The sequence below is a fragment of the Humulus lupulus genome, chromosome 3 (genome assembly GCF_963169125.1).
Source record: "Humulus lupulus chromosome 3, drHumLupu1.1, whole genome shotgun sequence".
Lineage (NCBI taxonomy): Eukaryota > Viridiplantae > Streptophyta > Magnoliopsida > Rosales > Cannabaceae > Humulus > Humulus lupulus.
Genome location: NC_084795.1, coordinates 151,927,740 through 151,999,828, shown reverse-complemented (window position 1 = coordinate 151,999,828; position 72,089 = coordinate 151,927,740). Strand labels below are relative to the sequence as shown.

General features: G+C 40.3%; 2 protein-coding genes and 1 pseudogene across 11 annotated transcripts; 1 reads left to right on the top strand and 2 right to left on the bottom strand.

Annotated features, from left to right (window-relative positions):
* Positions 1 to 3,385, bottom strand: part of LOC133825144 (magnesium transporter MRS2-4-like) — a 4,644-nt pseudogene extending 1,259 nt beyond the window's left edge.
* Positions 3,386 to 18,458: 15,073 nt separating this feature from the next.
* Positions 18,459 to 55,112, bottom strand: LOC133823227 (uncharacterized). Of its 10 annotated transcripts, none has more exons than XR_009888193.1 (8): positions 54,688 to 55,109; positions 53,101 to 53,143; positions 52,721 to 52,812; positions 51,933 to 52,013; positions 51,350 to 51,442; positions 49,474 to 50,253; positions 36,135 to 36,591; positions 35,998 to 36,057 (listed from the first exon to the last, which is right to left on the bottom strand). XR_009888193.1 is itself a non-coding variant. In XM_062255883.1 (6 exons), exons 1-6 carry the CDS (start codon positions 54,865 to 54,867, stop codon positions 18,521 to 18,523), a joined length of 669 nt encoding a protein of 222 aa, XP_062111867.1. In that variant the 5' UTR covers positions 54,868 to 55,112; the 3' UTR covers positions 18,459 to 18,520. The 10 variants fall into 10 exon arrangements, 4 of the variants coding, with proteins under 4 accessions (XP_062111867.1, XP_062111863.1, XP_062111864.1 ...); XR_009888194.1 differs by lacking the exon at positions 49,474 to 50,253 and adding exons at positions 54,061 to 54,126; positions 54,275 to 54,597 and having other exon boundaries at positions 51,933 to 52,812; positions 54,688 to 55,102; XR_009888192.1 differs by lacking the exon at positions 49,474 to 50,253 and having other exon boundaries at positions 54,688 to 55,103.
* Positions 55,113 to 55,488: 376 nt separating this feature from the next.
* LOC133825143 (uncharacterized) lies at positions 55,489 to 59,177 on the top strand. The gene is made up of 5 exons (XM_062258128.1): positions 55,489 to 55,492; positions 55,607 to 55,696; positions 55,846 to 56,428; positions 56,595 to 58,168; positions 59,050 to 59,177. Exons 1-5 carry the CDS (start codon positions 55,489 to 55,491, stop codon positions 59,175 to 59,177), a joined length of 2,379 nt encoding a protein of 792 aa, XP_062114112.1.
* Positions 59,178 to 72,089: the final 12,912 nt, after the last annotated feature.

Below are 72,089 nucleotides of genomic sequence, written 5' to 3'. Positions count from 1 at the left end.
TCATGTTTAAATTGCTAGTATCAGAAATAGCACTCACAGACAATATCTGGTTTCGTGTTCCATCCAGCTGCATAAAATATGCCTCAAGCAACATCTCTAGATCTTCAACATCATTATCATCCAAGTGGTTGCTCACCAAACTCCCACTTCTCCTAGAACTAATCCGAGGAAGATGAGTAGCAATGGTGTTGATGCTATTTGAACCAGAACCTCCCAACAAAGCTTCAGATTGTTGAATCTGGATCCACTTCCTTGTCAAGTTCAAATGTGCCATATCTTCATTGTCATCCAAAAGATGTTCGATTTCATCCCTCACCTGCCATTATACATAAATGTACTTGTCATAAATATGTAATATATTGTACTGGCATAGAGGAACAACTAAAACCATTTGGGAGACTCATTTTGTCATAATTGTTGTTTTTAAAATTAAACCATATCAATTTTCTATATTGTCTTGATGTGTTCAGATGACATTTGTTTTTAAGATAACTCTATTTTTCCTCTTCCAAAATGATGGAATTGATGACAACGCCACTAGTTGCAGATATTTGAGGATGAGAGAGACACACACTCAGAAACAGAAAGAGAGAGAAGGATAGGAAAAAGATTTGTAACTGTCTTTGTAATAGGGTTTAATGTTCAGATTTTGGAGAAACCCAAGCCAGTTTTGCTCCAGATCATCTCCCATTTTCTTCCAAGAACTGCTTTTTTTTCAATTTAATCTTGACAATCTATTTTTATCAGAAGATGGGGCAACAGTGTAATATTAGAGAAGTATTATGGACAAGGAAAGAGGTAATTTCAATTTAATCTTGACAACTAAATTGTTAAAATTCTGATCAGAAGATGGGGCAATAGTGTAATGTTAGAGAAGTACTACAGACAAGGGAAGAGGTAACGCTCGTTTGTGGCTGTGAGAAAAAAATTTCAAGAGAGCCAAAGCATTGCCCATTCAAGTTCTTGTTAAAACCTTTAGGTACCTTTTGACTTTTTTTATTCATTTATTCCTTTTTAAATATAACCCTTAATGCAATATAATAAAATAAAATAAATATAACCCTTAACTTAAAGAAATTGAAAAGAAAATAAGAATTATAAGAAACCTATTGCGTACTTAGATATAATGTCTATCATAGTTCCATTATAAGAAGCTATGAAAAGTAATCACATAAAACTCCCATCATAATAGAAACTTAACTTAAAAATATATATACACATAAATATTTTTGAAAAGGACAAAACAAATTTCTTTTTATCTGATAAACCTCATAAAATGCTCGTATGTTGGTTTACTCCAGAAGGAGCAGTGGAGTCTAGAGGCTAAAGTTGTCCTGGAAGTGTGTACATGATATCCAGGGTTATCAGGGTGAGGTTCTTATAGTTAGATAAGGAGGTATGAAAATATAGGAAAGATTTGGAGTAAATTCCTTCTTGCTGGGAGGTTGTAGGGGATCCTCAAAATCCCTAGCCTTCTACTTATGTTTTCTGGCTTGTTCACCCTATCTCTTGACTGGTTGTTCTAAGCTCCGTCTCTTTTTGCAATCTCCCAAAGTTCAGTGCTTGAAAGAGAAAATGGTTGTAAAGAGTAGGAAGAGAGCTAAATAGCTATATTTTCTTCCCACTAAAGAGAATCATCAGTACAGCCATAATCCAAGTAGCAGTCCCTCACAAGAAACAATTTGATTCATGATGCTAAACAACCATAACAAGCTAAGATATTCCGAGTTCTGACTCATACATATGGCCTTGGATGCTTAATCTATGGAATCCAAATAGGTATCATTTTAGAAATACAAGAAAGTATCAGGTTTATCTGATCTGATTAGATAATTAAAAAAATCTAATAAAAATATATCAATGTTGAGGCATCATTTTATGTATTGTGACCAAATGTTTTTTCCTTCTCCCTTCAAATAAAATTTCTAAAATCAAACTAATGACCTACATACATCTACTTATTCCTCATGAAACTAGAACATAATCCAGATGAGTTATATGGCATCAACTACCATGAGTATAAGATAAACGTGGTAATAATAACATCGCAAGGACACAGAAAATGAAGTCATCAAGCATACCTTTTGAACACGTTCAAGCAGACGAGTAAGATTGCTCTTTAAACTCCGGAGGAGTTCAAGATTCTTAGTGCTTACATTCCTTGCCAGTTCATCCAAAACAGGGTAAGCTTCTCTCTCGAGGTCCGCCATACTGGAATCCAAGAACGTACAAACAACCTCCAATGCAATCTCAAGAACTTGAAACTCAAATGGAAGCTCACATTGCAGACCTTCAACAGCCTCTGGAACAGGTAACCAATGTCTACTTGTTAAATCATTCATTTCATTTTCTTGTTCCTCAAAAGGACATGCTGCTCCATTGATCTGAAATGGGCCTTTATTAGGAAGTTGTTGCCTGAGTTGATCCACAAACGGAAGAACTTCCTGGCGAAGAGGGTCAAGCAACAACACCTCTTCAGCTGTAACTATTGCCTTAATAAATTCTAAATTAACCACCATGGCTTTCTCTCTTGCTGTAAGACAAATATAGCAAATATACATATACAATTTATCATAACCAACTACCATACATAATTAATATACAACAAACAAAGAATCAGATACCAGGGCTCATCGATTCTTTAGCTACTTTTGACTAATTGGACTGTAAAGCTATAGCTTGGGCAGATTTCATTTAATTGAGGGGAACGGGCAAGGTGAAAGAGAACAACTCCAAAACAGTTTCTTCTGAAATTGTTCATATAAATAATCTGTAACTACATTAAATTTTCAAAACTAGAAGACATATATATATATATTCCCTAAACAAAATTTACAATATTCTGATATTGAAATTAGAAGAAATTCACATCAAAAAAGGGGAAATTACCAAGGATATTAGAGGAATGAGAAAAGAGAGGTCCAAGATTCCTCAAGTCGCAAGGGGGAATGGAGGCGCGGCGGATTATGGTATTCTTGTCACACTCAACGAGCTCCGATTGCCCCGCGCGATCGAATCTCATCCATAGCCTTGCTCCACCAGTTTTCTTCTTCCCCTTAACACCCCCAGCAGTGGCGGCGGCGGAAATCAAGCTGCTACTGTTGTTGTTGTTGGTACTAGGCGTCGAGGAGGTGGCATCTCCGATCGAAGAATGGGTGGTCTGAGGCAGTGCAGAGAAAACAATGAATAGAGAGGGAGAACGGAGTAGAGCTAGGGCTAATTGAAAATTCTTTCCTTTTGTATTCCGCTTTTTTTTCCAAACAAATAATTTAGCGCTTTTATTTTGGTTTTTTTGGAAAGTTACCGCATTTTTGTTTTTTAAAGGAGTTAGCGCTTTTTTTTTAGATATACTATAATACTTTTTAAATAAACTTATAATCCAGTGTTATGGAAAGTGATATTTGGTGTAGTGGCGGATATCTTGGTGGTGGAGTCTTCTCCTCGATCCCACTTGATGGGATTTGTCTCCTGAAGTGAATTGTTCGCCATCATAACTTACATCCCAGGGGGTATAGATTGACTGTTGTTAGGAAGATGATGCAAGCCTGCACCTTATTTCTGGCCCCTTTACTATGCTTGTGCTACTTGCCCGTCATCGGGCTTGCTATGATCTGGGCCATTAGGTTTCCTTATTCATTGTTCACTGAGCCCAGGTTGGGCCGAACCTCATTTGAGGGCCCATGGACCCGCTCGACCATGCCATGTGTCATAAGTGGAAAATATGGATAACATTTACCCATAAGTATTCAACCGTGTTAGCATGGTGGAGACTTGCCTTCTTTATCTCGGATCAATCACAAGTATCCTGATTCGTTTACCTAAGTCCAGGTTCATTTACCAGGATCCAGGTTTCTTTACTTGGGGGCCAATTGGTCGACCCTCGTGCTCTCACATTCCCAAGGTCCTAGACATGTGTCTCCAAGTTGATGGTGCATCTGTACCACTCGCGCCCTAAAAATATGGAGAGAATTTTTTAATGACCTAGGTGGCCGATGGGTGTCAGAACATTTCTCAAAGAATCCCATCTGTACGAAAAAGGTAGTTTGGGCACTTGAGAGGGCTTCCTAATGCTTCTGCACTATCCAAAGCCGTCAAATGGTGATTATTTTGGGATTTTCAACGTGGACCGTTGGATGAGGTAGGCGTAGATTGTGGATTGAAAAATCCACGTTTAGTACTCGATTGGGCCAATTAATACCCCTGCCCCGTCTGAGACCATCAGATGAGGACAGTCTTGGGATTCTCATCGTGGACCGTTGGATTGAATAGTAACTTTTCTTCCTATAAATACCTCAGTAGGCTTACTTCCACATTTTACTGATCCCAAATTATCAATCTAGAGAGCAAAGAGCCAGAGCTTCGTATGTCTGAAGTTTCCTACAAACTTCTTCGATGATTAGTGCATCTTCATGCCCATTTGTTTCCAACGAAGCCTTTTTCCACTCAGCAAGCAGACAACTCTGTCCCGACCAACTATTCTGGAAGCGTCGACGAATTGTCGCACTGTCTCCTCCAATTCAAGAGTGAATTCTTGTCGGCGTTGTCGCCTGAGTTTAAACAAATTCTAGATCCACTATCCAACAATAAGTTTTCTAGTCATTTTCTTATTTCTTTTGGTCTTTTTTATTGCCATGTTGTTTTCTCGACTGTATAGCCGTTAGGGCCACGACCACCGTGTAGGGTGGTTCTAGGTAGTGGTAGTTGTAGAGATGAATAGTAGGGTTTCTAGATGACACCTTATACCATAGATAGTTTGACTGGTGGAGCGGGATTGATTGTCCTAGACCATTGAACTTGGATGCCTCCAAACCATTTGGGTGAATTAGTTTATTAGAAAATACCCTTGGCCTTTAGTTCCCAATTTATGTTCCTGGGATCTCTATTGGTCACGGATCTGGGTCCGGAGGGGACCTCTCCAAGTAATTTTAAGAGAATCCTCGTACCTTAACCAGTTTTCTAAGGTTTTGGTGCTAACTGCTTGATTCTCACTTTTCTTGTCACTTTCAAGTCTTTGATCATGGGTCGTGGCATTACTCTGCATCTGAAAGATGATGTCCAAGCGGGCCCCGTAGTCTTAGAGGGGCACAAGCTTCCCACTGGCAACACGTGGGAAATGGATGGGAAAAGAACGAATTTTGAAACTACTGGATGCTGAACAAGCTGGAGAAGGCCCTCAAAGAAGAGTCGAATCTAGGGCTCTTTTACAACAGACTAGCCCGGAGAGAAGAGAAGTCTCATACCAGAGCAGGCATATTCGGGGCTTGGAGCATAGGCCACATCTGTGTGGGAGCCACTCTCCCACTTCATGACTACTTCACGCGGTTCATCAAGTTTGTGGGGATCACACCTTTCCAGCTTCTCCCCTAGGCATATAAGTTCATTGCAGGATGGCATATAGTTTTCGCATCGAAGGAGATCGCGGTACCCACTCCCATGAAGGTGTTGTACTTTTATCAGTTGGAGCCGTAACTGAATTCCAAGGACAAGATACAGGATGGATTTTATAAGTTGAAGGTCCGTGGCATTATTCTAGCTCCATTCAGCACATGGAAACTTTTGGAAAAGCTTATACAGGATCTTTATTTATTTTCATGTATATCTAATATTAAACAAATTAATACGAGAAAGCCTAAAACATATTTCTAAAATTGAATTCAAAGAGAAACAAAGAATAGAATACTTACAGTATACGCAGCGGAATTAAGAGTCCTTCCTTCAGTTTCTCTAACTCTTGTATCCTTTCTGTTGCAGAGTATTATCAAGAAACTGAACCGATCTTCTATTTTCTTCGCAATCTTCCAATGTATCCTTAGAACCACCTAGACTAGTGTGGGCAATTCTCAACACATGAGATAGATATAGAGAGAAGAAGAGAAAATAACAAAGTGGTTTAGAAAAGGACTTGTGTTTAGAGAGAATCTAAAACTATCAGAAAATCTGAATTGTGACTTGTCAAACTTTTTTTTTTTTGACTTCTCTCTAAGCACTCCTTTTATAGACTCAATTAGGCCATTTAATTTAATTAAAAAATCAATAAAATAATAGCCATTTTGAAGCCCTAGGTCGAAATTATCATGGGCTATAGGCCCATGAAATTTCTCATTTGATTATAAGCCCATTGGACTTAAAATCAAGGCCTGTATTATTTTATATTGATTTAATTAATTAAATAATTATTTAAATCCTTTATCAAATTAATTATTTATAATTTGAACCTTGATTTAAACTTATTTATTAATTTAGATACCAATTTATCTTAATTAATAAATCTGCCATAATTTCTCTTTTCTTCTCAAAATTACACAACTCTGTGAAACTATCCAAAATTGACCTGGTCAACTTTGATAATTCTAATTGATAATTAAATCAATTAATTGAGACTATCTAGATGATTTTATCCAAGGTACAATGGGGACCATGGGCCTATGAAATCAAGCTCCAATAAGTTATCATAAATCTAACAAATAAATTTACTAACTTATTAATTCCTCGTGACTCCACTATAGACTTGGAATTGCACTCTTGAATTCATTGAACGCTCTATAACAAATATAGATACGCTATTAGATATCCATTGTTACAACCATAATTGTCACTCAATCCTCTATAGACGGTCTACAATGAGATAGGACTAAAATACCGTTTTACCCTTCATTGTATCTTATCCTTAAAACACTTAGTTCCTTGTAAATGATATTTCAGTAAACTAATTTAATTACTGAAATGAGATCTCTATCATTTAACACCTTGAACCAAACTAAAAGGAAACCATCGTTTCACTTCTTCATCAGAAGCTATAGATGCTCATATCTATGATTAACACTCCCACTCAATTATACTACCGAGTTCCCAAGATGTAAGTATGGGCTAGTCCGTAGGGTAAGCTGGTAACAAACAAGTCAAAGAACTCAAATAATACAATCAGTTAGAATACTAACCACTCATAATTGAGATTGAATTGACCTATGGTCAACTATATGATATGACTAGAATAGATAATAACGGTATGTTTACTTATCTTATCAACTATCAATATCGGTCCAGTCCGATGTAACAAATACATCTGATCTTATCTACTTTGCTAATATTCTGGAAAGAACATAACACTATAATGTGTAAGTAGATCATATCGTAGATTGGCAAGTCAGTGTAAATCCGGTGCACTGACTAATCTTAGGACTAACTTATTTTGAATATATAATCATATTTATATTCCGCTGTGATTACGTCACTATAAATAAGATTAGCTATATGCTCGGGATTTAATAGAAGTTTATATTAAACAAATAATCATGAAAATAAAACATGTGAGCAAAGTGATTGACCAAGTCAAAAAATGATTTCTATTCTTTTATTGATAATAAAATGAGATTACAAAGAATTTGGGTTTTAATTAGGGCATAAAACCCCAACAGAAACATCCCCCAGATGTCAGGCACTACTAGTTCATACATTCGAGTTCCTCCTAGAGAAGAATCCCACCCTGGTGCTGGACTTTCAGCGTGTGGGTAAGTCATCCTTCTCCATTTTTCGTATATCCCTTCATTCTGTTTATTGGAAACTCACATTCTTGTGGACAAATCCGTACGCTGAAACCCGACTCACTAAGTCGATCCTGGATTGAAAGAAGTATTATGCCACCCTTAGTGTCGATGAACTGGATATGAGGGGATTCATGACCATAGAGAACCTTCGATTGGTCATTCTAATTGCCAGCCACCAATCGATAGATGCCCCTAGCTTCTGGGGGCTGCAATGTGAGAGGGGTCCTTCTCTGAGAGATGAGTTGGCCCTCATTCATATCGAGGCAGTGGAGGTCGCGGTCAAGGCGGACGCAGAGGAAAAAAAAATGGAGCAGGTGCGCCATGAGGAGTGGGCCGAATTTGAAGAGATGGATGCCTTTCTCGAGGGGAGGCAGCCCAACACTGGAGATCCTGGGACTAGTATTTTGGGGCAAGGTAAAAAGCCTCTGGTTTTAACTTACGCCCCTCAAATTGAGGGCTTAGTTAGGAATAGGCAACCGTACCGGGATTATTTGACCAGGACTGTTAGAAATGTGGGGCTTCCTTGCCCCATTGCTATAGATACGTTGACCCTCATGTATTCGTCCTGGTTTCTTCAGTACGATAGTTTTTTGGACATGAATGACATGGGGGACCAAATTCATTCTTTTGCACTAGGAGACTTAAGTCATGCCCATTCCATGGATGAGGCTTTATCCCGAAGGACTTTAGACTTGCATGTTTCCTTTATCTTTGTCTATCACCCCTATTCCTTTACGTTACTAATTTGTTTTTTATTCCTATCTCAAGTGAACCAAACAAGGCTAATCTCGTGCCCAAAATGAAGGAAATGATCAAGGCCAGGGCTGTTGTGGCCAAGGCTTCAACAAAGAAAAATGCCAAGGGCCCAGCCAAGATGAAAATCATCAAACTAATACTTGGGGACTCACAACCGAACCTGGGAGCTTCCAAGGGAGTTCAAGCTATAGCTTTGGTCCCGGCGGCGCCGATTGAGCAGCATCTGTCCCCATATGCTCCTCTCCAGATTATTAACTTGGAGCAGGAGCTTTCGAAAGAAGGTGGGAAGAGTAAAAGGAAGACAGACCCTATTGCCGCGAAGTCCTCGAAGCAGGCCAAGACAAAGGATTTCACCCTGGCCAAGGAACATTCCTCTGGTGAAAGCCTCATTGTTACATCGGATCTCCCGGAGGCTCTCGACCTTCTCGTCAACTCGACCCTTCCTTGGGAAGAGGATTCAATCATCCTGGAGGAGGGGATGAAGATGGTGACTCAGGCCTGGGATGATGGGCGCGATAAACGGGAGGAGGTAGCCCGGGCCTTGATCCTCCATCAAAAGGTGAAGTTTTTCGAATGTCCAGAGGCCTTCAGCGCCCCTCAGCAGATCGTGGATTGGGTGGCAGCCGAGATGGGATTTTGGCCTAAGTTGGGGCAGGACATGGCCTCACTTGCTATGGACTTCCTGGCCCAGGTGAGGACTACCATGTCTACCATTCAACTCAAACGCTACGCCACCTTAGCAAGCAAAGAAGCACTCTTCATCTCCCAGGCCATCCGTCACCAAGTCACTGCGATAAGCCACTTGTCTTGTCTTGTTTCTTTAATATTGTTTCCCTTTTGTGTTTTCTAACTCTGCTTTGTTCCAGGATGCCTTGCTGGCTCATAGGAACTCGGAGATGATGGCAGAGTTGGCGATGAAGTTGGAGACGACCCAACTAGAGCTAGAGGGCGCTGTCAACCAGCGAGAAGCTGCTAAGGAGGCCCTCGCCAAGGAGACTTCCCGAGTTCAAGCCGAGCATGAGGAGGCTCTATCCAGGAGGGATGTCGAATACAAGAAGTTGGTGGATGACCTGGAGGCGGAGCTATCCCGTGCTCGCGGGTCGGAGGCTTCTACCAAGGCGCTCTTGGAGGCAGCTGAGGCCCAACTTCCCCAGGAGCAGGAAAAGGTGGCATCTCTCAGGGAACAGAATCAAGCATTGGAGACCACAGTCAACCTTGAAATGAAGCGGAGCGAGGAGACTCGCAAGGAGAAGGAGCAAGCTGACAAATTATTGGCAACCACTTTTGATGAGGCCATTTACATGGCCTGGCTCCAAGATAAGAATATGAATCTCCTCCTTTATCCAAATCCAGATACGAAGAGGGCCGAGTTTGAAGGTAAGGAGAAAGAGGACGTGGCGTTTCTTGTTGGGGATCAACAAGATGAGAACGCTCCATATGTCTCGGACCAGAATGAAGCCCAGGTCTGAGCCTTTGTACTTTAATTTGGGACTCCCTCTCTCCTTTTCTCTATTTTTGTAAACATATTATTTTTTTATGGGCGCAGATGTGTCTAAGACAATTTTTTATTTGTCTGTATTATTATTATATTGGTCTTTTTCTTTGCACAATGGTTCCCGCTTTATATTCATTTATTTTTCTCAAAAATTCACTAAATGTTTTACCACTATGCATGAATTAAGATTAAATGTGGAGTCCTGGCTCCAATGGTTAGGACCATTAGGGGAAATCGAAGTTTCGGTCTCGACGGCCTGGGTCGTTTTGGACTTACCAAATATAACTTAACTGGTTTATCATGACTCTATGGTTCAGGTTCCAATGGCCTGGACCGTTATGGGTTTCTTAGATATAACTTAGTTAATTAACTTATTTTGAACCTGAGGTTCAGTTTCTAATGGCTTGGACCGTTAAGGAGTTATCAATTGTCATCTACTTAATCTGTCCTGACTCTAATGTTCACGTTCTAACGGCCTGGACCATTGAAAATATGTCTTAGGTAGAAATTATTTGATTAACTTAACTCGAACCTGAGGTTCAGGTTCCAATGGCTTGGACCATTTATAAGACTAAATTTAATCAATATAAACCTAAGCTTTAAGTTCCAACGATCCTGGACCATTCTAGGGAAACCATGATTAGGTTATTCTAGACCACGCTAAGTGTGGAGCAATCTTTTGAGAGTTGGGTTTTGAACTTCTCAGATCATATTGATTCGAGTTAGAACTGGGCTTTGAGTCTTGCATCCTTTTATGGGAGTTGGGTTTTGAACCCCCCCCCCCCCTGGACCATATGGATCCGGGTTAGGATTGGGCTTTGAGCCTTGCATCCTTTTTTTGGGAATTGAGTTTTGAACCCCTAGTCTATATGAATCTAGATCAAGACTACGCTCTAAGCTTTGCATCCTTTTTTGTTTTTAATCCTTGATTTTCATAGACGGTCCTCCTACCCCCCAAGTGACCAAAGAGTGTAGTCTTAAGTCACTTGTTTGTGTGAAAATTAAAGACGGACTTGAACTTTTTCTTATCTTACAACATTTCTTATGGTGTTTTGTCCACACCATTTTCATTAAATAATAAATGGCCCTGGGGCATAAATTACTTGAAATTAAAAATGTTAGAAAGAGCAGAATTAAATCCTCCCGACTACTGATAGTACTGGCAGAGGTGTTATGCGTTCCAGGCCCTTGGGACCTTTGTTTCTTCTAGCCGCTTTAGGCGATATGTTCCTAAACACACTTCATTTTGTATCTCGTATGGTCCTTCCCAATTTTGTCCCAGAACCTTGACTCCTTGATCTCGAGATGCAGGGAAGACTCTTCTCAGAACTAGATCGCCGGTTTCGAACCTTCGACTCGTAACTTTCGAGTTAAAATGTCTTGCGATCTTTCCCTGATATAACTTCAACTGCACTTATGATTCTTCCCAGATCTCTTCAATGAGATCCATGGATTCTTGGAGTAAGGAGTGGTTCCGGACGAGATCGTGCGTATCTCGTCTATGAGACGGGACTGCAGTTTCTACTGGGGTGACTGCTTCACATCCGTACACCATTTAATAGGGAGTGTGTCTTGTCAATGTTCTTTCTGTGGTCCGATAGGCCCATAGGACGTGGGGCAACTCTTCCAGCCACTTTCTGTTGTAGGCTTGTAGCTTTTTCTTTAATGTCCCTTTCAAAATCTTGTTCACGACCTCTATTTTCCTGTTTGCTTGAGGCCTTGTGACTGCTAAGAAGCTTTTGATGATGCCATGTCTTTCACAGAAATTATTGAAGTGGATGCTATCAAATTGCTTCCCATTGTCGGACACGATTTTGTGAGGGAGGTCGTATTGGCACACTATGTTGTTGATGATGAAGTCCAGGGCCTTTTTGGAGGTGACAGTGCTCATTGGTTCCGCTTCGACCCACTTGGTGTAACAGTCGACAGCTACAATGGCATATTTTACTCCGCCCTTCCCAGTCAAGAAGGATCCTACCAAATAAATTCCCCAAACTACAAAAAGGCTAGGGATTGGTCATTAGGGTTATCTCTGTTAGAGGGGTTCGCGGGATCTTCACGTACCTTTGGCATTGTTCGCACTTGTGGACGTAATTGACATAGTCCTTCTTCATTGTTGGCCAGAAATATCCTTGCCTAGGGATCTTCTTGGACAAGCTTAGTTCGACTATGTGAATTCCACAAGAACCTTTATGCACTTTGTGCATGATTGCACTCATTTTGGTCCCGGATATGCATCAAAGATAGGGCATGGATAATCCTCTGTGATAGAGTCTGTCGTCCATCATGACGTATCTAGGAGTCTGGTTTTGAAGCTTTCTAGCAGCGGCCCTGTCTGTGGGAAATTCCCCAGTGGTTAGATATAAGATGAGAGGGCACATCCAGAACATAGTGTAATCGATGGCGTTGATATTTGTGGGAGCTTGAATACAGGGCACAGGTAAATGGTCGATGAGGACTACCCTAGAGACTTCTGCTTCAACATCCATGGCCAATTTTCCCAGTGTGTCTGCAAACACATTCTGTTCCATGGGGATCTGGCGAATGAAGTATCTTTTGAAAGATTGGAGTAACTCCTGGGTTCGTGCCACGTAGGCAATTATCCTCTCCCCCTTCATTTGGTATTCTCCTGGAATCTGCCTAACCACCAGTTGGGAGTCGCTGTTGACTTCAATCTTCTCTGCCCCTACCTCCCGGGCCAAGCGTAATCCGGCCAACATGGCCTCGTGCCCAGCCTCGTTGTTCGATGCTTTGAATACGAAGTGTAGGTCGACTAGCAACTGGTGACCTTGAGGGGATATGAGGATGATCCTGGTCCCAGCCCTATTCTCATTAGAGGCTCTGTCTACAAAGATCTTCCAAAAGGGCATTACGGGGTCAACAGGTTCTTCGTCCTTGGTTATCCCGGTGCATTTCAGAATGAAGTCAGCCAAGGCTTGTCCCTTGATGGAGATTCTGGGGACATAGGTGATATTGAACTAGCTCAGCTCCATGGCCCATTTAAAATGTCTTCCCAATGACTTGGGTTTCTGTAATACTTGTCGTAGGGGATGGTTCAACAATACCTTGATGGCATGGGCCTGAAAGTAAGGTCTTAACTTCCTGGAAGCAGTAAGTAAGAAAAATGTAAATTTCTCGATTAAAGGGTATTTGGACCCCTAGCCCAGTAAACTTTTGCTTACATAATAGACCAGGTGTTGGACCTTTCCCTCTTCTCGTACTAATGCGGCGCTGATGGCGTATTCTAACACTGCCAAATATAGGTACAGTGGTTCCCCCATCCATCGATTTTGACAAGATTGGCGCTTGGGTCAGATGCTCCTTCAACTTTTGGAAGGCCTCTTCGCATTCGGTTGTCCACTCAAACCTCTGGTTTCCACGAAGTATGTTGAAGAATGGGATTCACTTGTCCGTGAACTTCGACACAAAGCGACTCAAAGCTATTATTCTTCCCGTCAGGCTTTGAACATATTTATGTTTTCGTGGTGACAGCATGTCGATTAGTGCTCTGATCTTTTCTGGGTTCGCTTCTATCCCTCTTGAGCTTACTATGAAGCCTAGAAACTTCCCGGATGCCACGCCAAAATTGCACTTCTTGGCATTTAGCTTCATCCCATACTTCTAGAAAATGGCAAATGTTTCTACCAGCTTGTCCGCATGTTGGTTCGATGTCTTAGACTTGACCAACATGCCGTCTATATAGACCTCCATGTTCTTCCCTAGTTGGTTCCAGAACATCCTGTTGACTAGTCTTTGGTAGGTGGCCCCAGCCTTCTTGAGCCCAAGGGCATGACAATATAGCAGTACACACCCTTGTCCGTCTGGAAGCTGGTGTGTTCCTAGTCCGCTACATGCATCAAGATCTGGGTGTAGCTGGAGTAAGCGTCCATGAAGCTTAGCAACTCGGCATCCACGATCTGTTCAATCCGGGGCAGAGGGAAGGAATCCTTTGGGCATGCCTTGTTGAGATTCGTGAATTTTATGCAAGTCCTTCATGTTCCGTTTGGCTTTGGTACCAACACTGGATTTTCCAGCCAAATAGGATACAAGGCCTCCCGGATGAAGTTGATCGAGGAAAACTTCTCAACTTCTAGCTTGAGGGCCTCTTCCCTTTCCGCGCCTAGGGGCCTTCGCTTCTGTCGGACAGGAATTGTGTTCTCGTCAATATTCAGAGCATGACATATGACATTGCACAAAATCCTGGTCATATCTGAGTAGGACCAAGCCAGGACGTCTTGGTTTTCTTTTACATGAGCAATTATGGTAGCCCTGACCTCCGGATTCAAGTTCCTTCCTACCTGGATTACTTTGGTTGAGTCGGCGTCACTGAGGCACACCTCCTCAACCTCCTCCATGGGTTCTAATGCTCTATCTGCCTCTATTCACAGATCCAATTTATCGTCCTCCTAGAGCACCCTCTATGCTGGTAGTGGCGATAGGATTGGATCAGCGTTTTCCCTTTCAAGAGCCTCTACGTGGACCATGAAGATAGGTCAGGCGGAGACGTGATAACATTTCTAGGCACTCTTGATTTGCCCGTACAGTACCCACTCGGTCGTTATCACATGGGAACTTCATGCATAGATGGTGGATGGAGGTGATGGCGCCAAAATCGACCAGAGCGGGGCACCCAAAAATTATGTTGTACGCAGTGGAGCAATCCACCACTACGAAGGTGCAGTACTTGAACGAGCTCTGATCCTTGTTCCCCAGCATCACGGGGAGTTGAATCTTACCCATCGGGAGCAATGAATTACCATTGAATTTGTAGTGCTGTGTTGGGCAGGAGGCTAGGCCTGCCTCTGTTAGGCCAATCGCCGTGAAGGCTGGCTTGAATAGGACATTGATAGAACTCCCGCTATCCACCAACACTCGGGATACTCTCTTGTTGGCAATTTGGGCATCAATGACCAAAGGGTCGTGATGCGAAAAATGAACGTTATGGGCAGGTTCATCAGCTTTGAGCCCTGGGTCGGAGTCTGGACCAATGTGCACACCTCATGGTTGTGATCGAGCTCCTTGAGGTATCTTTTCTAATCATTTTGGGATGGACCTCCCAAGTGCGGGCCTCCTGATATGGTTCCCACGTGGCCATCTACTCGGGGAGGTGCGGTTCCAGTAGGATATGGCATCCCAGGCCTGGGAGCCATAGGACCTCCGGGTGATTGCACTATTGGGGCCCCCTAGGGGCTTGTGCTCCCAAACCTGAAGCATACCCTCCCTAAGGAGTTCAGTACAGTACCTATGCACCCTGGGCCAAATATTTTCTGGGAGTTGCTGGCAGTCCCGGAACTCCTGTTGGCATCCTGACCCACTGGTGGAGATGTCCCAGTTTGATCAAATTCTCAATCTTGTCCTTCAATTGGCAACATTCTTTGGTTGTGTGGCCCATGTCCTTGTGATAGGCACACCTTTGCTGGCGTCCCTCGAATTCTTTTCCCCTTTAAACATGGGGCTTGGTTTTTGGTAATGGACTACGTTGCTCGTTACAAGGTAGATGTTTTCACCTTCCTGGGTGTCCACCAAATTCGTATACTCTGTTTACTAGAGCTCGTACCTCCTCTTTCCCTAATTCGTGGGCTCAGACTGGCTATGAATTTTGCCCGGTCTTTTTCCCCGGGAGGGGTTTATGCTCGCCTCAGGCGCTTCGGCCTGGGGCGGTTGGGCACCTCCGGGAGCGGCGCTATACCCGGTTGGTGCTACTCCGTATCCGGAGAAAGGGGCTGACGGAGCTGGAGCATATCCTGATGAAGTGGGTCCATAGACAGTTGGGGCCATGAATGGCATCCTAAGGGGTCCAACGGATCCAGATGCCGCTGGAGGTGCCAAATAGAGACCTGTCGGATACTGCGCCCCGTATCCAGGAAGGGTTTGTGCTATCGACTGGGGTGTTGGCTGCCATCCAAAGGCTTAGATTCGATCCTCTTCCCAGTTGATGAAGCCTTGTGCCCTCCTTATAAATTCTTCAAGGACAGTCACCTTGCTGCATTGCATGTCATCCCAAAGAAGGGATCCAACTCTAATTCTGGATTGGAGAGCTACTAGGCGCTGTCCATCATCTACCTTAGTCTTTGAGGCTTCTTCCATGAAGCGTTGAATGCAAGCCCTAAGGGTTTCATTAGGATGTTGCTTGATGTTGGCCAGCGCACTCACTTCCATGCCCAGATTTTGGGCGGCCACAAATTGTTTACAGAAAGCTGATTGCAATCCAGACCAAGACAGGATTGATTCCATCTTAAGCTTTTTCCACCACTCTTCGGCAGGTCTGGCTAAAGTGATAAAAAAATACAGGCATTTTTCGTTGTCACAGGCATTGGCTACAGTCATCAAGCGATTGTAGTGGGACAAATGATCTCTGGGATCAGTATTTCCGGTATAGGCGGGTATGTCCGCCATCTTAAACCCTTTGGGTAACACAACATTCACGGAGGCACTGGGATAAAAGTGTATTTCCTGATTGTCCTGTCTGGGGGCGTTTCAAGGCTAAATACCCTGCGGGAGTTTCCCTTGCGGATTGTTCAAATGATTCCGTCCTGGGACAGGATTCATTCGTTATTTCCCAGAGAATTTCCCTGGGATAGCTCCGATTTTTTGAGTAGGAGAAGCTTTCTTGTGGGGGTTTTCTTTTTCGATGGGATCGACCACTTGGGCTTTCCCTTTTTCTTGAACAAGGTTTGATGGACCGGCTCTGGGATACAATGATTGTCTTGGAGGAGGAATCGGGGTAGCATTGTTGGGCACGCCAGTCCTTGTAGGAGGGACAGGCGATTGTGTTCCTGGGGAGGAATTGGCGAGGGATTAGCTATAAATCCCTGCGCAAAAATAAAAGCTTGAAGAGCCAGGAGGGACTCTTGCATCTGGCGGGTGGTCTCCTATTGTTCAACCATCCTAGCTTCTTGGTCTAGGACATATTGCCTCAAACGGACGACTTCTGGATCCTCCTATTCAGGTTCCACCTTTTTCTCGTCGGGATCAATGGGATTCTCGGCCTCGTGGTCTTCATATTCCCCTCCGTCTTCCTCGTAACAGTCTTCATTGTATTCACCCCCTTCCCCAAAGTTCTGGGAGTCGTCAAGCAGAGGCCCATGGTATGGCACATCCTTTGGTTGGTCTTGAGTAAGTGGCTGATTTTGCAGTGGTTCTCCATTGTATTGTTGTTGCTGATGAGCAGGATCAAACATGCTATGTCTGGTGTCCACCATTTTCGCAGATGACAAAGGTTGATTCAAGCTTTCTTCAACTCTCAATGAAAGCACCAAAATGTTTACCGAGTTTTTCAGAAACTATAAATATATTCAAAGATAAAAGCCAGAAAGAAAGGCTAGGAAATAAATAAGATCACAGTTTTTACGTGGTTGAGGCATTAATGAGCCTTAGTCCACGAGTCACTAGTATTAGGCTTTAGAGAGTTTTGACAATGGAGGTTTTATGCAAGTTCAGCAGTGTTTTGCTTACAAGAGAAAAATTGGGATCCTCGTTATAGTGCATGACTGATCCTATTTATAGGCAGTCATGCCACTTGGGTCGAACTAATCCGGGCCCAATAAGGATATAATTACAATTGCTCGCTAACAGAGCCATAATACAATAAATGTAACATAGTTAAGGGTTGTTAATCTGGGCCAATTGGGCTGACTTAGGCATGGTGAAGCCTTACAACTATCCTTTGTATGTTAGCACGGACTAATCCGCATGGGTTACCAAGGAGATCCTGGGGACAGAATCTGTCAAAGTAGTGGCAGTACCATTTACTAGGAATAATGTACGTTATGAGCGTACCCCATTCTATAGATTCATTGGGGAGACCAACTGCTGGATTCCTCTGGGACATGTCAGCAGCAGGGGAGACTAGGCTTGTACTATCTGGACATGTTGTCTGGGTTCATTTACTGATATCCAGGTCTGTTTACCTAAGTCTTGGTTCGTTTACCAAGACCCGAGTTCATTCACCAAGGAAGATATCTTGGTGGTGGAGTCTTCTCCTGGATCCCACTTGATGGGATCCATCTCCTGAAGTGAATTGTCTGCCATCATAATTTACATCCTAGAGGGTATAGAATGAGTGTGGTCAGGAAGATGATGCAGGCCTGCACATTAGTTCTGGCCCCTTTACTATGCTTGCGCTACTTGCCCGTCATCAGGCTTGGTATGATCTAGGCCATCCGGGTTTCCTTAATCATTGTTCACTAGTCCCAGGTTGGGCCCAGACCTCTTCTGAGGGCCCATGGACCCGCTCGACCATGCCACGTGTCATAAGTCAAAAATATGGATAACAACATGCATATCTAATCATATTATCATATAACTCACATAATCACGTAATTACACACAAATATATCTCACGTAAACATACAATTCAATAAATTTCCATCCAGGCCCCCTAATCAAGGCCCTAAGCTTTATTAGGTAATTCAGGACATTACACATATATTATCATTCATAATAACATTCATACACAACTCACCACCTCATTCTTATATACTAGTAGGTGCCCGAAATGCAGGGCGCTACAGCCTCATTGGTGGAATGGTTATGTTGAATGTAACGCCCTGGATAACCAAGACTATTACACTGTGTGTTTAAAATAGTGCTTAACCTGCTAAGCAAGTTGTTTGAACTTAAATGTGTAATTAAAAACTAACTCAAGGTCAAGTAATAAAAGATTTGGTCAACAAAATGATTATTTTTCATTAAAATATTAAGTTTGTACATGGGATCCCAAAAATCAGTTTACAGACTTGTAAAAGATAAACAGATACAATTTAGCCAACCTAAGCGGCAAAACAGGGTTTAACCCTAGTTCCTCCCAAGCTATCCCGACTGTGACGATCGAGCAGGCTGCATATGTACACACCGCCCTTGAAGCCCTCCAACACATGGTTGGTCCAACTATCAACTCCCTTACCTGCACCACGTAGCACCCGTGAGCCAAGGCCCAGCAAGAAAACTTAAAAACAACAAACATATACAACACAAGAGCGATTAATAAACTTCAAACCAATTAATTCAATTAATCAACAGAATACAAGTTGTTGACCCTGATTTTGGTCAACTGACACGGAGTCAAAATTGCTTGATGTGGACAGAAATGTTGAAATGAGAATAATGACAAAAACAATAAAACACACAGGAATTTATAGTGGTTCGGCCCCAGAATCTGGTAATAACCTACGTCCACTTGAGCTGTTATTGATATAAGATTCAAAGGAGTGATCAAAAAACTAGCGTTCAATGAGTTTCACAAACCTCTGAAGAACAAAGCAATATATATCGAATGTGATAGCTCTAATACACTTGTAAAACTCTAATCTCAAATAATTAGAAAGCCAAAAGTCCCTTCCCTTGAGCTATCCTTCTCTATTTATAGGCTCAAGGAAGATTACATTAATTTGTTACAGATATTCTTTCCTAAATAATCGAATACTCAGGAAATCATGGGAGATAATTTCGGATATGATTATAACTGCATAAGATTTTCTCCAAATATAGCGAGTATACGATCAGGCTGGTCGTATATAAAGATTGAGCGTTGCACTATAGACATATCTTTCTGGTCGATGGTCGAACAAGACTCTTGCCAGATGTCAGCCACGTGTACTAAACGTCTGCCATGTCATCCATGCCTGTTTTTGGATAACACAAGTATCAAGCTAGGCAATGATTAGCATATACTTTCACATATAACTCAAACTATCATATGAATATTTAGGTGTCGGCGCCCTTAGGCCGAGGCCTCTAGTTACTTAGCTGACCTCGACACGCTTAGGCTGAGCCCTTTGATTATTAAGTTGACCCTGGCTCGCTTAGGCCAAGTCCTCTGATTATTTAGCTGACAACGGCTCACTTGGGCCGAGCTGCATCCAATACGCTTATCATCAACCCTGACACCCTTAGACTGTACTGTCATATCCCACATAATAGATATAGAACTCATAGAACGCATATATTCAATTACAGGGAATCTAAGTCCCAATGACAACCACATGGGTGTAGCTTTCTTACCTCAAGTCCCGAGCAGCTAGCATATGGTATCCCCGAGCACGATCCCTAATCCTTGAGCCATTACGGTATAACCTAGTCACAATGCGATAAAGGATAACTATCATTCTCTAATCCAAATAAATATTTTGGAAACAAATACTAGCCTTCAGGACCTTGAATTCTAGTAAACCGAGTAGTAGAATTCATCCCGAGCGCTTAGGTTTAAAATCTCATGCCTCACTGAGCTAAAAACAATAGATCCCTTTATTTTCCATTTAGGGTCACGACTTGCCCTTTAAATTCGTGGCCCGCCCCTTAAACAGAGGCAAAAGCCTCCCTGCTAGAGGACACGGGTTGCGACTTGCACCCCTTAGGTCGCAGTGCACCTAGGAGAAACAGAGGCATCCAACCCCTTTGAGCATGTGGGCTGCAGTGCTTGAAGAACACGGTCGCGACCCAGGCCCCCAAACCCATAAAATCCAGCCTTTTCCTCTGCGTTTTTCCCAGCCACACTCATAAATTTAATCCCAATTATCATCCAAACTCATAATTGAACCCAGAATTCTTACCCTTATATCCCAACTATCATAACTAACCTATAACAAATTTCTTACACCCATCAAACACCCCAAACCAGTCAAACCCAGAATTCATGCACTCTCTAAATCTCCACAACATTTCAGCAGAATTCATAAATTTAAAGGTTAGAATCTTACCCTTGTTTAAAGCTTCAATCCTTAGATACCTCTTGCCCACTACCAATTTCAACTCCTAAATCCGTAAGCTTCAATTCCCAAACTTTCCAGCTTAAAACCAAGCTCCTCCCTTCAGTACATCATGGCTTCTAACACAAGAGAGAGAGAGAGAGAGAGATATAGAGGGAGAATTCGTGAAGGAGAAAGGAATAGAAAAACTGAGGCTGTTCCACTACATTCTGGTCACTTCCCTATAGGTTCTAAGTATATCCCTTGCCTAAACAAAGACCAATTTGCCCCTAAGCTTTCCCAACACTCTACTTAACTCTAGGGGTAAAGTGGTCATTTTCCCAATTCCCGCTAATTCCTCAAGTTATCTTACCAACTCCCATTTAATCTCGACATGTTCAAATAATTACCAAATACCTACTCGTTACTCAATAAACCTCAAATATACATTAACTTCCCAAAATACCCCTAGGATCTCCCCGAGCCGGGTGACTATTCCGCCAATCCGCTCACTAGGATTGCCTCGAGCCGTAAACTACAAATATATCCACATGATAATGTGGTCTCAATCATTTACTCACATATAATAACATTTATGCACGCAACGGACCAATATTACAAATATGCCCCAACTATCAAGAATGGGCCCACATGCATATTTAATACAAATAAACATGCATTTAAATATATTCATTTCATCATATATACCATGCATGCCACATAGTCACACATTTAACCAACTAATCACACATATATCCAGTTATGCCCTCCTGAAACGCTAATCAAGGCATTAAACCCTATTAGCATTTTTGGGACGTTACAACTATCCCCTCCTTACTGAAATTTTATCCTTGAAATTTATTCAAACACTTCAAGATACAAATCCCATATATCTGACTGTAACCACAGATTCCAATCCTTTACATTTTTGTCCTTCAGTAACACTCTCACTAGAGTTACAGTCTTATTCCATAAGATCTTATCTCCTTATCCTAATTCCATTAGGGTCTCCTCACCTTATTAGCGGTGATTATCATACATTTCCTTCTTTGACATTGGCACCAACAACATTCAAAAGCCACCACCATTACTAGGGTAAGGCTAATCTGTAGGCCCCTAGCCTAGTCCTCGGTAAGATCTTAGAAATCTTATTAAATTGGTAGTCAAAACTCCTTTTTCTTTCCCAAAATATCATATTCTTTCTTGTCTACAATATTTGGAGAAATACCAAGTCTCTCGTCCTGGAACTTCATGTTCCCATATTTGAAATTTGCGAACTCTTATGTCCATTCAAATAGGCAGACACTTCCGCCCTAACAACCCTAATAACTCCATTGGTTTCTCCGAACCAATACTGAACCACAATATTCTCTGTCTTTCATTTCATTACATGGAGCAAGTACTTCTCGCTCTCTACCTTACTATATCTTACGCAGAGTCACCCTAGTCGTTGACCAGCATTCACCACTGTGACTATTCAATCAAGGAACTGTACTTATCTCAATGCCCCAAACACTTGCACATTCGATGTATAATTCTTCAAAATCTGAGTCACTTCTCCAAATTGTCAGTTTATCTAAAGGGAACCAGTAATTCTAAGTCTCAATCTTATACTCTTTATCTCCAACATCCTTTCCAAAACTTGGGAAATAAATTATCTTAGTCGGACACCATCGACCTTGGTGTCCCACGGAGACATACAGTCTCCCTTCACCCATACGCATTACTATGATACTCGTTCACATGAACCAAAGTGTGTTAACTCAATATGTTGAGTCGCAACCTTTCATGTCCAACCTTCTTACTTGCCACCTAATGTGTTCCACTACTATACCTTTTCTCTTCCAATATATAGATTTTAGATCTTAACATCCATTTAAACTTCCTAATTACAATATCCATAAGGAGGTAGTACAATATTCATCTAGAATCTCCACCTCAACACCAGGTTTCATCGGATCACTCATCCGATCTTCATATCTTAATTCATTCATACTACAATAGTAGGATCCTGAACCATTCCTACAAGATCTTCTCTCTGAATTTCATTGTCCATAGAGAAATATATGTCCACTATCAACTGCAGATACTATATCAATCTTGATCGTTACTTTGTCTGACTTTACTAGTGTCTTATCCAAGTAGCACAGATCTTTCCAACTTAGGAGGTCAACTTCCATACTAATGTTCCCTTATGAAATCAAGGGTTTCCAATATGAATCACTCATTAATTTCTAATAGGTATTGGTCTCAAGGTTATTCCTCTACAGATGACCAAACGCTCAAATCCTTTGCATTAATACATTCTCTTTTATTCCGTGGGTGCCAGCACTGCATCTTAACTATGGTTATCTAGCATTTTGTCAACTTAATGCTTCATTTATAACATTCTTGTTCTTATTCTTTCATCTACCGTGAAGCATGAACAACCATCCTTTCAGTCTATACCTAGGCGGGTCTTAGTCTTTGATGCACCGCCTTATAGTTTCATGTCTCAAGAAAAGAAAATATCCTTCACGTTTCCCTTCCGTATCCACCCATTGCATACGGATTCTAATACCATATGGTGCTAACCAATCCTTATTCTATCTTCTGAAAATCTGATACAAAACTATCCATTCACTCCAACTTTAGGTTCTTGTGTCATCCTAACCCTGGGTGTAGCTGTCCTCGAAGATGCTTCAAGTAGTGACTGACGTGTCCTACTAGTCTCACTGTACCTCTCACCCCTCAAGCGTTCTTCGGTAATTTCCTTGTGACTTCTGATTGAATTCCTTCATACATGATCCCATCACTTCCTATAACGTGATTTTGAATACCTTTAAAGAAATCGAAGCTTACACTTTCTGGAGCCTTACCTGAAACCCTGCTTCATCAGTCTTAGTATTATCAATGTAGTAGTCATTTGCGTTATGCTTCTAACTGGGAGTAGACCAACACATTCCTAACCAATCTGGATGTGGCTCATCTAAGTCATTCCTGTGCTCTCTACTTGTCAAACCTACCTGTGTCGTTGAAGCATTGGTCAGTTAAGAGCCTTCACTGATAATCTATCATATCCTACTTGGTGCAAGAAGTAATTCCTAAAATGTCTCTTTCCTTGATCCTCAACTGGCAATAATCATATCGAAGATCAATTCCTAAGAACATTGTCCTATCTTGCAACTGGGAAGTTGAACCCTTCATCCTTAACAGGCGATGTCGACGTGTCTCATGATACGATGCTCCATCTGATCCATCCTCAAATCAAATACTTCTTCAACTAAACCATTAATTATTTTTGCCAACTAATATCATTCTTCATGATGTCCCTGATACCGAGTCTATCCATACTCAAAGCCCGTAGCGTACCCAACTCTATGCACCCATCTGAAACCTTACTAGCTAATCCAGTTTCCATTCAGTCTAACTGATATATTCCAGGTGATATCTACCCCAATGTCTAGGCATCCCTTATATGCAATCGGGTCCTTCTCTTCCAAATCCAGACATCATTACCATCTCCTACAATCCATGGTTTTCCCTTATTTAATCGGTTAGCACCTACTCAGGCTCATATCAAAACTCTCATATGACGAGCTCAATAACTTTTACCATAAACCTTTTACCACTTATATTCCAATTATTCTCTTGAAAGTTACCAACTCTTCTCCAGCAGGCACTAATATCTTAAGCCTCATTGTATAACAACCTTGAGGCATGTACTTCATATATGAATCTTTTATGGGAGATACACAGCACTGAATTCTTCCAGCTCATTGTATAACAAAGAACGAGGACCAACTAGTCACTCGGTCACCTTCGAGGGACTATCCTCAAGCTCTGACTGTAATGAGGCAGACCAGTCCTTCCTTCCCTAATCTCAGGAAATTCTCCCTAACGTGCTTAACTATTGCATGTAGAATACATGCCTTCACTTAGCGTCCTCCTAGATAACGTCTCCCGCATCTGGTGCATACTAAATAACTTTACCAGGCCTCATCGCCGCCCTAACAGCTAACTTGTAAATTATAACCCTTCCTGTCAAAACCAGGAGTAGTAGAACTATCAGGGGTCCTTCTTGTCTAGTTACTGGGCATTTTCCCTTACTTAATCCCGCAAATGGGAATACCATTACCTGCGCTCCTTGACCTACGGTATACACACTCCATATCTCATCTCTTATGTCTTTAATAACAAGGCCCTCCCTACTGCCCGAGCATAGATGAAAATATCATGCATTGGAGCGACCTCAATGCTCAGGGCCATCCTAGAGCTCAGTCTTCATCAAACTAAAAGCGGATCTAACCAACCCACCAAATTCATTGACATACTCTATTGTTGTCTTACCATTCTGAACAGAGTTCGTAAACTCATTAGTCTTCGTAGTTCAAATCACTGTCTGAATTTCCTCCCAACCCATCATGACAACATTCCAGGTCTGGAGTACTATTTCCCACCACATCAGGTCATCCTTCTACTGCATATGCATGGCGTAACTACTCTATCATGACCTAACATTCTCATATCATCAAGGACAAAGTTAATCATGCCCATCCATTGATCAGTTCCTAAGCAAACCCAAACCTTCCTCAAAAACTAGAGGATAAATCTTATAACTTCGTTCATACAATAACTCTAATCTATTTCCATCCTCAGGATGAACCAACACTAGTTCCATTACTGTCAAGACATACGAAACAGTGTTTCCCCAACGGAACCTGCTATCTCAACCATCTAATTCCCTTGTCCTGATCTAGCAGCCTTACTCGCATACCAGCAAACATCTGCTGCGAATTCCAGGGGTAGATGGAGGTTTCCAACCCTAACTATCATCTACAGCCCCCATTCTAGCAATACCAGGTCCAATAATTATCTTAAGTACATACATTCTAAATCAGTTCGTAACCCCTCAGCCCTGATATTCATATCCAGAATCATCCCACGGGCAAGTCCAAACAATCACAATAATCGCAAACACAATATACATATCAAAACACCAATCTACATTACCCATGCATTAATTATCAAATTCCATTACTACCAAATATACTCATACGCATCATGCTTTCTCTATATTAACTCGCAGATAAGGCATATTGTTACACCCAGATTTCGAGAATAGGAACCTTGATCTCGAAATCCAGGTTCATAAGGTGTATGCTCAAAATAAGCAAGGTCATTATTAGGTCCATCGGTCAGAGATTTCGTGAGCTCGAATAATATGTAGCCTCGAAGGTGTTTCGAGCTTATAAAGTGAACTCGGGACCTACAATAAGGGTTCAACACTTGTATAAGTTTCTTGATGCATTTCTTGACCTCAGAGAAAACCGAGCTCGAGAGGTGTGAGCTCGAAGGTGATGGCTTCATCAATGGTTACTTGCTGGAAGCATAGGCGAAGTGAGATGACGAGCTCATAATAGGCAAACGGTCTCGAAGGCGCATGGATCTGGTGTCTAAGCTAGTTGGTTATGTGTGAACGTATTTATTGTTGTAAATTCCCTATGTTTAAGGAATATGATGTAATTAGTTACTCAATCCCGCATTCTATGGGATATTACCGGGTACATAGAAAATAATGTATTTATTGGCATTATATTATTTGATTTACAAAATATCTTCCCGAAATATGTGGGAACGAATCCTGAACCTTCTCTATAAATAGAGATGTAAACTTCACTTGTGGAGAAAAACATTGAGATTGAGAGAGAAAACTCTGGGCAACTATTCTCTTAAAGTTTCCAGAAGACTCCAAAGAGCTAATAATATAGACTCGTGGACAAGGCAGATTTTAACTACTGAACCACGTAAAAAGATCTTGTTTTCTTTCTTTTTATTCATTTCCTCTTGTATATTCTTGTTTAATTTCTCTCCTTTTTTAAGTTGATGAAAAACGGCGTCAACAGTTTGGTGCTTTCATTGAGAGCCACTAAATAGTGTGTTAGTCTGTTTAGTCAGAGAGCCTCTCGGAACAGCAATGGCCGCAGAAAACAACCCCAATATACCTGAGGAGGGAATTCCTCATGATGAAGAGTACCCCGACGACCTGGAAAGTAGCCTATGGTGGATCCCGATCCCAACGAAAGGCGTGACTCATCCAATTCTCGGGGACCACCTGCTCCTAGGGCTGACAAGGACATGTATTATAATCCCGAGAGATATGTTCCAATTGTTGAACTTGAGAATCGCCAACGGCGCAAACAGTTGGCAGAAGCTACAAAACGCAATGAGGAGCTAGCCAGAATAGCTGCGGAAGCACAGGCGCCTCCTCGAGACACTCAGGCCCCACCTCGTAGGCCAAAGGGACGCCCTCGCAAGAATACGGCTGCCAGGAGGGTGGAACCAGCACCACCACCAACATCCCATTCTGTCCAGCCGAGACCCCGAAGGAGCAACCAGGCTGAGGCTACTGCCAACCCAACTGCAGAAGCACAAACGGGAATGGGGAATAACCAAGCCCCCTCAGTGACTTGGAACGCAAATCCTGGTGTTGCGCAGAACGTCCCGGAACCTAACTGGGCAAATTTCGGACCATCAAGGCCCAACAATGGGAGACAACCACCTTCTCCCATAAGGCACCCGCCATCACCAATAAGGCATCCCTCACCAATCCAGGAAGTTCTGCGACCTGCCCATCAAAATAGGGATCGTCAGGCTAGACGCGGACAAAGAAATGAAGGAGAAGCTACCCAAGATCGCAAGGCCCCTCAGCCTACTAGAAGCCAAATGTCATGATCACAAGCTGCTGGGACAAGGAGACAAGCAGGAGACCCACCTCGTAATCACCAAGCAGCAAGCTATGTAAGTGAAAGCTCGGATTACACTGGGTCTGTGAGCATTTATGACACGGAGCCAAGGAATGTCAGGAATCAAGGAGATCACCCTGACCTATGGGAACATGTAAACCATAATCGGGGACGTGATAATCCCCCGAACCCAGATCTACGAGATCATCTAAATGGCCACAAACAGCCGATTTACAATCCTACACTGAGACAGCGAGCTGGAGTTGTTATCAATGATAACCAGCCCCCTCAGGTCCAAGTTATGCCGCCCGTAGATCCTGTCCAAGAAAGGATTGAACAGTTGGAGAGAGCATTCAGGCTTGTACAGAACAAGCGTAGCCGGGAAAGGGATGAAGAGTTCGATGAGGAGCTCAAACCATTCACCCCACATATCTCTAACAACCCGTTTCCTCAAGGGTTCAAAATTCCTCATGTCCCGCCATTCGATGGAAATTCGAATCCATACAACCACCTGAGCACGTTCAACACAATTATGCGAGCCAACAATGTAGGCTACGAGCTCAGGTGTATGCTGTTGCCAGCCACTCTTACATGACCAGCAAAAAACTAGTTCAAAAGACATTCGATCGCATCCTGGGATCAATTGTCGAGAGATTTCAAGAAACAATTTAAGGCTATGGTCAGCATTAGGCCCGAGGCTTCATCCTTAACCAATGTCTGATAGCAGTCGAACGAATCACTGAAAGGTTACCTCGCAAGTCTTAACCTAGAAGTGGCTCAAGCTCGAGATGTCGATGATAGTGGTCATTTAATGACAGTTCGAGCCAGTGTAATGCCAGGAACTCCTCTCTGGGAAGACTTACAAAGGAAACCTGTCAAGTCTTTAACCGAGTTCAATCGAAGAGCCTAGAAGTTTGTTAATGTAGAGGAGGAGAGGTTAGCACTGAATATGACCTTTCAGCCCGTAACTACAACAACAAACACAAATTCTGCTTCGACCTCGGTGGACCCCACAACTTCAAAACCTCCCGTAGGAAACCCTTCCAAGAGAAAGAAAAACGAAGGGAATAACCCCAAGGCGGGTGGAGGAAAGAAGAAGAAAGGGGAAAGATACTTCTCTGTATACAAAGTGTATACTGAGCTCAATGAGTCTCGGGAGAATATCTACCTGGCCAATGAAAACCAGGTCCCATTCAGACGACCTGACCCCATGAGGAACCAAAGGGCAAAAAGAGACTCTAGTAAGTACTGTAGATTCCACCGGGATATCGGGCATACAACCAATGAATGTCAACAATTAAAAGATGAGATCGAAGGATTGATCTCGAGGGGTCATCTCGGGCAATACGTAAGAAATTGAAATCCCAACCAAGCTTCTACCAGCCAAAGGATAGTAGCCGCACTGCCTGCCCAGAACAGTAACTCCCGAGCTCAGGAGGATGAGCGACCCCCTCCAATTGATGGAGAAGATGTCATAACAATCTCGGGGGACCCCATATTGCAGGATTCGACAAGAATGCCCAAAAAAGGTATGTAAATGAGCTCAAAACTATTGACGGTTCCCCCTACAAACCCAAACCAAGAGCTCTGAAACAACAAAGGGTTGAAACTCAACCCAGAACTTTCATCGAAGAGGACGCGTCTCATGTCCAGTTTCCCCTTAATGACCCCCTGGTCATAACCCTCTAGCTCGCGAACAAGAGGGCACACTGAGTCCTGATTGATAACTGAAGCTCGATGAATATTCTCTATAAAGCCACTCTAGAAAAGATGGGACTCACGATTCGCGACCTAAAATCCTGTGCAACCACGCTGTATGGTTTTTCAGGAGAAGGGATTGCTTGTATGGGATCCATTGAACTCCCTGTGACCTTAGGAGACTATCTAGTCTCTGTGACCAAGATGATGGAGTTTGTTGTGGTGGATCTTCCATCTACCTGCAATGTACTGCTTGGGAGACCCGCCCTAGTGGGGCTAGGGGCAGTTTCATCTGTTAGGAATTTGGCCATCATGTTCGCGACTTCTGGTGGCATCGAGACTTTGAAAGGGGACCAACTTGCGAGAAGGGAATGCTATAGCATTTCCATTAGAGGGAAGAAACAAACAAGTGCACAGGCACTTGTCATAATCCAGAACAAGGACGGAATGGTCTTCGAGATAGATGAAGAGATCAACCCCATAATAGAGGAAAGGGCTGACCTCGAACCACTAGAAGAGCTCGAAGAGGTCAAGCTCGAAGAATTCGATTCCACAAAGACTGTGAAGGTAGGAAAAAACCTTACTGAAAAGGTGAAGTAGAAATTAATTTGCTTCTTAAAGAGAACCAGGATGTCTTCACATGGTTGCATTCGGACATGGTAGGGATAAGTCCAAATGTGATAAGCCATGCACCTAATTTTGACAAGAGCTTCCCCCCGAAGCAACAAAAATGAAGATTCATGGACGACGATAGAAAGAAAGCCCTAAAGGAAGAAGTTGACAGGTTAAAGGAAAATCGATTCATACGAGATGCCTTCTATCCTGATTGGATCGCCAATCCATTGTTGGTTTCGAAACCCAACGGAACGTGGCAAACCTGCATCGACTACTCCGACCTCAACAAGGCATGCCCCAAGGATTGTTTTCCCTTACCTCGGATCGATCAGCTTGTAGATACCACGGCAGGTCATGGCCTCATGTCGTTCATGGATGCCTATTCTGGATATAACCAGATTGTCATGCATGCGATGGACCAAGAACATACGAGCATTGTGATCGATAAAGGACTATACTACTACAATGTCATGCCTTTCGGGCTTAAAAATGCTGGAGCAGCATACCAAAGACTTGTGAGCAGAATGTTCTCTGAACAGATAGGTAACAACATGGAAGTTTATGTTGATGACATGCTAGTCAAGTCTAAACATAACAATAACCATGTGGATGACCTAAAAGAATGCTTTGTCGTATTACGAAAATACAACATGAAACTCAACCTGCAAAAATGCTCTTTCGAAGTATCTTCGGGAAAGTTTCTAGGTTTTATAGTAAACGCGCGAGGGATAGAGGTTAATCCTGACAATATCCAGGCATTAATCAATATGCCCTCACCTCAAAAGCATAAAGATGTCCATAGTTTAACTGGACGGATGGCGGCATTAAGTAGGTTTGTTCCGAAATCTACAGAACGTTGTCTTCCATTCTTCAACCTTTTGAGAGGAGGAAAAAAGTTTGAGTGGACAGATGAATGCGAGCTCGCATTCCAAGATTTAAAGAAGCATCTCGCGGAGCCTCTGATCTTTTCAAAACCTATCACAGGAGAAGTTTTATACTTGTATCTCACTACTACCGAGCACGCCATTAGTGTTGTGTTCGTCCGAGAAGACAAGAATGTATAAAAACTAGTATACTATGTCAGCAAAAGGTTACTGGGGACAGAATCGAGATACCCTTTAATGAAAAAACTGGCTCTCAGCCTGATCCACTCATCTCGAAAGCTCCGACCTTATTTCCAAGCACACCCTATCCATGTGTTGACTGACCAACCACTGCGACAAGTCTTGTCCAAACCAAAGGCCTCGGGTAGATTGTTGAAATGGGCAGTCAAACTCGGACAGATCGAGATCACATATCATCCGAGAAGGACCATAAAAGGACAGGCCCTGGAAGATTTCATTGTAGAATGTACTGGAATGTCCGACAACGAGGTTATATCCCCAGCCCGCGAACTGTGGAAACTTTATGTCGATGGATCTTCCAACAAAAATGGATCGGGGTAGGAATCATACTAATCACTCCAGCAAGAAATCATTTTCATTCCGCCTTGAGGTTCAACTTCGAAGCATCTAATAACGAAGCTGAATTTGAAGCATTATTAGCAGGACTTCGAATAGCCAAAGAACTCAAGGCAAAGGCAATACACTGGTACAGTGATTCGTAGTTGGTGGTCAACCAAATTTTAGGGGAATATCAGGCTCGTGGCATAAGGATGGCTGCATATTTAGAAAAAATCCAAGGCTGCACTTGAACAATTCAAGTTCTATGCCATAGAGCAAGTTCCCCAAGAACAAAACTCAAATGTGAACGCCTTAGCCAAGCTCGCTACGTCCAACAAGGCCGACACGCTAAACGTGGTCCCAATAGAGTTCCTGTCGACCCCCAGTATCAACGAGCCTGAAGAAGAAGACGTGTGCATGATCGACTCCGAACCAACCTGGATGACCCCAATAATTAATTACCTCGAAACTGACATTCTCCCAGCATAACGGAATGAGGCTCGAAAATTAATGTATCATATTCTGAGGTACACTATTGCGGAAGGAAGGTTGTATCGAAGAGGATATTCTATGCGACTACTCCGATGTGGACTCCACCCGAGGCAAAGAAAATCCTAGAAAAAATTCATGAAGGATTTTATGGAGACCACACTAGGGGGCATAGTCTGTCGAAGAAAATTATAAGACAATGATACTTCTGGCCTACTGTCAAAGCAGATGCATTCGAATATGTCAAGAAATGTGATAAATTCCAGTGATTTGCTACAATTCCATGAGCTCCACCATCTGAGCAAACCATGATGACCTCCCCATGGCCATTTGCGGTATGGGGAATTGATCTCATAGGTTCGTTACCAACCGGAAAAGGTGGAGTAAAGTATGTTGTGGTCGCGGTTGATTATTTTACAAAATGGACCGAGGCTGAGTGTAACGCTCTACTTCCTTAGAGTCGTTACTAAGTGAGTTTAAAAACGTGCTTCCAACTCGCTAATCGAGGTTTTAGGTCAAACAGTGTAATTAAGCCATAAACAAAGGAAAAACTTTAGAAATAATAATTTCCATAGTAAATCATAAAAGTTTTACACTTGGGATCCCAAAATACAGTTTAGAAATATTTACAACATATAAACTGAACCAAGTCGACTAAACGACAAAATCTAGGTTTATTTACAAGCATCTCCCAAAATCCTCTGGCTGTGGCAGCCAGGCTGGCCAAACATGTACACGCTGCCTCACGCCTGCTGTACTCATGGTTGGTTGACCTTCTCTTTACCCTTACCTGCACCACAGAGCATATGTGAGCCGAAGCCCAGCAAGAAAACCCACAAACAGATAACATATGCAACACATATATCAAGCATATAAACAGGCCACCAATGGGCTAAACACATACGGCCTAGCCGTCCCAGGCATTTACCAAGCCCTGGGTTCGCGGACCACACCGTGAGGATATCCCAGGTATCCTTTTAGGGACTCGCCCTGGCAACTCGCACTCCACGTGCTCAACGCTGCTCCCGGCCCCTTGTCATTCTTGGCCTTGCACTCAGCGTGCCCTTCGCCGTTCCCGGCCTCTGCCGTCCTCGGCCTACACCGTTCCCGGCTCTTGCCGATCATTCACACAATAGCGTTCATAGCATAACAAACAAATACAGAATTCTAGCTAATTCAATCAAAGGGCTACGCTCTGCAACTTAAACACCTTGGGCTCAGCCCTGCATACTAGTTCCATTCAGACACATTGGGCTCAGCCCTGCATACAAGCTCTATGGGAACAAGGGTTTTCTTACCTGAGTCCCGAGCTTTCCGAGCACCGATGCCTCGAGCACAGTCCTCTAACTTGAGCCTCGCCGAAACCCTTGTCACAACACATTAACAATATCCATCCATCAAGTTCTAATCCAATAAATAACTTCGAGCCATAACCCTAACCTCCGAGACCTTGAATTCTATCAATCCGGGTGATAAAATCCATCCCGAGCCTTAGCCATTGAGTTCCCAAGCCTAAACACCCTTAAAAACACAAACTGGCACTAAGAGTCGCGACAACCTTAAGAGCCGCGGCTAGCCTCAAAACAGAGGCTAGCACACCCCTACAACACACACGGGCCGCAGCGCGCACACCAAGCGCCGCGGCGCACATGAACTTCTCAGCCACACTCAGCCGCACGCGCACATGGGCCGCAGCCCTCACCTCCGAACCCAGATTTTCTCACCATCCTTCCACACCTTTCCTCAAGCCAATCACCCAAAACCTGGCTAACAATCCTAGATAACCAACACATTTATTTCAGCTCAATAACAACACCAAGACCCCATTAAAATCTGCTCCAAAACTCAGCTAGAATACCCAAAAATAGATCAAGCTTAACTAACATGCAATCCCCAATAACCAGCAGAAATTCAAGACTAAACCTTAGTAATTAGAGCTTACCTTGCAGAGCTTAGTCCCTGAGTTTGATCCTCAATCCCCAAGCTTCAAGCTCCTAAGTTTTCTCAGCCCAATTCATTGCTTAAGCTAGCTTACACCAAAATTTCCTTGAGTTGTTCTTAGAGAATGAAGGAGAGAGATAGGAATGGTAAGAAGCTATCCTTAGTTCAGAAGAAAGGTGTAAGTCGGTTCCCAAAGCTTCTAATTAATTCTTCCTTTTTGTTTTATTCAGCTTAAGTCTATGTGGTTACCTCAAGGCTCGGGGTACCAAAACGTCCCTGAGGGCAAAATGGTAAATTTTCCCCAATATTCCCGCCTAGACATTCTATCCTCGAATATATCTCCAAATATTTATTTTCATGTCCCGATAATCCCATAACACACCGAGTACCCATATTACCCCTCGACTCGCCCCGAGTCGGAATCTCAACCCTGTTGTGACTCTCTGGCTAACTGCTCCTCGGGACTGTCTCGGATCGTGCTGCACAGACATATCACATATATATAACATTTATCACATTTATGCCCCTAATATCCAGACGGGGCCCACATGCACATTTAACTCAACTAAACATGCATCATTATCATATATACACATAAATCCACATATTAGCATATTAAATCTTTTATTGCCCTCCAGGCACACTAATCAAGGTCATAAGCCCGATTAGCAAATTCGGGTCGTTACACCGAGCCCCTGGCAACGATTACCTCGAAAAAAGTTCTATACTTTGTGGTAAAAAACATCATCTACCGATACGGAATGCCCAGAAAAATAGTATCATATAACGGTACTCAATTCGACAGTGAATTATTTACCCATTTTTGTGAAAAAAATGGAATGATAAAAAGTTTTTCCTCCGTTGCCCATCCCCAAGCAAATGGTCAGGTCGAAGCAATCAATAAAACCCTCAAAAGCTCAATGAAGAAGAGGTTGGAAGAGGCTAAAGGAAAATGGCCCGAGTTACCCCAAGTTTTATGGGCGTATCAGACCACAGCTCACACTTCAACAAGGCATACCCCTTTCTCCCTGCCATGTGGATGCGAGGCCATGTTACAAATTGAAGTTGAAATACCTACAATTCAAAGCCATGCTTACGATCAAGCCTTAAACCATTCCCAGCTTGAAATAAGTCTGGACCTAATTGAAGAAAGGTGAGATGAAGCTCAATTGAAGAATGCGGTATATCAGCAGCGAGCTACTCGATACTTCAATAAAAAGAATCGAGAAAGAAAGTTCGAATTAGGAGACTTAGTATTAAGACGTGCATTCTTAGTTATAAGGGACCCGTCTGCTGGCGTACTCGGACCTAATTGGGAAAGACCTTACCAAATCGAGTCCATTATTCAGCTGGGAGTATATAAATTGGCTAGATTAAATGGAGAATTGGTACAGCGAGCTTGGAACTGCAAGCATCTATGACCTTACTATCAATAGTGTAGGAATGATGTCTCATTGTAACCAAGCATGTTTGTTTTTATAGAATTTTATTAATTAATTTTTGATTTTGATCAAAGGTCATTTTCTTTATTAAATGTTGTATTTTTTACAAACTCTCTTAATTCAATAACCTATGGTCACACTCATAGGATATTAAGGGGGCATCAGTGGTATACAATAATACCATAAGTTTAAAAAAAATAACATAAAGTAAAAATTTCTGGATAGTTAACCCGACATGGAAATGTTGTATACACAAAAACTGGCAAAAATGTCTGGATCATTAACCTAACATGGAGGTTTTAAGTGTATATGAGCCAAAGCAATCTAGAGACAACCAGAAACGCGAGTTAAGATGATCTCAATACAATCAGAAATGCGAGCTAAGATGATCTGGATACAACCAGAAACGCAAGCTAAGATGATCTGGACACAACCAGATTATATATAAAAAAAGAATTTACAAGTGTATGGATTACATACCAAACACAACCTAAATAGGTTTGGAACAAACCAGCTAAAACTAATCGATGAAAGTTGGAACATAAATAAACCTACTTCGAGCTAAGTCGGGATCGAGGCTAGAATATTTTGCAAAAAGATAGTTACAACCTCACAACCTTAAGGAGCTACTCGAGGAAGAGGAAAAGTGACTAGAAAAGTAAGATATAACTAAACTACCTATCTTACATGCCATATAAGTACTTTCGAGTGCATTGTAAAAGTAAAGTCCGACCTTGACAAATAACGAGATCGGACATGGATACATCGAGCAAACCATGCATGAATGCATTGAAACTCAAACTTAAATCCAACAGATGTTTGTATGAATAAACAAACATAAAGGCAAACAATTAATGTAAAATGCTCAAAATATTTTGACCTAGAAATGTGGAGCAAAAATATTAAAGTAAAATCCGAGCATAAAATTAAAGACATCAAATGTAAAATGCTCAATTGCATGATTTTTCTTTTGCTTGAACTCTTCGAGAAGACAAGCCTTTTCACCCTCGAGTATCTCAAAGGTGTCTTCTTTCTCCGCCTCGAGCTTGGCGTTCATCTCTTCAATCTCCTTGATCCTCGAGTCCTTTTCCTTGAGCTCAGACTTTGGAGCCTTAAGCTCTTTAGCGAGCTTGAGCTGGAGATTCTTCGACTCCTGAGCATAAGACATGATCGAATGGACCTCATTGTTCAGCTTGTAGTTCAGCTGAGCAAATGTCGCAAGAGCCTGCGCACAAGAAAAACTGAGTTAGAATATATACCAAATAAAATTCAAACAGACATGTAAAAAAAAGAGTAAATTACCTAGGAGATAAGCTCGCTACCCTTGTCATAAAGGGTATTGGTATCCTGACAGTTGTTTAGAAACTGCCACTAAGGAGCGCCGAGATTGCTGAAGTTTTGGCCCACCTGAGACAAAACTTCCGAGCCGAGGGTGCTCTGTGGGTCCCAGCAGCCCTATCGATAACGTACTCACTAGAGTGAGTCGAAATCAACAATAGACGCTCACGAGTTAGAACCAGCTTCTTTGGAGCTGGAGCGGTTTCCTAGGAGGTTTGGATAATAGGAGGCAGGGGAAGAGTGACCTCGGGGTCTGCAGTAGCAGCTTGGCTCGGGCCCTGGGAGTCCAGAGGAGGGGTTGTCTCAGTCCTTTTAGGGACCTTAGAGGGTCGTCCCCCCTTCTGTGACGCCCTTGGGCGTTTGCTTTGTTTGGCTCCCGAGCGGCGATTGAGTACGTTTTCGAGGTCTGAGTCCATATCATCTGCATGAATGAGCCACAAGTTAGTTAACGAGCTCAAAAAATACTAAAAAGAAACAAAGATTCAAGCGACAAGAAACCTAACAGGAACTCTCCCCCGAGCTTGTGCTCAGCGACCAAGTAATCCCCCTATCTCTAGAGGAGGCTGGGGGAGTCCCTTCCCTATATGTGGAAGTTAACCTCGAAAGGTCTCTATAGTCGTTTGTTCCGTATTGAATGGCTACCCCATCCCAAACTTCATTTAAACTATACATAGTTTGGTATTTCCCTAGCCAACTATCGAATCTATGAACCCTTTCGTCTAACCAAGACCATACATGGAAATTATCCCTGGAATCTGGGAATAGGATCAGGGTGTCAGGTTTATATTTTAGAAGGGAAGGAGACCACAAAACCGAGCTGAGGATAACTTTACCTCTGTCACTCAAGCTCAAAGCCTCGTCATTTGCTTCATTTCCCGAGCACGGGAGTTTGTGACGACGAGCTATTAGAGAATGAACCCTTGAGCTCATTGCTCTTTGCCTCGGAGGAAGCTTATCATTGGAGAGTGGTACGTGCTCCCACATAGTGTATTTTTGGTAGGTGGCGTCTTCCATCGACTAATCCTGCTCCAGGAGGCAAGCAGGTTCAAAGCTTATCTTCGTGAAGAAGATAAGAGAGAGAACGCCTACCATACGGTAGCTAGAGCAAGGTTGTCTTGTGCTCCCTCATCGTGTCCGTAGGAGTGGGACGGTGATAGTTGGCTGAAGAAATGGATACATATCAATTAGTTCGAGCCTAAACATTAATCGAGTAAGAAAGGAAAGGGGGATATGTACTTACAAATTCGCTGAAACGAATAGAATTTTGAAGGAGCCAGGCCATTTAGTCCAAAAGAAGGCCAGCTTGAATTAAGGGGATGGTTGGGCATGTCTTCAAAGATCTTCTTCTCCTTGGGATAGCTCGACAAGTAGTAGAAGCCATCTCCTCCCCGAGCTCGGGAGGGGTTGCTTTTCAGGCAAAAGAGATACAGGATCTCTCTGGGTGAAGGTCCTTCCCACTTCAATTCGTGGTATAGCGACCTCAAGGCTGACAAGACCCTATATGAGTTGGTCTGGAGTTGGAAGGGCGCGAGCCCAACAAAATCCATAAAATCCTTAAAAAGGGATTTCAAGGGCTGTAGAGCCCCTGCCTTCATATGCTCGCAACTCCAGGCCGCGAGCTTAAGTTTATTGATGGGTCGACCATCACCCAGGGCATAGCAGCTTCGTTCATTTGAGGTAGGAGCTCGACACCTCAGGGAGCCAGACAGTCCTAGGCCGTGGTGAGCAAGAATGTCAAAGATTTGTCCCAATGAAGTTACCGAGTTCCAATAATGCTCGGCCTTGAAAAATTCCCCCTGGAGGTGGGGATGGCAGCAGGTTGCGAGGTGGACGGACAGTTTGATGAATCTTTCATCAGTGAGAAAGTAAGATCACCAGGCTTGTAAGCGACGGTTACTTTGAGCGTGGGGTCGAGAGGGATAGGTCTGAGCTTGGGGTCTGGGTCTGGATAGATTGCAACCCAGAATTTCTTCTTTTTCCTTTCCTCGACTTTGTCGATTTGGTGCCAGAAATGAGCTCGAATATCTTCCTGCTCGCACCACACTTTATATTCGCAAATTAGCTGCTAGTTTCGAGTGAAGGGAGATTTTGGACTTGGAGTTGTTGGAGAGTAAGGAATTGCGAGCACTGACCCCCACCGTTTCTCAGAATTCTGTGACATCTAGCAAGAAAGAAAATGATGAGGGTCAGGCATACAAGAATTCAGAGTATAACTTTAAGTAATTCGAGCTTGAGAACTCAAAGATCACGGAGTAGTCTCGAAAGGACAGGTCGAATTCGAGCAAGACCCTCGAACCATTGTAAGGTTCGGGCTTCGAGCATGCGTTCAACGCGAGGGTAGGAAAGTGTGGGTTCATTTTAAGAATCCCAGATTTTCAGGAGAAAAGGTGGCAGTTGCTCAAGAAGGTGATAATTTTGGAAATCATGCAAATTAAAACCCTAATTTTGTACCCCTTTTCTTGGTCTACACTAAACATTACCCGTAGTCTAAAGTGGTAGAAAATCTACATCTGTATTTTTCGTACTAAATCTGAAATTAAAACCCACGGCATCAGGGATTTTGGATCCAAAGTTTATGTAAAATCATCTAACCTACATTGCTAAGGCAACTAGTCAAAATACATTCACACAACACAAAAACACGAAGAAATAAAGATATGAGGGTCAAGAACAAGAAACTTACACACAGTGGCTTACAGATACAGAGAGATTGACGATTGTAGGAGCAGTTGCAAGAAAGCTTTCATGGAATCGAAAATTCCAAGGGAGTTATGTTTCTTCGATTTTGAGAACATGCAAAGATGAAAATGGAGTTTTCAGCTCTGGTTCTGTCTTTCCTCTCTGAAACCTAAAACTTGAAAATAAAAGTGAAGAAGAATAGAGGGTGAGACTATATATATGTAAATCCCAAAAGGAGGTCAAAGGTCGAGCTAATCTAGGCCATTGGCTGGATTCAGTACTAGATCGGACGGATGGGTACAAACGTGATGATGGCGGCATAAAGGTGGCAGATGAATAGACATGGGCATGGTACAAAAGTACTCGAGTACTCTGGTTAAGCAACCAGTGATTGACGCGTGTCCACATCAGAGTATATTAAGTGGCTCAGTTTCCAAGAATGGCAGTTCAAAAGTTTCCTTCTCATGGGATTCGAACTGATACTTTTGAGCGGGCAAAATGTTACACCCAGATTTCAAGAATAGGAACCTTGATCTCAAAATCCAAGTTTATAAGGTGTATTCTCGAAATAAACAAGGTCATTATGAGGTCCACCGGTCAAAGATTTCGTTAGCTCGAATAATATGTAGCCTCGAAGGTGTTTTGAGCTTATAAAGTGAACTCGGGACCTACAATAAGTAAGGGTTCAACACTTGTATAAGTTTCTTGATGCATTTCTTGCCCTCAGAGAAGACCAAGCTTGAGAGGTGTGAGCTCGAAGGTGATGGCTTCATCAATGGTTACTTGTTGGGAGCATAGGCGAAGTGAGATGACGAGCTCGTAATAGGCAAATGGTCTTGAAGGCGCATGGATCTGGTGTCTAATCTAGTCGGTTATGTGTGAACGTATTTATTGTTGTAAATTCCCTATGTTTAAGGAATATGATGTAATTAGTTATCCAATCCCACATTCTATGGGATATTACTGGATACATAGCAAATAATGCATTTATTGGCATTATATTATTTGATTTACAAAATATCTTTCCGAAATATGTGGGAATGAATCCTGAAACCTTCTCTATAAATAGAGATGTAAACTTCACTTGTGAGGAGAAAAACCATTGATATTGATAGAGAAAACTCTGGGCAACTATTCTCTTAAAGTTTCCAGAAGACTCCAAAGAGCTAATAATATAGACTCGTGGACTAGGTATATTTTAACTACTGAACCACGTAAAAAGATCTTGTTTTCATTCATTTCCTCTGGTATATTCTTGTTTAATTGCTCTCCCTTTTTAAGTTGACGAAAAATAGCGTCAACACATATAGGTTCAATTTAAACAATTAACCACATAATCATGTCATTAAGTACCTAACCGTGAGTCGAGCTTATCTTTAGCAGTGAGTGTACACGACCAGACAGTCTTTAGGAACCCTTAAACCTTGACCACTCTGATACCAAGTTGTAACGCCCTTGATAATCAAGACCATTACAATGTGTGTTTAAAATAGTGCTTAACCTGCTAAGCAAGTCGTTTGAACTTAAATGTGTAATTAAAAACTAAGTCAAGATCAAGTAATAAAAGATTTGGTCAACAAAATGATTATTTTTCATTAAAATATTAAGTTTGTACACTGGATCCCAAAAATCAGTTTACAGACTTGTAAAAGATAAACATATACAATTTAGCCATCCTAAGTGGCAAAACAAGGTTTAACCCTAGTTCCTCCCAAGCTATCCCGACCGTGGTGATTGAGCAGGCTGCATATGTACACACCGCCCCTGAAGCTCTCCAACTCATGGCTGGTCCAACTATCAACTCTTTTACTTGCACCATGTAGTACCTGTGAGCCAAGGCCTAGAAAGAAAACTTAAAAACAACAAACATATATAGCACAAGAGCGATTAATAAACTTCAAACCAATTAATCAACAGAATACAAGTATTAAGCTAGGCAACGATTAGCATATACTTTCACATATAACTCAAGCTATAATACGAATACTTAGGTGTCGGCACCCTTAGGCCGAGGCCTCTGGTTACTTAGCTGACCCCGGCTCGCTTAAGCCGAGTCCTATGATTATTTAGTTGACCTCGGCTCGCTAAGGCTGAGTCCTCTGATTATTTAGTTGACCCCAGCTCACTTGGGCCGAGCTACGTCCAATACGCTTATCATCAGCCCCAGCACCCTTAGGTCGTACTTTCATATCCCAAATAACAAATATATAACTCACAGAATGCATATATTCAATTACAGGGAATCTCAATCCCAACGACAACCACATGGGTGCAATTTTCTTACCTCAGGTCCCGAGAAGCTAGCATATGGCAGCCCTAAGCACGATCCCTAATCATTGAGCCTTTGCGATATAACCTAGTCACAATGCGATAATGGATAACTATCAATCTCTAATCAAAATAAATATTTTGGAAACAAATACTAGCCTCCAGGACCTCGAATTCTACTAAACCGGATAGTAGAATTCATCCCGAGCGCTTAGGTTTGAAATCCCGTGCCTCCCCAAGCCTAATAACCTTAAATCCCTTTATTTTCCATTTAGGGTCGCGACTTGCCCTTTAGGGTCGTGGCCCGCCCCTTAAACAAAGGCAAAATCCTCCCTGCTGGAGGACATGGACCGCGACTTGCACCCCCTAGGTCACGGCACGCCTAGGCGAAACAAAGGCATCCCAGCCACTTTGAGCATGCAGGTCGCGGCTCTTGAAGAACAGGGTTGCAGCCCGATCCCCCAAACCCAGAAAATCCAGCCTTTTCCTCTGCGTTTTTCCCAGCCAAACTCATAAATTTAATCCCAATTATCAGCCAAACTCATAATTGAACCCAGAATTCTTACCCTTATATCCCAACTTATAACAAATTTCTTACACCCATCAAACACCCCAAACCAGTCAAAACCCAGAATTCATGCAATCTCTAAATCCCCACAACAGTTTAGCAGAATTTAGAAATTTAAAGGTTAGAATCTTACCCTTGTTTAAAGCTACAATCCTTAGAGACCTCTTGCCCACTACCAATTTCAACTCATGAATCCCTAAGCTTCAATTCCCAAACTTCCCAACTTAAAACCAAGGTCCTCCCTTCAGCACATCAAGGCTTCTAACACAAGAGAGAGAGAGAGAGAGAGAGAGAATTCGTGAAGGAGAAGGGGAGAGAAAAACTGAGGCTGTTCCACTACATTCTATTCACTTCCCTAGAGGTTCTGAGTATATCCCTTGCCTAAACAAAGACCAATTTGCCCCTAAGCTTTCCCAACCCTCTACTTAACTCTAGGGGTAAAATGGTCATTTTCCCAATTCCCGCTAATTCCTCAAGTTATCCTACCAAATCCCACTTAATCCCGACATGTTCAAATAATTACAAAATTCCTACTCGTTACTCAATAAACCTCAAATATACATTAACTTCCCAATATAACCCTAGGCTCAGCCCAAGCCGGGTATTAAACCTCGTTGTGACTATTCCGCCAATCCGCTCACTAGGATCGCCTCGAGCCGTATACTGCAAAAATATCCACATGATAATGTAGCCTCAATCATTTACTCACATATAATAACATTTATGCCCACAATGGGCCAATATTACAAATATGCCCCAACTATCAAGAATAGGCCCACATGCATATTTAATACAAATAAATATGCATTTAAATATATTCATTTCATCATAAATATCATGCATGCCACATAGTCATGCATTTAACCAGTTAATCACACATATATCCAATTATGCCCTCTTGACACGCTAATCAAGGCACTAAACCCTATTAGCATTTTTGGGACGTTACATTGAAGTTGTTGACTTAATAAGGATATGAGATGTTGACAATGTGAAGATAGTAAGGCAGTGCGATTAGTGGAGGTAGATGTCTGATTGATCAGAGGTTTTGGTGGAGCCTCGGCTGTCCTTCGATCCCCATAACCCAGAGGAAATCAATGTAAGAAATAACACTTCTCTTTAAGATGTCCTGGTTTGTGATAGTAAGTACTTGTGGGACGCATCTTTTTTATCCTTGAAAATCGGGATGAGAAGGGGTTTGAATGGGATTATGAGCTAAGTTATGAGAAGAACTATGTGAGGGATAATGGGCAGAGTTGTGAAAGGAATTTTGGGATGGGTAATGTGAAGGATGATGAGATGGATTATGAGAAGGGTACTGTGAAGGAATTTGAGAGGGATTACGAGAAGATTGTTGAGTATGGTTAGGTGGTATAGAAGTGGCAGCATCAACTATGTTTGGGTGATGAGAAGAGTCAAGTTTTATTTGGCATTCTTCTTAAATAACCATAGCAAAAACTTTTAATAGAGAGGGAAATGGATCAATAAGGAGAATTTGAGCTCTTAAAGCTTGAAAGGATTCATTAAGGCCAGTCAAAAATTGCAACACTTGTTCTTGGTTAAGAAAGTTGAGGTGATCAGTAAAGGCAGCACAAGTGCAAGGTGTTCTAGGACATTGATGAAGATTGATTTCAGTTGGTTAATTAAGCACTTACAGAATTTTCGCATTGATGAAGATTGATTAGAGGTTCACGGAGCTCAAATATGTGTGGTTCGTTCCCTTGATCGAATCTGTTGTTGAGCTCAGACCACATTGCAGTTGCAATATCAAGAAACATAATACTGCTCTTTATTTTGGAAGAAACATAATGGATATCCATGACATTACCATCTGATTGCATCTCATCCATGAAATGAGAAGAGGATCATTCGTAGCTGGTTGTGGTAGAGATCCATTGAGAAATGCAAACTTGTTCTTGGCTCCAATCGAAAACATGAAATCCCTACGCCATTGCTGGAAATTCTTGTCTGCTAGAGGTGGAGAAGCAAGAACCAGACATGGGTGGTCTCAGGTGCCCAAAAAATAGGGACTACTCCCATCTTCATGACTAGGTTGATCCGGATTGGTTAGGGCAGAGAATCGATTTGATGTGAAAGGTTGTTCGGGTCAATTTGGAACTAGAGGTGCTTTAGGAATCGTGGACGTCGGAGGTGGAAAATCTGGAGAAGAGGTATCGGTGGTTGCTGGAAGATCAATTGTGTTGGAGGGTTTGTGTCTAGTAGCTCTCATTCGTCCCATTGAAACTTTGAGGAAAATCACAGTGGAAGCTTATGTCGCATATGATACCATATTAGAAGTAAACGCTCAGTTTTGTATATTGATGAAAAATTAAATGTGACCAAGTGTTTGTTACATGAATGAGCCTATATATAGGTAGAATAAAATCTTATAACAGCTTAATTAACTAAGTGTAGTTAGTTAGATGATACAAAATGGAAATAACCATTATACTACTCTTAACTTAATAGTTGACATATGTTTTTCGTCAACTAAATACTATGTGAATACTCAAATAATAGTGAGAACACTTCAAAACTAATAATAAGAGCATTGAAAGAAATAGTGAGAGCACTCAAAGAATTGGTATAAATAGCAATCAAATAAAGAAATAACATCGATATTATAATGTGACAAGAATCATGAGACTTCATCTAAAAACCAATTGGTGATTAGTGGAGTTACACATGTTCTTATTAATGGTTCAATATTCTTACACTTATTTCATGTGGGACACAATAATCTAATATCCCCCCTCAAGATGGTGGCGATTTTTCGCTCACCAATCTTGAATCACCTGATCAGCGCATTTTTTTTCAGCTAGCTTATTTTTTTGGATCTCAAGTGTCTTTTTGCACTATGCGGATCTCGTGCGGCTTGGCTCATTCTTTTGGATCAGTGTGAATCGAATGACCGCTAGAGAATTGGCTCTTGATACCATGACAAGAATCATGAGGCTCCATCTAAAAATCAATTTGTGATTAGTGGAGTTACATGTGTTTTTATTAATGGTTCAATATTCTTACACTTATTCCATGTAGGACACAATAGTCTAATATAATGTTTCAACTCAATTTATGTCCATCGTCAAAGATTTTCCTTTTTCACTTTCATTTGACTCTCTTTCTATACTCATGGTACCGTTATAAGCACATTAATTATAATTACAACTTTCATGCTATTTATTGAAGTTAAAGAAAATAAATCAAGCCATAATGATGATGCTAATGATGACTGCACTAATGACAATGAGGCAATCAGTGAATGAGGCAATCCCAAGGAGAATCTTTCCATTACAATTTGTTATGATTTGCTATACCTTTTGTATAACTTTTAGGCAATATTCCTTTTGTTAGTTATACCACGTGTAAGACTAACATTGGCCTTGTTTTTCCTTCTCTGTATTGGCCTTTTGCTAAATGAAAATTCCTGCATCCTCATTCTTTTGAGCTGAGAATTATCACAAATCAATTTCTCTAAAAACTTAACTTGGTATCAGAGCAGCATCGGCCCACGCCAATGTCGACTGAACACAGTCAGACTTCTCAAGCTCCACCAGCCAAAGCTGGTTCAAAAGGTCCACCAGCAAGCTCATCAATGGCTGTTATTCCTACTCCCTCGGCGACTCCTTTCAGCAACACCTTGAGTCAGCCTTTCTCTCTCAAACTGGATCGAAACAACTTTCCATTATGGAAAACCATGGTGTTTACTATCATTCGTGGCCACAGATTGGAAGGCTACCTTAATGGCCAAAAGACCTCCCCATAAGAGTTTCTTCAAGTCGACACACCTAATGAGCAGGGAGAGACAGTCTCAAATCTTCTGCCAAATCCAGAGTACAAGACCTGGATTGTTCATGACCAACTCTTAATGGGTTGGCTATATGGCTCCATGACTGAAGGTATTGCATCGGAGGTCATGGGATGCCAAACTGCTGTTGCTCTATGGACAGCTCTAGAAGACTTATATGGAGCTCATTCAAGAACCAATATGGATGAACTCAGAACAAAGCTCCAAACAGTAAGGAAAGGCTCCAAATCGATGACAGAATACCTCAAAGAAAAACGAGTTTGGGCTGACACTTTGGCTATTGCAGGGGAACCATACCCCGAAAAATTACTCAGAGGAAATGTTCTCTCCAGTCTGGACATAGAGTACCTGTCCATTGTGATTCCCCTTGAATCTCGAGAAGAAATGTCCTGGCAGGAGCTTCAAAGCACCCTTCTCAGCTTTGATAGCAAACTCGAACGACTTGGAGCTTTTTCTCCCTCAAGTAAGATACTCAATCCTTCAGCTAATCTTGCTCACAAACCTTTTAATCCTGGTGCCAGGGGTGGTTTTCACCATCGAAATGGAGGTACCACTGGAGCTGGTAGAAGCTACTCTTCTCAAGGAGGTTACTCACCTCATGGAAACTACACACCTCAAGGAGGAAGGGGTGGAGGCAATAACTATCGAGGCCGAGGAAGAGGTGGCAGAGGAGCTAGCTCTAGACCTACCTGCCAGGTGTGTGGCAAGTATGGTCACAGTGCAGCCGTCTGCTATAACCGATATGATGAATCATTCATGGGACATCCACCTCAAACTGAACAGAATCCAAATCAAGACAAGCAAAACCAGATGACTGCCTTGATTGCCTCACCACAAATACTACAAGATGATAGTTGGTATGCAGACAGTGGGGCCACGAACCATCTTACTGCAGAGATTGATAAGATGAGCAACAAGACAGAATATGGTGGTAAGGAGAAAATGGTGATAGGTGATGGTAGTAAGCTATTGATTAAACACATTGGTACTGGTATCTTATCTACACCAGAAACAAAACCCTTGATTTTAAAAGATTTGCTCCATGTGCCTAGAATTACCAAAAATCTTATCAGTGTGTCTAGATTAACTCATGACAATAATGTTTCCATTGAATTATTTCCTAATTTTTGTTGTGTGAAGGATCAGCAAACCGGGAAGGTGGTACTGCAAGGAACACATAAGGATGGACTCTACCAACTTGGACCAGAAATCAACTCATTCAGAATCTCCAACACACCCTTTTCTGCAGTTGCAACTCAATCTAATTCGCAGTCTAGTAGTCCTGTTTCAATTTCCCTAAAAGATACTTAGCATAGACGCCTAGGTCATCCCTCTAGCAATGTTTTAAATCAAGTCCTCAAGTTGTCTAATGTAAAACATTCTATTAATGAAGAGTTGCATTTTTGTGATGCCTGTCAGTTTGGAAAATCTCATTTTCTGCCTTTTAAACTTTCAAATAATCAAGCTAGTCATATCTTAGATGTAGTGCATACAGATTTATGGGGTCCTGCACCCATAGCTTCTCACACCAACTTCCGATACTACATCCATCTCTTGGATGACTATAGCCGCTACACTTGGTTATTCCCACTAAAACAAAAATCTGATGCACTTGCAGCCTTTATACAATTTAAAAAGCTAGCTGAAAATCAATTTGAAAGGAACATTAAACAACTTAGGACTGATTGGGGTGGAGAGTACCAGGCTTTTACTCAACTTGTCACTGATTGTGGCATTCTTTTCAATCACTCTTGTCCCCATACATCATAACAAAATGGTCGTGCTGAGCGCAAGCACAGACATATTGTGGAAACAGGTCTCACACTGCTTGCTCAAGCTCAAATGCCCCTTAAATACTGGTCTGATGCATTTCAAACAGCAGTATATCTGATCAATAGGCTTCCCACTAATGTTCTAAAAGGTAAATCACCTTTTGAGACTCTCTACTCTAAAATACCAGATTATACTTTTTTGAAAACTTTGGGCTCAGCTTGTTTTCCCTGTATCCGCCCATATCAGAGTCATAAATTCCAATTCCATTCTATTAAATGTGTGAACCTTGGATACAGTGATGTTCACAAAGGTTACAAATGCCTCAACCCTCATGGAAGAATATATATATCTAGGCATGTCATTTTCAACGAACAAGAGTTCCCTTTCCATCACGGTTTTTTGAACAATTACCAAGTTGAGCAATATGTGACCATGAACACCCCTCATGCCTGGTTTACATTGCCTCTGAATATCGCCTCTTCAACAGGTACCTCTGATTCTTCATCTCATGTTACTGCAGTACCATCTTCTCCTGTCTCACCACAGCAACAATCGGTAAGTACTTCTTCTTCTCATGTTGGTTCTCCAATTGCCTACACCTCTGATGATTTTGCCTAGAAGTTCCTGTTGTATCTCCAGCTGATCTTTCTCCTCAGCCAAGTCTAGCTCAAACTGAACCAAAACAACCTTCTCACCCCATGGTTACACGTGCCAAAGCAGGGATTTTCAAACCCAAAGTTTACCTTGGTCAATCTATGTTTTCTCTTGATACTCATGAACTCGTTTCAGTTGCTGCAGCTCTCAGTCATAAGGGGTGGTCAAGGGCCATGGATGAAGAAGTGCATGCTTTGAAAAGAAATAAGACATGGATTCTAGTACCACCTCCTCCTTACTGCAATATAGTTGGCTATAGATGGGTTTATAAACTCAAATTCAATTCAGATGGTTCATTTCAGAGATTCAAAGCACGCCTTGTTGCCAAGGGATTTCACCAACAGCCTGGAGTAGATTTTAGGGAAACATTTAGCCCTGTTGTTAAGGCTGCAACAGTCAGGGTTGTGCTTACTTTAGCAGTGACTTATGAGTGGGAAGTGAGGCAAATCGACATTAACAATGCCTTCCTTAATGGTGTTCTCGATGAGGATGTTTTCATGTCACAACCTCCTGGCTATGAAGACCCTCAACATCCTCACTATGTATGCAAGTTAAACAAATCATTGTATGGCCTTAAACAGGCACCTAGAGCCTGGTATGACCAACTCAAGAACACACTGATAGAATGGCATTTCGAAAACTCAAAGGCTGATTCCTCTTTGTTTCTGCTCAAGCATGCAAGGTTTGTGATTATGGTATTGGTTTATGTCGATGATATCATAGTCACTGGAAGTGACTCCAGGGAACTTAATCATTTCATTGCAAAGCTAAACAAGACCTTTTCTCTAAAGGATCTCGGAGCACTGAATTATTTTCTTGGGATTGAAGTGTTTCGAGACAACACTGGCATTTATTTATCCCAAGGGAAATATATTGTTGAATTACTTCAAAAGGAAAACATGGAGAATACAAAGCCAAGTGTTACACCAATGACAGCAGGGAAAACTCTGTCTCTGCATGATGGAACACCATTGTCTCAGCCAACTCTGTACAGAAGCATCATTGGGGCACTGCAATACCTCAGCCACACTAGACCAACATCGCCTTTGCTGTTAATAAGCTCAGCCAGTTCCTAAAATAGCCTACTGATGTGCATTGGGGAGCTGCTAAACGCATCTTAAGATACCTAAAAGGTACTATCCATCATGGTCTTCACATTGCCCCAAGTGATAGACTCTCTCTAATTGGTTTCTCTAATGCTGACTGGGCTTGCTGCCCAGACGATCGAAAGTCAGTTGCAGGGTACTGTGTCTATTTTGGTGAATCCTTAATCTCCTGGTCCTCTAAGAAACAAACGGTAGTAGCTCGATCTAGTACCGATTTGGAGTACAAAGCCTTAGCCCTATTAGCAGCTGAATTGGCATGGTTACAAAACCTACTCGCTGAGATGAGATTTGAAATGTCAAATATCCCAGTTATCTGGTGTGATAACTTAAGCGCTAGTGCTTTGGCTAACAACCTTGTTTATCACGCAAGAACAAAACAAATTGAGCTCAATGTGCACTTTGTAAGAGACAAGATTCTGCAGAAGCAACTTGAAATTCAGTATGTACCTTCACATGATCAAATTGCGGACTGCTTGACAAAGGGGCTCACTCCAACCTGATTTCAATTCTTGATCAACAAACTCAATGTTGTTCCCTCACCATTTCGTTTGAGGGGTGGAGTTAAAGAAAATAAATCAAGCCATAATGATGATGCTAATGATACACTACTACAAAAAATGATTTTTAGGACTAGCATTGCGAGTCCTAAAAAAGTTTTTAGGACTCGCGGGATGCGAGTCCTCTATTTGAGAGCCTTAAAAAATCCGGTTGAATGCCTTTAATGCGAGTCCTAAAAAAATATTTTTAAGACTCGCAACGCGAGCCCTAAAAAATCTGGTGCGAGTCCTAAAAAAATCTAGTTGAGTGCGAGTCCTAAAAAATCTGGTTAAGTGCTTTAAGTAATTTTTTAGGACTCGCTTTGCATGCCCTTAAAAGTAATTTTTTTTTTTTAAAATGCAGCTACAATTTTCATTTTGATTTAGAAAAAATATATCCCTTTGAGTGTCCAAAATGTATTATATATATATGTTAGATTTCTAAAATTTCAAAAGAAAATACAACAAAATATTTTTTTATTAATTACTCAAAAATATCATTTTCATTATTTAGTCTACTCGGCTTACAAAATCATATTACATGATAGTTTATACTACAATAAAATTTTATCATCACCAAATATTAAACAAGAAATGTATACAATGTTAGTGAAATATATTTTTTATTCTAAAATCTTCAATTATCAATGTTGTCCAGTATTGCGCCAAAGAAATGCATCTCAATATAGACCTACACATTATAAAAAAGTTCTTTAACTATAAATATATTATAATTCAAACTTATAAATAAGTAGAAACACACAACAATTATAATTAAGCATCTTTTAAGAGACCCTTTTAATCATAATCCACCTCTTAATCTCTAATTTCGTTAAAACTTTAATGTCGGCTTATTATTTATTATGATGTTATGGTTCAAGTGGGAAGGAGCTTAAGTGATAAGACATTAGTACTACTTAATTACTTGATTAATTAAAAAAGAAACATCACTAATTTGAATCCTATCTTGGATGTGTAGTGGGTTTCAACTAAACCTTATTTTTTTAGCCTATTCTAGTAATTAAAAATTTATCTCAGATCTAAGTATGTATTTAAAATTCTATAATCAACTTAATTATTAATTAGACCGTCAAATGTTGAATATCCGGATCACAAATTTATCATTGTGGCAGTCATTTTTTTCATATTTCCACACAAAACTAAGTACAAAAAAATCTATAGAAAATCGGACAGTACATCCCCTAATTTACTAGCCTAGCAATCTGTCACAATCAACACAAACATGTCAAACAAATCAAACAACACACAGGTTTTCATCTATATATCACCGCAGCACACAAAATTCTCAGAACCTACTTCACTAAGACATGCAAGTTCTCAATCTTCTGTTATCACCGCAGCACACAGAATTCCCAGAACCTACTTCACTACGGATGAATATCTAAGATATTCAAACTCCACTAAAGTGTAATACTAAAGCAATTCGAGAATAAACACATACACATTCCTTCGTTTGATCAAGGGGAAACATAATTACCAAATCAATTACTAGTTCTATTGTTAAAAGACAAACTCAGAATAAGACATTATCCACTCTAAGTTTAAAAATAGATATCAAGAACTACGGATGAATATCTAAGATATTCAAACTCCACTAAGTACAAAAATATTTGACAGATAGCCATAAATAAGAAGTCTTAACTCAACTACGAAACTATTTTTTTATAATTCAAACTCAGATAAGCTCTAATAAAAATCTTTAAAATATATGAAAGTAAAACTGCAATCAATTTCTAATTACATGAAACATGTTTGGTATTAATTACCTGTCCTACACCTTGAACTGAGGACCTTTCCTTTCTGGAAGCATCACCATGTTCAGTTTTAGCAGCTAAACTATCATGGACGTCCACAGCATCCTATTAACAGTGGCAAACGTGAGAAGTAAAGGCAGTGAGAATATTTACAAAAGCAATTCATAGTGCCTATAATAACAAACCAATTTCAAGCAAAAAAATATTCTAAATGTTATTGCTGCAGTGCAGGAATAAAATCCACAATAGCAAGAACTACTAAAAAAGACTCCAGCAATCAAAACCATCACACAAGAAAAAGAAACTGACAATTTATTCTTCCTTATGATACTACAACAAGTAGATGTAGCTGTTTCGCATATGTACATGTAGAAAGAAAAAATTCTAATACTGTACAACTTCCAGTTCTCGTGCTGCTCAAAATAATTCAATTCTTAATTAAAAATCATAATATATATTAAAAATTTCATTAACCTACTGAAATTGCACCTAAATATATTTCATAATCTGCTGTCTTTCATTCTTGTACACAAGCTAATCTATAGAGAACAGAATTCAATAGAGTATTATTTAGAGGACTTGGACTATTACTTACATGGGAGTTCGAAATGAAAATTGCACATTTAAGTTTAAATGGCCAGCTTTGATGTACATTCAAATATGTGAGTATGGCCACCTAACAAAAATAATTAAATGAACTAAGGACTAATTATGTTGATCAATCAATCTAAGTTAAGAACTCAGTATATATGTTATCCTTTGTTGTACTTGATTTCTCATGTCTTGGTACACACAACACAATCAAACTGGGTAATGCAACCACTTATTACCTAATTTGTATAATGCTAATTATGGAACATAAACTATATGATGAGAACTCAGTATTAACACTTGTGTTTTATCAACCTTCATATAACCTTTGATCAAAGTGAATCTGGTAGAACCCTGTTCAATAACATCAGTTCATATAACTCTTTAAATGTTCTCCATTTTTCAAAGAGAATCAATTACAATACTATATGTTGGACGTCAGCTATAATAAGAGTAAATAATTTATATCATTAATTTGACATCAAATGTTGGGTGCAAGTAGACCTAATATGTGTATATAGAAAAAGCACTCATAAAAGCATTTATCACACTTTAGTCATCCCTTTCCTATTGCAAAACAAAAGATAAGTCAAAATAAATGGTTACAAATCTCATTTCACAAAAGAGAGAACCAAGGCAATTCATTACCTAACTGCTAAGAAAAATCCACAAGTTAAGTTATAATAATTTATTATTAGGAGGTTATAAATCTCATTAAACATTTTACAACATGGATTGAAGATTCAATTGAAGTTTTACAGCATGTTTAGAGGTTGAGATAGATAGATTTACCTGAACAACATTTCCAACCAAGATCTCTTGAAATCCAAATCCAAGTCCAAGTATTCCATCAAAATTAGCAGCCATAAATGTGAAGCCAGGTTCTATAATTGTCTCATTAAAATCCCAACAATAGAAGTCGTTCTCATTAAGTGTAACATTATATCAAGAAACAACCATATATAAATTTTATTTTATTTTTAAAAAATATTTTCCAAATCACAATACGGATCAAAAAATTAAATCAAACTCTAAAACTTGCTCAACAAATGCTTGGAATGAAGATCAGACATAAACTCAACCTTATAAGCTTATAACACAAATAAATGAATTAATGAACTCATTCTGTCAAAACCCGCACCGCCCAACCCAAAACACACATACGTACATACCTGATATGAGAGAGATAGAGCTATTTTCACCAAAAGCTTTCCCCTTTCACATAAGAAAAACAGAGAACAAATTAATACAAAAAAAAAGTAGATATAGTTAAGAAATGCAAAAAAGAGATGAGTGAGAGAGAGGGAGCCGAGAGAGACAAAGAGAGTAGAAATGAAAATGTAGAAAAAAAATACAAACTTGAAAATGGAACAGATCTTAAGCTGAAATGGGTTTGCGTTCATGGAGAGATATGAGAGGTAGAGGAAAGATGGAAGAGCAGAAAAGTCAAAATTGGTCCAATGAATCTCATTAGAGATACATGAACTCAATAATAAATGCTACTTAATCAATAAAAGAAAACAAATACTGATAATTACTTTATTGAGCCTGAGTAGTCAAGACAGCAGTGCAGCCATTATTGACAATTACTTACAAGGAATAACATCTCCCAGCACCCAATATCATATCCCTTAAAAAATCTTAATAAAGAAACATATACTAAGAGTTTCAAACAAGCAAGGATAATAACCTATATACCGTACTTTCAAAATCACTAAGCCAAAGAAATATATATATATATATATGTACGTACATACCTTTATATATATAAAGGTATGTAGGTCAATTAGAACTAAACTAAAAGATAAGAGAGATATATGCATATAATAATCCTTCCACCCAAACACTAATAAAAAAATAAATGACATGAATCGGTATTATTGAAGCTACTAGAACTTAATTACTACTACTAATAATTATATTTAGATATATTCTCTAGTTGATATTTTGCCCAAAGTTCAGAAGATAGACAAAGAAATAGAGAGTGAGTTTGTTCATAATTTTCCTAGCAAATTTCTTTTGCAAAAAAAAAATATATATTTATCAGCAAATTCAACAAGATCCAATCACTAAAGTAAAGCATAGTAACTTCATCAAATGAGCACATTACATAGAGGCATTTGATCAAATACCTAGCAGGAGTTTTTTCCATGTATTAAATCCTGCAGTTTCCTAGTCCTTGATAAGTACAGAAGATGCTGAGACATGAATCAAACTTCCAACTTGTCATTTTAAAGCTTAAAATGAAACAATTTTAACTCAAAAACAAAGAAAACCAATATCATGAATATTTAGAAAGAAGTATCTTCTAAACTATAATGTAGTCTAAAATGTCAAATACTATACCTAAAATGAACAAACTAGACTTGTCGAAAAGCTACGTCTATCTTCAAAGAACAGAATCGTTGAGAAGCCTCGAAGATTGTCGGGGATCATAATAGCTGACATTTGCACAATAAAAATGAGACAGGTCTGGAAGAAGCAAAAAACAAACCTAAATGAAGAAGGAGATAGGCTCAAGAGCAATGAGGAGGAAGAGGAGGCGTTGACGATAGTTGTATTTGCCAGCGATTAGGTCGGCGGCGAGGTCATTCCCGGTGGGAAGGAGGAGACCTTGAAGGAGAAGATCAATCTAGGATCATTCCCGGTGGACCCAAATGCAAAAGACACTTCAAACACAAAACCCATATGGATAGGAAAGGAGGAAGAGATTACTAAATAAATGGAAATAAATAATACATGAGCTAAAAAAAACAAACCTTTCCACCGAGATACATCCTCTCCATATCAACTGAAACGAAATCGTTAGATTCAGCCATGGCCATAGCTCTCGTGTCTCTCAAAGTCCCGAAGCCAAACAGCCGTCTGCCCAGCCCTTGTGCCGTCGAGCCCAGACCCGAGACCCCCCCACCTGCCGTCGAGCCCAACCCCCGAGCCATCAGTCGTTGTTGTCGAGCCCAGCCACGAGCCACCAGTCGTTGCTGTCGAGCCCAGCCCCGAGCCCCCTACCGCCGAACAGCTCGACCCCGACCCCCCTGCCGCCGTCGACCACCATTCCCTGAGCCCCTGCCGTCATCGTTCGGGCCTAGCAGAGAGCATGCGAGAGAGAGAGAGGGAGAAAGGAAAGTAAGGATCAGGTAGGGGGGAGAAAGGGATTTGGCACTTTTTTTTTTTTTTATTAATAAAAATCAGATTATATTATTTAGATAAAAAAATATGATTATAAAAGGGAAATTTGACATTTTAGACTAAAATTAAACCTGTTTAATTAATCTATCTAATTATATATTGTGTAACTATTCTCTTAATTCTTTTCCATCCCAAAAATGCCCTTCTTCTTTTCCATCCCAAAAAAATCACATTTCTCTCTCTCACTCTCTCTCTCTCTCTCTCTCTCTCGCTCTCTCTCTCTCAAACCCAAGAAAACCACCACGGACCCAAGAAAACCACCACGGCTTGCAGTCAGCCGGACCTCCACCCACCACGACCTCAGCCAGACTTCAGCCGGACCTCCCACACACTCAACTGACTTCCACATTCATTTTTCTCATCCAAAAGCAATGGGTAAGTGTTTTTTATGCAAAATATTGTTGGTTTTTGTTATATTTAGTGTAAGTTGTATGGATCTGCACATTGTTGGTTGTATTTTGTCCATTTTGTGTTCTGAAATGAAAGTAGACTATGTTCCATTTTCTGCATTTTTTTCTGGGTTTCTCGTTTTTTTGAACGATAAATTGCGATTTTGTGCTATTTATACCAAAGTCAGAGGTTAGGGATGAAACTATGCGATATTTGAACGATGCCATTGCGATTTTGTGCGATGTTATATGTGTGGCAAAAACTAAGTATTTTGGGCGATTTTAGTGCGATTTTTGGGCGATTTGTGGGCGACTTTAAATTTTTTTTGTTTGTGACAGATTCAACTGTATTTGTGACTGTATTGTATGATGGTGTTTGGGATGTCGAGGGTTTCAACTGGGTATTCAATTCCCCAACAAGTAAGACGTTGATGTTTGACATTGACACTACTCTGGAAAAGTTGCGTGAAGTTTTGTATGAAGAGTTGGATGTGGATCCTTTGGTGTATGAACTGAAATTAGAAGTCTGTTACATGTACATGAAAGGCACCAAGTTTCCGCCGGAGGTTTTAGTGAAAGATAGTCAACTACGAGTGTTTTTTAGCATGAAGGCAAAGATGAGTGTGGACAACTTGCTGCCACTATTTGTGACTAAGGTGAAGAAGAATGTGAATTTGGAGCCTACTCCCCCATCTGTAACCCCTCGAAGTGTGGTAGGGACCTTTGTCCCAGAAACTGATCAGGGGGTTGGTTTGAATGAGCAACTACCTAATAATATAGATGACCACAGAGCCGATATCGCATTTGATCATTTAGATGAGTTCGATGGCCCCTATTACAACGATGATCCTGTGGTAGATTTGGATGAGGATGATGATGTGGAGCTGGAAGTTGATGGAGCTGTACAGGTACCTCCCTTGAGGTTGGAACTAACTCCAAGCAACCAAGCAGAGCGACAAAGAAGACCCCCCCCGTAGTGAGAATCACCAAACACCAGGAACTAGTAGCAATCGGCCAGGTCCTTCCATTAGTACTCCTGCTTTTGAATTTGAAGTTTGTACCAAATTCAAACCTCTTATGTGGACTAGGGAAGACATAGAGGAAAATCATGTCTATACGACATCTCTTAGTGGTACGCCTTCAGGGGAGATACATCTTGGCAAGTTGTACACAAACAAGGAAGAGTTTAAGAATGTAGTGGGAAGGTATGCACTGAAAAATAATTTTGAGTGGATGGTGAGGAAGTCTGGCACTAATGTGTTGTACGTTACTTGCAAGGATCAAAATTGTAAATGGAGATTAAGGGGGAGGAAGAAGGCACGTTGTGACATGTTCGAGGTTACTGTGTTCCACAACGAACACACATGTAACTTGGATTCTAGAAATTCTGATCACCGTCAAGCAGCACCGTGGGTTATTGGCCACATTATTAAGGAAAAGTACACATCAGATGGAACTAAGTACATGGCAAAAGACATACAGAGGGATATGTTTAAGGATTATGGCATCAAGATTAGTTATGAGAAGGCTTGGAGGTGCAGAGAGAAGGCACTTACGTATGTGAGGGGTACGCCAGCAGAATCTTATACAAAGTTATATGGTTACTTGTACATGCTGGAACAGAAGAATCCAGGTACTATTACTGACATTGTGAGAGAGGACGACCGGTTCAAGTATTGTTTTTGGTCACTGGATGCTTGTAGGAGGGGATTTAAGTTTTGTCGTCCTGTGATTAGTATTGACGGAACATTCTTGAAGACAAAGTATGGGGGCACAATGTTACTTGTTGTTGCGTACGATGCAAACAACCAATTGTTTCCGATGGCCTTTGCAATTGTCGATAGTGAGAACCACGACTCTTGGAAGTATTTCTTGCAGAAGTTAAGGGAAGTCATTGGGGAGGTTGAAAACCTTGTGTTCGTATCGGATAGGCCTCAGAGCATTGAACATGCTGTCGAGGTCGTTTTCCCCGAAGCATGCCATTGTTATTGCTTTAAACATATTACTATGAATGTCACGTTCAAGTTCAAGACTGATGTATGTAACACGCAAATATGGCTGGCAGCCTACGCATGGTCGAAGACTGAATGTGATAGACATTTTGAGGTGCTCAAACGGATGGATCCTCCCATTGCTACATACATCGAGCAAATAGGGCTTGAAAAGTGGGCTCGTCCTTATTGTCCAAGCGATCGATACAACATAATGACAAGCAACGCCGCTGAAAGCTTCAACAACGTGACAGAAGAATTCAGGAAATATCCAATAACTACTTTGGTTGAATTCACCAGGTTCACACTGCAAAATTGGTTTGCTGATCGTCTCGAAAATGCAAGTAAGTGCACTACCCCTTTGGCAGCTACTTTTGAGAAGGATTTAAAAGCACAACATGAAGATGGTAGGTTCAGGACTGTCTATCGTAATGGTGCACAATTATTTAACGTTGGTACGGGTCCTGAAGGTCAGAGAGGTGGTGATGTGGACTTAGTCGAGAGAACATGCACATGCGGAATGTTCCAATTGCTAAAAATCCCTTGTCCTCATGCATGTGCCGCAGCAATTAGTCAGAATGCTAGCCTGTACGCACTTAGCTCCCCGTACTACACAAAAGACACGTGGAAGAAGACCTACAATGCAACAATTAATGTTGTCGGCGATAGGGGTGAGCATCTAAACCGACAAACCGCGGTGACCGACCGCACCGCACCATACTACACCGCAAACCGTGGTGTCAAAAGTGTAATGGTTCGGTATGGTTTGTATTTGAGCTAAACCGTGCGGTGCGCGGTTTGGCGGTGTGAAATTTTGGTTTGCACCGCACCGCATACTTACAAATATATTTTAAAAAAATAAACTTTACATATATACCATTTTTTATAGTTACCCACTATGGGAGACTTGTATATTTTTTTTGTGTTTCACTGAACTTAATTGATAACTTGTAATGTTGTTTAGAACTTATTAAGGATTTGTTATGAACTAAGGATTTAGTATTTTTTAAAAAATTTAAATTTTGTTATGACATATTTTTTAACACAAACCGTGGAAAACCGCCCAAACCACACCGCAAAAAATGGTTTGGTTTGGTCGGTTTGGTGCAACCAAATCACACCGCATGGTGTGTTCTAGTTACTAAACCGCACTTGTGGCGTGGTGTATTAAAAAATGTTCAAACCGCCCAAACCACACCGTGCTCACCCCTAGTCGGCGAGGAGGATGATTGGGTACTACCGGAACACATCAAGAACATGAGAGTCGAGGTACCAGTGGATAAAAAACCGGTGGGTCGGCCTAGGAAGAGCAATGCGGGTAGAAGACCGACGAAGCGTCGCCCGTCTAATGGTCAAGTGGTTGTGGTACCTCGCCATTGTACTAACTGCGGTGGTTCGGGGCACAACAGAGCTACATGCAAAGCTCGAGTTTGAAGCTTTTCTCTATTAGTGTACTTATCTATATTAGTTGTAATGCACTTATTTTTGGACTGGATTTTTGTGTTGTATTCTTGGTTGCTATTACAGATTTTTAACCTTTTTTTTTATACAGGAATGTGTGAACCATGTAGAATTTTTAACAGGGTCAAAGTAGATTTTTTTTCCAATTTTGCGATATCTGGCGATGTTTTTGCGATTAGCATTGCGATTTTGTGTGATATACTTTGCTATGGAGATTAATTATGCGATTTTTGTGCGATAAATGCGATTTCCGACGATGTAAATGTGCGACAATGTGCGATTTTCAAAGCGAAATTAGCGATTAAAGACGATTTCTAACATATTTTACTAATCTGACAAAATATAATAGTGTCGTAAATATTATACATTCTGGTAAAATAAGTCAACACACCACCTATGTCTAAAGGTGAGCATGTTATCATCGTTAACTTTCTCAAACGACCGATCCAACATTCGGTGCTCCATGTATTCAATGGCATATATTCCACAATCGCCACTGCAAATAAAAAGATATTGGTAATTATTAGTAACAATTTAGTAAAGTAATTCATAATGGAGTACAAAATAAAATAAATACAAAAAGAGACATTTACCTGCTTTCCGCTTGCGGTACAACTTCTGGAGTAGCTCGTTTATAATGCATTTGTGGGAGCTGGCTGAGATCACCTGTTTCAACCGGAAATACATAACTGTTGGTCTTAAATAACCAGAAGCCCGCAATAAGGATGCAAATATCTCGGTATAAGGCTTCAAATATGACTTCATATTGTCCTCAGTCGTGGCGCCGATATCACAGTCATATACAACAATCTGCCAATTCTCAATATCTACCTCAACAGCCACCCAATGCTTCTCAGCAGGAAGGTTCAATGTGAAGTAGATGTACTCCTGGTTCTCCCAACAAGGCAAGTGCCGATGCTCCATCCCCCTCACATAATCAATGACTGACTCATCCCAGATAAATGTGCTTCTGTCACCATCATGACAATTCCAGTACATTGAAAATATTTGTGGAGCAGATGTGTCCAGAACCACACAATTCGTAGTGTACACCTCAGGGAAGAGCTTCCTCCTTCTTCTCAACAAGTGGAATATGACATCAATTTGCTGCATTTGAAATAAAAATGGTTAGAATCGAATCGCACAAAAGTCGCACAAATGTCGCAAACAAGTCGCATAAAACATAATTTCTGTAATTAAATCGCTTTATGTCGCACAGACATCGCCAAACGTCGCGCATATCCCAATGTACCATTTTCGCGATTTAATTACGATTTAAACAAACAATCAACTTATACATCGCTAAATATCGCAAATAAAATGATGTATTGTTCAAAATGAGAAAACAGTTAAATTAAACAGTTAAGAAACAAGTACTTACAGAATCGTCGATCCATTCGTGCTCCACCATCAACTTCATGAACCAACTCCGATCGGCAATGCCAGTGTGCACTTCTCTAGGACGGCGGTTGTCCCTCGAGTAAGTAATCCACCTTTTGAAAAATTTGTACAGTCGTGGGTCTGCTGGCCTCAAAGTATCAACCTCAACAGGACCAGTTCATTGTTTCTTCTTCCCCGCTGTGTAGTCCTTCAAATACACTGGCTTCCGTTTTGCCCTCCTCACAAACTCCACTCCAGCTGGTGGCCCATCCAACTGTTGCACATCCTGAGACTGCGTATCTCCGATGGCCATAATAATGGCATCCGTTGGAGTAGAAGGAACCTCATCTACGTTGGGTTCCCAATCTTCAGGGTACACGTCGTCTTCAGAACCAGAATTATACTGACGACATTCATCCTCTGTTGGCTGTGATGGTTGCTTCTGTAACAAACTTATCACGGTCGCAAGTTGATCCATGATAAGCTTCTTCATCTCCGCCAGTCTACTCTCAAACGTAGTCTTCATCTCATTCTATGCAGCCAGAATTGCTATTTGTTGGGCTTCGACCTTCTCCAATCTCTTCGCCAACCCAAGGTAGTCGGCGTCATTGGCTGCAGGAGTTGAGGTTGGAGGCACAGTGCCTGATGTGGACAGCTCTGTTTGTTCTTTCGGTGGTGATGGTGGAATGATTTTTGCAGTTTGAACATATTCCGCCACCCGTTTTGCTTGGGTCTCGAATTGAGTGGAATCTTGTGTTCCAGCTTCTGTTTCTTCCATCTCATCTGAGCCCATATCCACCGTGGGGACTTCACCCTCACAATTGGAGTTCCAGTATTCAACCTCCTAATTCCGAGGGTGCAAGATCTGAAGAACAACCATCTGCATAACCAAAAAATAAGAAAACAATCAATGTCGCAGAAACTCGAAGAAACATCGCATAATGTCGCAAAATTATATTATGTCGCTAATATTTTAAAAGAAATCAAATATAAATCACAAAATAAAAAATCGCATAATGTCGCAAATATGTCGCAAAACAGATAATGTAAATCACAAAAATAAAACTGTTGTCGCACAAATGTCGCGTAAAACTCGCACATATATCGCAAATAATACTAAAGGCAAAATATATTAGAACAACAAGGAGAAATAGAGAAAGATTCACATACCCTTTTCTCAAACAGCAGTGCCACATCAGTTTGCTTCACATCGTGTTTCGTAACAGTAACGGGGGTGCTCCAGTTCAACATTCTAGGGAATCTGCTCCCTTTGCACTGCCCATACTTCTTCCCCACATCTTGCATGACCTCAAACGCCCAATATTGCAGGGCCGGTGCATATCCGTACACATTGTACTTCGCTTCTAGTTGAGTAACTTTTTTCTCCTTCTTGGATTTCTTATTCTTCTTATCTTTCTTGCTCGACAACTTATCCAGGTAGTTTTGCCGTAGCTGCTGCATATTTTTAGCTGTGGAAGACAACAGCTTCTGATAAGAAAGGAGGCCCCAAGGATACTCGAAGAAGTTATCTACATTTTCAACTAACTTCAGCATATCAGTCCAAATATACACACCCTCGGACCGTGACAACAGAACGCCTTCAACAAAAGCACATAAACCCAGCTTGTAAACATCATCTTCAACATCACACGCCTCAAAAGTTAGCCAAAGGGTTTTGAAGGCCACCCTTTTTGCATTGTTGAAATAGTCCCGCAGTATCCGATCAGAATCACATTGTGTATTCAATTCTGCTGTCGAGGGGCCACCGCTCATCTTTAGGCCTGTGATCAAACCGAACTCAGACCTCCCAAATCTGGTTTCTGTTTTACCCACGTAAAACCACACTTCATCATTTTTAACTTCACTGACTTTCTTTTTCCTCAATAACAGTTGATGCACAATCACCCCAGAGAATTGAAGAACACTGGCATTCCAAAAAGATCTGAATGGACTTTCCTTCACCTTATCAGTCAACTTAAAGGCTTCGAACTTATCCTTTATAGCAGTGAAGTACCCGCTCCCTCTGTAGCTGATACGCCCTGGAAAATGCTCGGACAATGGGAGAACGAGCTCTGGAGCCATCTGCATTTTTAAAAACAGGATTTATAATCGCACAAATGTCGCAAAAGAACTCGCAAAACCTCGCAAAACTACAATTATAAAAAATGTACAAGGTTTTTAAATTAAAATCGCAAACCTATCCAATATAATAGCACAAACATCGAACAAATATCGCTAAAACAACACAAATGCCATAAACTATCATTATTTTCCCTACATAATCGGACAATATCGCCCAAATGTCGTTCAAAAATCGCAAATCAGACACAAACAACGCCAAGCAACCATACTGCCTTGATAAGTCGCACAAAATCGCACAAACATCGCTTAATATCGCAAATTTATAAGAAACCAAAGAAAAAGCAGTCCCGATACCCAGATTCTTCCCCAAACACAAAATAGTAGAAATCTTAACATTAATCACAGAATGCAGTTCTAAAACAACAAACTAACCTCAAATACACCAATTTCGTTCGAATTCAAAAGAGAAATTAAAAGAAAAATATAAAAAACAAACCTTGATTCCCGTGGGCGTGTGGGTCGGTGATCGGAGACTGGGTTCTCGGAGGTCCGGCGTGGGTAGTGTTCGTGTGGGTCACTGGGTTCGGTGTGGGCGTGTGGGTTCGTGTGGGTCGCTGGTTCGGTGTGGTGTTGCGGGGTGGCTGGGTTTATGTGGGTTCGTCGCTGGGTCGCTGGTTCGGTGTGGGTTCGCTGGTTCGGGGTGGCTGGGTTCCATGCACGACAAGTCGTGGTCTGTAGAAAGATGGCGAGAATGAGAGAATGAGAGAGAGAAGGGAGTTAGAGAAAAGGGAGGGAAGTTGAAAAGTCTAGGGGTATTTTGGGGAAGAAATTGAAAGAGTGGGATAATTTTTCTATCTTTATTTTTTGAGTTTAATTTTTGAGTTTGTTTAATTTTTTAGCATATTATGTCAAATTTCCCTTATAAAACTCCAAATTTTATACTCCTAATACTACAAAAAAAAAAAATTAAAAATCACAACTATACAAATTCTCTACAAACTTATAATAATTGTTATTTAAAACTTAAACTACATTTAATTTAAATACTAAGTAAAAGTGCACTTTAATTATCTTTATTTTAAAAATATATTAATTTATTTTTATTAATATTTTTTTAATTTTTATATAAATTTTAAAAAAATAAACAATGTCATATATTATAAAAATTATAACTAGTAAATTTATATATTAAAATTATTTTACAATATTTTTCCAATCAATAAAATAACTTATTTTTAACTAATACTAATTTTATAAATATGTTAAACAATAAGTGATTTTATGCTCTTTTACTTGACAATTTTAAGGACTTGCTTTGGGAGTCCTTAAAAGTCATCATTCCTAATTTTTCAGCCTACATGTTTTTAGGATTCACAAAGCGAGTCTTAAAAAAGTAGTAAAGACTTCCAAAGCAAGTCCTTGAAATTGTTAAGTAAAACACTCATTTTTAGCCCAGATTTTTTTAGGACTCGCTTATTTCTTTAGGACATTCATTGCGAGTCCTAAATTGTGTTTTTTCAGGACTCTCAATGAGTATCCTAAAAACTCTATAAATATTTTTAAGGACTTACATTTATGTGTGTCCTAAAAAAGTGTCCCGTAAATATTATTTTGTAGTAGTGATGATTGCACTAATGACAATGAGGCAATCCCAAGGAGAATCTTTCCATTACAATTTGTTATGATTTGTTGTACCTTTTGTATAACTTTTAGGCAATATTCCTTTTGTTAGTTATACCACGTGTAAGACTAATATTGGCTTTGTTTTTCCTTCTCTGAATTGGCCTTTTGCTAAATGAAAAGTCATGCATCCTCATCCTCAGTATTTTGAGCTGAAAATTATCACAAATCAATTTCTCTAAAAACTTAACTATTGATAGTAATAAGTATAAGCAGAATTATTTGGCGGTTACAAATGTTATAAATGAAAATAAAGAAATAGTTAATATGTTTTGACCTTTAAATAATGCTCATATAATTTGGATGCTTGTGAATTCCTCGCACAATTCCTTCGTGCTCACATAAGTAGCATATTTGCATATTATGTTGTTTGCACATCTCTCCTAGTGGCATCGTAGTAAGAATTATGATCTCTTATTTGTGCTAGTTCTGATTGCACAATTGAGGTCACATATTTATGTTAGTCGTATTTCTTTCTGGCGGCACATTTGAGGTTCTGTGCCTGAGCTAGTAGTTATTCTAGTTGCACATTGTGCTGACATTTAGGAACTCACACAAGTAAATTTTACCATGTAACAATGTTGATCCTTTGCCTATTTACGATATCCTTGCACGTAACAATTTATATCAATAAAAGGATCTTTTATTTTTTTAATGATAATAATAATAATGACGTATAAATATAGTTCCCAATCCAAAATAATAGTCATGATTAACTATAGCATCATCTTAAATGAAGAATATGACATAATAATTTTCGAGTCAAGTCAATAGGAGGGGCATTGCATGGAAAAGGATTCGAAAAGACTGCCCGAATAGAGTGCGGTTCCTATGACGTGGCAATTCACGGAGAAAGGTTGTATCAGCTCTCCTTCCGCGTACAAACCGCGTAAACGCGTATAATAAAATCTTTCTCCCTCTTTGCCCTTGTAGACATAATATAATAATTTCCTTTTTCTCAATTTTATTTTTAAATAATAATAAATACTTAAAAAAAAATGAACAGCGAGATTTACTACTGTCCACTTTTAATAATTAAAATAATAAAAAAAATGGCTACCGATCTTTTCATAACAATGAACCAACGAACCAAGGCAAGACAACTACGCGTAAAGAAATTCTTCAATGTCGGCTAGATAGGTTTAATGTAGCAGCCATTGGAAGATTGACACGTGTTAGGAAAACACGCGGCACTCTTATAGTACGTGTTGATATCCAGTTTCTCGGTCTCACTGTAAAATCGTCCGTAAGTTATCAAACATTATTCTCATTAAATATTTTCGGCACCTGTGTTGAATTACGTTTATGGCCTTATTTTGGAAGCTACTGAAGGGTCAAAGATATTTTTGTTTTCTTGAAAAACATTTGCTTTTCATTGTACTAAAATTACTTAAACCCCTCTCCAGGAAAATTAAAAAATTTGAACAGTTTAACATTGATGCTATAATTTTTTTTAATTGTTCTATAAAAATAATGTCAAATAATTTGTGAAAAAAATAATTATTTAAAAAAAAAAAAGATTAAAAATATAAAAAAAATTTTAAATAACAAAAATAAAATATTTTATGTGTTTTTCAAAAATATTTTTTATCAATTTTTTTATTATATTTTTCACACAAACTTTGAGAGTAATTTGGCTCTTAACTAACAAATTGTTTTTTTGTTTTTAAAACCTAAAAATTAAAATAATTTTAAAAAGCAAGGGTAAAAAAAAAAAAAATTTGGAGAAAAACAAAAAGTTATTTTTAGTTGTTCTCAAACTTTTTTTTGTGTTTATTTTTTCTCACATAATATTTTTAATTATTATTATCTTACATCATTTTCTCGCTCATTAATATATCTCATTATTTTCTTTCTCATCACTTCTTATATATTCATTTTCCCTCTCTTTATTTTTTTTATCTTGCTATTTACTCTCTCATATTTTATTATCTCATTATTTTATCTCTCATCACTTCTTATATATTCATTTTCCCTCTCCTTATTTTTTTCTATCTCGCTATTTTCTCTCTCATCACTTTTTTTTTTCTTGCATCAATTTATCTATTCTCAATTTTTCTTCCTCAAAATTTCTCTCCTTATTTGTCATCATTTTTTCTTTCACATTACTTTATATCATCATTTATTACAAACTTTTAAAATATTTCTCTTTGTAAATATTATTTATTAATTTTTTATCTCAAATTTTTAAAAAAAAATAATACTAAAAAATTATGTTTAGAAAACATTGATTGGTTCGTGATTGGAAAATTGTATTTTTAAAAAGTGTGTTTCTAAAATAAAATCTGAATTTATAATTTGAAAATAATTTAATTAAGAAAATAAGCTCGATGATGTGTCTATAAATAGAATGTTATAACTAGGGTTTTGAAAAAGATACAAGTTGTGGTAAGTGCTCAGTCATAGAAAACCCTACACTCTTCTAGCCACTCTCTAATCTTCTCTTCTAGATCCTTATCTCATGTGTTGAGAAAATTGCCTACACTAGTTAGGCTTGATCAAAGATTAGCAAGAAATATTGTGTTTGTGTTCTGAAAAGCGTTTCGGTTCTTGGAAATTCCTAGCAATCAGAAAAGGACAAACGGATAAAGAACTGAAAGGGTTGAGTCTCATTGATTCCACTGCACATAAGCAAGTAAATTACTTTATCTCTGTGTTTATAATTTTAGTTTCAACAGATGCATGTTCTATGATTTCTATTTATGCTTTTATTACATGAGAAATCACATGATAATAAGCAAGATCCTGTATATGTTTTTTTTTTCCAACAGGACCTTCCTCTTGGGATCTAGTTTTCTCTTGGCTTCATGCTTCGTGCCTTTGAGGCGATATCTTTATCACTTATGATGCATTTGAGGATCTGTTGGATCTTTCTTTGACGCATGTGTTCTGGTTGGTTAAACACAAAAAGATAATACAAGCAATATATAAACACTTAGTGAATTTCACATAGTGAAATTGTGAAATTTGACTTTCAATCGTAGACACTTTAAAAATGTGTTTTTGGGTCCAAAGTGAGGCATGGAGGTATCTAAGGGTTCCCAAAAAATTTGGTAGCATTTAGAGAATTTTTAGGACCTTTGGAAGTGTCCAAAAACAGAGAGGGTGGCGATGTGTCGCGACCCAAGTGGCATAGCATTGCCTGATGCTTAGGGCTTCAAAAAACCCTAGCAAACGATGCATCGCCTACATGGCGACGGATAGCCTGGCAAGTGATGCGTCGCCTGCTGGAGTCCATACAGGTTACGTAAATTGCTCTAAATGACGTATTTTACAAGTCTAATCCTATTAGCTAGACCTAATGACAGTGCCTACTCTATATAAGGGTCAAAATAGAGTTTTGGAAGACTTGATCACTCTCTCCAATTTCTCTCTACCCTCTCTCTCTCTAGCTCCAAGAATCTCAAGTTTTCTCCAAGAAATCATAAAGAAAGTGCTTGACTTTGTGAGTTTGAGGCTTGTTCAATCTCAATCCTCATTTCCTCCTAGAAAAGGCCTCAAGCATCCATGGTGGCTAGAAAATAGAGTATTAGGACAGCGTTAAGAAACATGTATAAGTCTTGGTTTTGTGGTTTTGCATTATTCTAAGGATTTTCTCAAAGTGGTGGTTCTACAAGGGTTTTGAAGGTTCATCAAGGTTGAAGAAGATCATTCACCAACTTGGGTTTGCATAATCTTTCTCAATCTTTATTTAGTCTCTGTCAATCCATTTTTTGTGTAGATTCTATATACTAAGGTTGTGTTATCTCACTCTCTCCCAACATTCTAATACTCTATAATCTAAGATAGTGTATCATGGAAGAATCTAACTCTTTTTCGACTTTGAAATTCATGACTCAAGGCTTTGTAAGAATGGATAGGTTTGATGGGACTAACTTTGTTCGTTTGCAAGACAAGAAAAGATTCTTGCTCACTACTTTAAAGGCTTTCTACATCTTGGACAAAGACCTAAAAGCCTTGGGAGAGTCCAAGGAAGATGATACTCAAGAAGTTGTCAAAGAAATGAAGAAGAGCGAAGAAGATGATTTGATATGTAGGGGTCATGTAACGCCCTGGATAGCCAAGACCGTTACACTGTGTGTTTATAAAGTGCTAAACTTGCTAGTCAAGTTATTTAATTAAAATCGTGTTGCATAAACTACAAAGGAACTAGGGTTAAAAGTGTTTTGGTCTCAGAAGCCACATTTTTCATTAAGAAACATTATCTGATTACACGGGATCCCAAAAATACAAGTTTTAAGATCGTTTATAGAAGTTGTAGGACTCAGATACAATAACCAGCCATACTAAGGCAAAACAAGCAGTTAGGTAGTCCCTGTCCTGGTCCACTCCTCGATCGTGGTGATCGAACAGCTGGCTATGTACATTCCACCTTGGAGCTCTCCACCTCAGGCTTGGTCCAGCTTGCCCTTGCCTTTACCTGCACCACGTAGCACCCGTGAGCCAAGGCCCAGCAAGAAAACACAGTATCAATAGAGCATAAGCAATTATCAAACAAGTCAATATCTCACGTTGCATCACATAGCCTCAGTTAAATAACCATTCAATATAGTCAAGTATTCCACATACTAGGCATATCAACTCCTAACATGTACAGTTTATAAACGATAACCAGGGCTAGTGCTCACAGGCTGCTCCCTTTGTTATCCCAGTGTTCATGGCTCCCAGTGGCCAAATCGCGCTCTGTGCGCTAGTAGTATGTACGACACCCTCAGGCCGCTTTTACATGTCCCATGGCGTAATACCAACGTTGACACGATACAATTCTCGGGAGCACTTAGTCCCATCACAAACATATAACCGGGTGCAGTTTTCTTACCTTTAGCTTTCAGATGAATTAATTACGGGTGATACTCCTTGAGCGCGATCCAATCCTCAAGCCCTAGCTTAACACCTAGTCACAACCATGATAAAGGATACCATTAACAATCTTAAATGAGTTCCCAAGCCAAGTTCTAGTACCCGGAACATTGAACTTCACCAAATATGGTAAAAGACTCAACCCCGAGCACCCTAGGTTAAATTCCCAAGCCCAAAATCTCAAAATCCCAAAATCCCTTAAGCGCCGCGGCATAGGCCACCCATGCCACGGCATGGCCCCCAAACAGAACCCCCAAAGGCTCAAAAACAGGTAAGGGCCGCGACATTGCTTGGGCCATGCCGCGGCCCGCCCTTCTTCTTCAGCATGCAACATCTTCGAAGGGCCGCGGCTCACCAAGAACCATGCCGCGGCCCGACCCTTCGAACCCAGAAAAAAACACAATTTTCAAACTCTAAACCTCACCTTAAACCATCCCAAAGCCCCCAACTCAAAACCAATTAATAATAACAACATTAAAATGATTCAGACAACACAATCCAACCAAAAATCCAGCCTAAGACTCACCAAAACCCCAATTCCAACTTCTGAAACTTCAACCCATAGAACTCAAAACCAGCCATGAAAACTCTCAAATTCAACCATCAAACTGTAAATTAAACCTTACCTCAGCTGTAGAATCGATTCTCCAAGAGTCCCCTGACCTATCTTCAAAGTTTCAAGCCTCAATCCCACCTTAAATTCCAAAACCACAGATATTTAAAACTCCGCCTTTTTCTTTAAATTCCTAACCTTAGAAACGAAAATTCAGAACTTACCTTAGCTCTATCTTAGACCTTGATCAGTTCCTGAGCTAACCCTCCAAATTATTCCCTTCAATTCCCCAAGACACAGCTTAAATCCAGCAATTCCCTCTCAAGTTTCAGTAGTTTTCCTTTGCTAAGAGAGAGAAGGAAGAGAAATAGAGATAGGGTCGGTTTACACTTTTCTATCTAGCATTTTCCTAAGTCTTCCAAGTATACCCTTAGATTATTAGACTAATCCCAAAGCTCGGGGTGCCGGAAACGTCCCCGAGGCCAAAACGGTAAAATCCCCCAATAATCCCGCCTAGACATCCTAACCTCAGATATATCTCCAATTATTTATTTTTATCACCCGATAGTCTAAATCACTACCCGATACCTAAAATACCCCTGACTTGTCCAAAGTCAATTATAATGCCCCGTTGTGACTTTTCCTGCTATCTAGCCCTAGGATCGCCTCGAGTCGCCGGCTGCAGAATTATCCACATCATAATGTGGTTCTCACATATATCTCAAACATATATATCATATCATCATATAATATCACTAATTATCATAAACACACTATTAATCATACATTTACGCATTTAAATCAATAACATTCATTCTAATCCCAGTTATGCCCTCCCGGCACACCAATCAAGGCCCTTAAGCCTTAATAGCTAATTTGGGTCGTTACATGTCACATTCTCAATGCTCTTTCAAATAGGCTCTATGATCTCTACACCAACACCAAGACCGCTAAGGAGATTTGGGAGGCCTTGGAAAATAAATACAAAGTGGAAGAAGAAGGTACAAATAAATTCCTCATTACTCATATATGGAATTTAAGTTTCATGAAAATAAACCCATTCTTCCTCAAATTTATGAATTGCAAATTTTTGTGAATAAATTGTCTATACTCAATATTGTATTTCTGGAACAATTCCTTGTTGGTGCCATTATAGCCAAGTTACCTCATTCTTGGAGATGTTATAGGAAGAAAATTCTCCATAGGAATGAGGAGATTTCATTGGAAAAAATTCTCAAACACTTGAGAATTGAGGAGGAATCTCGTTCTAGAGATAATAATGAGGAGGAGTCTAATGGAGAGACTTCAAAAGCCAATGTGGTGGCTAGTCCTCCCAACAAGAGCAAATGAATTAGTAAGAACAAGGGCAAGGGTCAAAATCCCTTAAGGCCCAAGAAGAGTGAGAGAAAATTCAAAAGTTCCAAGGGACCTTGCTTTGTGTGTGGCAAGAATGGCCATTTTGCTAGAGATTGCAGGTTCAAGAGGAACCAAAATAAAGAGGCAAGAGTCAAGTCAACCCAAGATGAGCTGGTGGCAACACTAAGAGAAGTTAATGACATTCATGGAAATGTGAGTGGGTGGTGGCATGATACTCATGCCACCATTCAGGTTACATATGATAGAACTCTTTTCAAGACCATTGAATCTTTAAAGGAAGGGCATGAGATAAAAATGGGTGATTTTTTCTTCACATTCGACAAGAAGGTTCTATTCACCAATGTTTTGTATGTACCGAAAATGAGTAGAAACCTTGAGGATAATATTTTTGTTGGAAAGGGATATGCTTGTGATAGCATGTTCAAACTTTGTACTTCAATTGACAATGTGAACAATAAAGTTTCTTCTTCTTATTATTATATGCTTGACTCAAACTCTAATAATTTGTGGCATGCTAGACTTGCACATATAAGATTTAGCACAATTAAAAGCGATATCAAATATGAATTAATTGATTGTGATAATGTTGAGCATGATAAATGTGAACTATGTGTTAAATCTAAAATGGTAAAGACACATTTTCAAGTGTTGAAAGAAACTCTAAGTTGTTAGATTTGATACAAAGTGACTTATGTGAACTCAATAGAATGTTGACTAGTGGAGGAACTAAATATTTTATTATTTTCATTGATGATTGCTTTAGGTTCACATATGTATATTTGCTCAAGAATAAAGATGAAGCATTTGATGTGTTTAAAGTTTATAAAGAGAAAGTTCAAAATCAACTTGAAAGGAAAATTATAGTGCTTAGAAGTGATAGGGGTAGTTAATAATTTTTCAAATGAATTTAACTTGTTTTGTGAAGAACATGGAATAATTCATGAATGTACAACCATTTAAACTTCACAACAAAATGGTATAGCGGAGAGAAAAAATATAACATTTATTGAGATAATTAATGCTATGCTATTACATTCTAAATTAAATTTTAGTATGTAGGGTGAAGTCTTGCTATCCGCTTGTCTTATTTTGAATCGTATTATCGTGAAGAAAAATACTATCTCTCCATATGAGTTATGGAAAGGAAAGAAACCAAACATTGGTTATCTTAAAGTGTGGGGGTGTCTTGCTTATTGCAA

Coding starts and splice junctions, on each gene's coding strand:
- LOC133825143 (XM_062258128.1), top strand. Junction 55,697..55,845: donor TATTTATACCAAAGTCAGAG/GTTAGGGATGAA, acceptor TGTTTGTGACAG/ATTCAACTGTATTTGTGACT. Junction 56,429..56,594: donor GTACAGGTACCTCCCTTGAG/GTTGGAACTAAC, acceptor TATGTGGACTAG/GGAAGACATAGAGGAAAATC.
- LOC133823227 (XM_062255879.1), bottom strand. CDS start 54,867: ATGGCTCGGGGGTTGGGCTCGACGGCAGGTGGGGGGGTCTCGGGTCTG. Junction 53,144..54,687: donor GGATGTATCTCGGTGGAAAG/GTTTGTTTTTTT, acceptor CTTATGTGAAAG/GGGAAAGCTTTTGGTGAAAA. Junction 52,014..52,720: donor TGGTTGGAAATGTTGTTCAG/GTAAATCTATCT, acceptor TATTTTTGTTAG/GTGGCCATACTCACATATTT.